The sequence below is a fragment of the Squalius cephalus genome (assembly GCF_949319135.1).
Source record: "Squalius cephalus genome assembly, chromosome: 15".
Taxonomy (NCBI): Eukaryota; Metazoa; Chordata; class Actinopteri; order Cypriniformes; family Leuciscidae; genus Squalius; species Squalius cephalus.
Genome location: NC_137136.1, coordinates 33166323 through 33238411, shown reverse-complemented (window position 1 = coordinate 33238411; position 72089 = coordinate 33166323). Strand labels below are relative to the sequence as shown.

General features: G+C 38.7%; 2 protein-coding genes across 2 annotated transcripts in view; one reads left to right on the top strand and one right to left on the bottom strand.

Moving 5' to 3' along the window:
* Nucleotides 1-5282, top strand: part of LOC307172148 (E3 ubiquitin-protein ligase TRIM35-like) — a 7445-nt gene extending 2163 nt beyond the window's left edge. The window contains exons 3-6 of the mRNA XM_079894232.1: nucleotides 1-13; nucleotides 2043-2065; nucleotides 2143-2261; nucleotides 3727-5282. The exon at nucleotides 1-13 is cut by the window's left edge and continues 218 nt beyond it. Coding sequence (XP_079750358.1) covers nucleotides 1-13; nucleotides 2043-2065; nucleotides 2143-2261; nucleotides 3727-4304 — 733 coding nt within the window. The 3' untranslated portion in view covers nucleotides 4305-5282. The remainder of the gene's footprint in view (nucleotides 14-2042; nucleotides 2066-2142; nucleotides 2262-3726) is intronic.
* Nucleotides 5283-12004: 6722 nt separating this feature from the next.
* limd1a (LIM domains containing 1a) lies at nucleotides 12005-69999 on the bottom strand. The gene is made up of 8 exons (XM_079894230.1): nucleotides 68358-69999; nucleotides 54792-54893; nucleotides 25465-25532; nucleotides 22872-22934; nucleotides 22227-22357; nucleotides 16911-16962; nucleotides 13442-13510; nucleotides 12005-13229 (listed from the first exon to the last, which is right to left on the bottom strand). The coding sequence occupies exons 1-8, from the start codon at nucleotides 69415-69417 to the stop codon at nucleotides 13086-13088; spliced, it is 1689 nt and encodes a 562-aa protein (XP_079750356.1). The 5' UTR covers nucleotides 69418-69999; the 3' UTR covers nucleotides 12005-13085.
* Nucleotides 70000-72089: the final 2090 nt, after the last annotated feature.

Sequence of the window (72089 nt, the reverse complement as noted above, 5' to 3'; positions counted from 1 at the left end):
AACCTTTCTGCAAGTAAGAAGTTTTTTCAATTGAATGTTTTACTGTAGGCTATTCATCTATTTTTATTGTATTAATCTAGGTGTTATTATATTTATCTATATATTGTTTCACTGTATCCATCATCAAGTATAAAGGCATTAAAGCGACTCTCATGAAGGTTGAGGGTCGACTGATGTAAGTGTTTCTGTTTGGTCGATGTGTCGAAACAGGATTTTGATTTTGACTTTGCTGCGATTGTAAGGCCCGTTATATATTGGTCCAATTGCCGGTTCGCCAATACACGGGGAAGGTTATCACGTGTTCTGTCCTCACTCATGCAAAGTATTGGTTGGTTAAATTTGTAATACATTAATCATATGTATTCTCGTTATTTCATCTGACTCCATAAATGAAAGGTTTTAATAATATCTGTGCCTCACTAAAAGTGAGCGAATGTTTGACTATTCCCTTTAACCATTAAATGAACAATGTCAAGATCAGTTAGAATAATCACATGTAACAATTTAATATTTCAGATATCAGAGATCAATTCCTCAATCAATTCAAATATCTAAAACATGATTATACAATGGTTACACAAAAGAATCTTACCCAGCTTGTACCTGAGAGAGAGAGAGAGAGAGAGAGAGAGAGAGAGAGAGAGAGAGAGAGAGAGAGAGAGAGAGAGAGACCATGAGCCCAGATAGAGCACGCACACCTTCCTTTATCCTGTTTGCCCAGGTGATATGGGGGATGGGGAAAACCACCCTCAAATGGCTTAACCAGTTTTCTCTAAACTTCTATAAACCTTATTACCTTTTATTTTATCTATCTGGATATGAATATCTGTACCACTCACTTTGAGACATTTCAAATGACACCAAAAACATAACAGTCAATGATAAGCATTCACATTAAACCATATTCTTGTGTGAGTTCTTAGTAGTTTGCGGAAGTGAGGTCGTATGGGGGAGGTCAAATGGTAATTAGCCCTTTGTCTCAGACCAGGGCCTCAACCAGTATTTTCAGTCTTACACGATCATCAGAGCTCCCATTCTCCTTCTTCATTAGTTTATCTCTGACTTCTCTGTTTAACAGTTCTAATAGATTATTAGACAGAACTGTTAAACAAAGAAACTAAATGGTATACGGAAAACTATTGGCAGCCATTTACAAAAATAGCAGTATTTTCAGAAACACTATTTCAATGGTACACTTCAGACGTTCTACTGACTACTTTGCAACTCCATGTAAGCTAACCCTCATCAGAGTATTAGTAGACTGTCTGCTTAATATCTGATAACACTTTATTCTGATGCTCCAACATACAGACATTCAGTAACTTTGCAACTACTGTACATGTCAATTTATTCTACTAACCCGAACCCTGATCTAACATCAGTATTATTCACACTGTTCTACATCAGTTATTCACTCATTTCCCCCTGATTTTAGGTATAACTTATGAGTAGGTTTAGGAGTAGTTATATGGTTAGGACTAAACTTTCAGACAGGAATGTTGCTCCAGAATCAACAAAATATGTTGACACAGGAACACGTCTGACTCTACAAAATCAGGACGAGCGTCTACGTTTTCACACAGAATGCATTTTTGCAGTGTTAAAAACACAAGGACTAGAATTTTTTTTTGCGTTACTACTTTTACTTTTTGTGCGACATGCGAGACGCTGCAGAAGACGCAATACATGAGCGTAAAGGTCAAACGCATCCGTCTAGCACGTATTTACATAGAAAACAATGGAAAAGCAGCACAGTGGAACACAAAAGCATGTTCTCAGTGAACGGCCCCTTACTCTCCACGCCATTGATCTTGTTATCAGATGGGTTTCTTTTATAATTTTGTCTAGCTCAATCACACAATGGTGGGAGTTAGTGTAAATAGCCTCTGCCAACAAGGCGGGCTCTTTGCACTTTGTGTAAATAGACACTCTGAAAAGTATTGTATTGGCATCGGCATCAAAAATCAAGAACTAGTTGAGGGTTAAATAAGACATTTGATCATGTACACATGAAGCTTATTTCCTCCTCTTGTGTTTTGCAGAACTTCAGGTTCTCGGAAGAAAGGTAAGTGAGGCGTTCTCTTGCTCTTTTCTCTGCAGTGCAGTCGTTCCGTCTTTTAAAACTCCTGAATGTAATTGCAGAGCCCGGATCACACTGCAGGATCCAGGGATTCCTACGGGAGCATTGATGAATGTGCCAGAACACCTGGGGAACCTGAGGTTCAACGTCTGGGAGAAGATGCAGGATATCGTTCATATCAGTGGGTTTTGTAGGGGTTTGAATGACAGTATCACAGGCAATAATTACACATTGGATTTAAAGGGGGTGGGGGGGGGGGTGGTATGATGCCCTTTTCACAACATGTAAAATAAGTCTCTGATGTCCCCAGAGTGTGTATGTGAAGTTTCAGCTCAAAATACACCACAGATATTTTTATAACGTGTTAAAATTGTCACTTTTTGAGGGTGAGCAAAAACGCACCGTTTTGTGTCTGTTCCTTTAAATGCAAATTAATTTAAAAATTCAGCTCAGATTACCTCACACACACACTGAAAATTTCTAAACTTTTAGCCTTTTATGTTCAAACCGGATTCAGACGATGATGGAGAGACTCAAGAAGAAGTGACAACATGTAGAAGCAACAGGACGTTGCTGAATAGTTAGTTGGTGAATTTATGAAGCTTATGTGTAGTTATCTTCTAGTCATTGATTATATTATGTCATGATAATCTATAAATCATGTTCCCGGGGGCAGGATTTATGTTAATTGTAGGGTTATTGATGTTACTAACTAGGGATGGGCATTTTTCCAAAATATTGCATTCTAATATTCGGGCTCATACAAATCGAATATTCGTTTATTCGTTTATTTAAATGACGTTTAACGAAAAAGACGTTATTTTTTAAGTAATTTTTTAAAAAGTTTTTGTCACCATTTCTTAACAAGCTTAAGATTAGGCAATATACACAACAAGCTTACAATATATGTTTAAGTTTTCTTTTAGTTGAAAACATTAAACAGTAGGCCTATGTGTAAACAAAATATAAAGAACAAAAGGATTTAAGCTCAAGCAGCGCGAACGGAAAAAAAAAACGCCTAATAAAGCAGAGTAGCAGACTGCGCCAGATATCGTACAGAACGTACACATATACTCGAGTCAGCATATGATTATCGTGTTTATATTGTTTCACGTTTATGTTGAGAAAAACAATAATATCCACATGCAGGGGCACCGCCAGCAATTTGTGCTCGAGTGAGAAAACTGCGCTGACAGACGTTTCAGAGAAACAAAGATAACGGTGTTCTAAGTTTCTAACAGCACTTCGCGTTTTCTGTTCTTAAACCTGTCTCCCTCAACGAAACTTAAGGGAAGTATATGTCTCAAAATCATAATTATAAAAAAATAATAATAATTACAGATCGAATATTCGAAAATTCGAATATTCGTGCACATCCCTATTACTAACCCATGAATAAGCTCATTGTAGTCCCTACCAGCCATTTGTTGTAGTCCTTAAAAAGCGATTTCTGTAAAAGAAAATATCTCCCTTTGCTTTGAACTTTGAGTGTTGTAACTTTGCAGATGTTGTTTATGCTCAAACAGCAACATTGCACACTATCTAAAGTTAGAAAAGTGAAATCATAATCAACCACCCCTTTAAACTCACCAGAAAAGTCATGCCTGCGATGTGTTTTGTATTCTGACCATTGTATTCTTCATCAGCTCCTGTCACGCTGGACCCCAACACTGCATATCCTCTGCTGTTCCTGTCTGATGATCTGACCCATGTAAAATCCAGCGCTAATGCACAACAGTATCCAGAAAATCCAGAGAGATTTGACTATTATAACTGTGTGCTGGGCTCTGAGGGCTTTAACTCTGGAAAGCACTGCTGGCATGTGGAGGTCAAGAACAACACGTGCTGGTCTGTTGGAGTAACGACAGCATCTAACCGGAGAAAAGGAGACGCGTTCTTTGACACCGGAGTGTGGCGTGTGCGTTATATGGCTGGTCAGTATACGTCACAGTCACCTCTGATGGCTCGCACACATTTATCTGTTGAAGAGAGACTGAAGGTGATTAGAGTGAAGCTGGACTGGGACGAAGGATCGATTTCATTCTCTGATCCTCTTACAGACACACATCTGATCACTTTCACCAGCACATTTACAGAAGCAGTCTTTCCATTTCTCTATAGCAGCTGTACAGATTTCCCACTCAGAATCTTACCTGTTAAGTTTAGTATAACCACGGAGGAGCCTAAACAGCAGCCATATTACCCTGTAGCCCAAGACTGTTGAAGCTAAGCAGGGCTGAGCCTGGCCAGTACCTGGATGGGAGACTCAGGTTGGTGCTGGAAGAGCTGTTAGTGAGGCCAGCAGGGGGCGCTCATCCTGTGGTCTGTGTGGGTCCTAACGCCCAAGTATAGTGATGAAGACACAATACTGTCAAAGAGCACCGTCCTTCGGCTGAGACGTGAAACCGAGGTCCTGACTCTCTGTGGTCACAAAAAATCCCAAGATGTCTTTTGAAAGAGTAGGGGTGTGTAACGACTGAGACAAATCAGACACAAGTATTTGTTATAGTTTAACAAATAATATTTAAAACTCACTCTGGGATCTGTGGCCCATCCCCCCAAAAAGGGAAAGAAGGTCTTAGTTACCACGACCACGATCAGATAATTTGGTTTTATGGCTGTTAAAAATGTGTCACTGGTCAAGACGGAGACAATGGGGAAGACAGAAACAGACTTTGCTGCATTAATCTTATCTATAAATGAACATGCATCCCTGAAAATTGTGTGAATGATTTACTGTCTTGTGTAGTGTTTTTAATTTTATTATTTTTTTACTGTGTATTTTATTATAGAACCAATGGTCAATGTAAACTCACCTATACCATGTTTGGTCTCTATAAATTGGTACTTCGAAGATCGAAATGATTGTGTACATGAAATGCTGATAGCTGTGCAACATATTAGTATCACAAGAATCTTTCTTAGTTTCGTCATCAGAAACCAATCCAGCTGCACATGAAATGAGCACGCATAGAACAAAGATTCATAAATCAACCACAGAGAAATTTTCCCGCTTGGAAATTCCACCCTTAAAACTACATTTCGTGACACAATAACAGTCGTATTTTTAAATGTGTGTGTGTTTGAAAAGCTTCTGAAATAAAAAAAGCCTCCTAAAATAAAAAATGCAATGTTGTGTGTGTGTATATATATGATGGTATCTTCTACTGGTAGAAGAGATATTGTATCTCAACGGGACCTTCCTGGTAAAAAAAAATAAAAAATAAACAAATAATTATATAAATAGGAATGGGTTTCCATTAGCGAGCAGCTACAAGCCTCACATCACCAGGTACCAGTAATGTGAGTTACATAATCAGATTACTTTTTACAAGTAACTAAACTAACACATTACTTTTAAAGGTGACATGTTATGCCCCTTTCCACAAGATGTAATATAAATATATAGTGTCCCCAGAATGTGTCTGTGAAATTTCAGCTCAAAATACCCCACAGATCATTTATTATAGCTTGTCAAATTTGCCCCCTTTTTCGGTGTGAACAAAATCACGCCATTGTTGTGCGTTTCCCTTTAAATGCAAATGAGCTGCTGCTCCGCCTCCATTCTGACGAGGTCGATCCTTTACAGGAGCCAAAGAGTATAGAGCTGGTAAGTCCCACCCATCCGTAAAACCCCACTGGACCTCTAGGTTGAAAAATCGTCAATGCAAGTGAATGGGAGAAAATAATTATTTTCTGGTCCCGTTTGAATTGTGCCATGAATGTGAACATATGTTGTATGTGAATTTTTTATATAATGTTTCATGTTACGAGTTTGACAGTATATGGTATGATTCTTCGGCTAGCAGTTGTGGAAAAGACATAACGAGAAAGACTACATGTCGCCTATGTGACGTCACCCCATAAAGTTGACTTACCCGTGGTTTTCGCCAACCTCAACAATTTTGTCCTCTCCCTGAAAGAAGGCGGTGAAGTGCACCAAAGACACAGCCATGTTTAGCGGGATCCGTGAGCTAGTCCGTGTGCGAGTGGTGGTGACGTTTCAAACGCGTCGAAAGCAGCGAAGAGTTGTAGTCCACAAAGTGCTCTCACACAAAGTCTAACCATATCAAACTTCTACCCGCTAATTTGTAGCATTCTTTACACGAAAAAATTATATTAAAAATTCACAGACAACATATGTCACATTCATGGCACAATTCAAACGGGACCAGAAAATAATTATTTTCTCACATTCGCTTGCATTGACGATTTTTCAACCTAGAGGTCCAGTGGGGTTAGCGGAAGGGGCGGGACTTACCAGCTCTATAGAAGTACCAAGAGGCGAGCAAAACTCAATAGAACCAAAGCCCGTCTACGGAAAGCCTGTTCACTCCAATGCCCTATTAATTCCTATTGGTTGTAGTTCCAATCAGAGCTCCACTGGGGGCACTCGCCATGAGTGCAAAATGAATGGGAGTCAATGGGGCTAGACGGCTAAATTTGTCTTTCACCCGATTGCCGTTGAGAAATCTCAGATTTGATTGTAGGTTTTGCAAGTTCAACATGGGTTATAGTAGTGATGGGGACGAGACCGCCTATGCCGAGTCCGAGTCGAGACCGAGTCTTTGAAGGGTCGAGTCCGAGTCAAGACCGAGTCTTTGAAGGGTCGAGTCCGAGTCGAGACCGAGTCTTTGAAGGGTCGAGTCCGAGTCAAGACCGAGTCTTTGAAGGAACAAGTCCGAGTCGAGTCCGAGAAAGCAGAAATCGGTCTCGAGACCGGACTCGAGTACTACATCACTAGGTTATAGATCGAAAGTTGAATGAACGAGTACTTATTTCTTTTCAATTTCTTACAGGTTGAGTTGTTGTTGCCCATAACACGCTAGCATTCTGCGAATGACGTCAGCATTCTGACATTTTGAAAGACTTTTTAAAGCAAATAAGTGACTCTAAAAAATCTAACACCCAGCAATGTGTAATTTCTTTGCATCCCCTTTCGAAAACAACATTCAAATTACTAGACAAAAAATTATATCCTAAGAAAAGTGGATTTTGATGGGTATAGCACCATAGACCTCCATTCATTCTGCACTCGTCATGTGAGCGCCCTCATATGGAGCCAGAGTGGAACTGCAACCGGAAGTTTATTGAGTGGCACTTCTCTCCTCATTAGACTTTCTCTGATAGAACGTTCCATTGCAACAAACTCCCCCATGCGCAGAGCTGCAGCTCCGCCATCTTGGACTGAACACAACACAGCTGTCATGGAATTGAACGATACCGGTTCCAATTCAAAAGCAGTTAAGGGAACTAAATAGTAGTTTCTAGTTTTTAATATCTCTACAGCAGACATCCCAAGTCTCCCGGAAGTTCCGGGAGTCTCCCGCATATTGATAGCGGCTCCCTGATGCCCGCAAATTAGCTAAAATCTCCCGTAATCTAGAGCGAGCGAGCAAGAGTGTAGAGCACCGTGTAGAGCACACGGCAGAAAGGGTGAGGGAGCGAGAGATATATCAACATATCAACCTAAAATGTGGAACACAACTTGTTCAGATTTTTTGCTTTCATTTTCTTGCAATTATGGAGTAAATTTAAATTTGTACATTTTAATAAACTCAAACTTATATAACTTTTTTTCTGTTTCACTTTCATAATTTATTTCACTTCAACAATAATCTGGCAAATGGAGGGGGTGACAGTTAAAGGGTTAATTTAGTGATAACAATGAATTAATAAAGCGGTCATTTGCCAGGTTAGGTGTTCATATATCTCTGAAAATATGCGATTTAAAAAGCCCATTTCGAGTCTGGACTCAATTTCGACCAAATACATAACGTTAGCATAACTGTTACTGCGGTTAATGGATAGCTTACATTAACATTACAGCACCTGTTATCGTTGACGATAGCTCACTTTAACGTTAATAAAAACCTTTTCTACTTTACCTCTCTGGATCTTTGGGGAATCTATGAAATGCTAGATGATTGGTGGTACACTGGTAGTTGTTGCAGTTGATGGCAGAACACTGTTTTTTTTGTTTCCAATTATTTCCAGACATAATGTTAATGCTGTATATATGGTAGTTGTGCTAACGGTAAAGGATCTAACTGGATCCAGGCTGTATCCAGATCTGACGAAGGCCCTTCGCCTGGACCCGATCCAACGCAGTGCTGAAGTGCCAACTAGTCTCTCCCTATGGAGGATCCCTTTACCACTCTACAGATAAAGCGTCGTCGGGAAACTCAATTTGCGTATCTACCCCGAATCGATAAAATAAAATAAAATTCTGAATCAAAACTATAAGGAAACACCAGTACTTTGTTTAGGCTTGGTCTGTAGGGAATAACAAACCTGCACACATATATTCAAACGCACATAACTATAGAACCGATTCTTAATGCGCATGTGAACGCCATCAGTGTTTCTCACAGGATCGTGTTTAAAGTCTGTGTAGAGGGAATGGTGTCGTCTTAGCGGCCCCTAATTTAATAACAAATGATCGTTGCGACGGAAGCGAATCAATCAAAACTAACTTTAGCTGGAAAATAACTTTATTAAAGAACCGCTATAAAGCCAAAACAATCTCTGTTATCATAAATTATACGTTTATCTCTGTAAAGCTGCTTTGAAACAATCTACATTGTTAAAAGCGCTATATAAATGAAGATGACTTGACTTGACTTGACTTGGTACTTCTATACTCTTCACAGGAGCTTCAGATACTCCGGCAAAACAGGCCAATCTCACTCCTCCAGAATCTCAGGAATAACAGCAGCGAGTGCAGCCTTACGGAGAGACTCAGGAAGAGTTTAACTATTAGACGCACCTGGACATTTCTGAATGGATAGTGGACACATTTATGTAGTTGTTGTGGAGTTACATTGATTCATCTCATCGACTTTCACACTAGTTGACACAGTTCCCTGAGGTCTTTATAAAACAGCTGGGACATTTTTTGCTTGTCTGAGTACATGCTTTGCTCGAACTTTTGTCATTGCGTTAGAACTGGTTACACTGTTGTCGCTTGTGAAACCAAATGGCGGCTCCATGGGTGGAAACGTGCAGATTAAGGGCTGGTAATATTATAATAAGATCTCTTACTACGTCAGAAGTGGAGTGAAATCTGATCGGCTTATTTTTGGTTGTCACTTTTCACGTTTTCTGGGTTGGTAGATGCACAGGGATTACAATTATAGCACTTAAACCATAGACTGCAAAAAAATATGGACGTAGTGTCCGTGACGTCACCCGTAGGTTTCTGAAGACCGTTTTTGAAGCCTAAAGTGGGCGTGGCCGACCGTCGCCATCTTGGTAGCGTGTCACTCCCGAATTTATTTATTTTTACTGTCAGACAATTAGCTGAGGTAACGTGACGGCTAACAGACAGCAGACAGACGGCTAATGATGACTAATGACCACAGCAGCGGGAATCCACCTGTCACTCAAAAGTGGACACCCTTAATTATGCTGAAATTTAAGGCTTAATATAATGTAAACGGATGAGTTATAAAAAAATTCACCCCCCTCACAGTCGTCATGAAGGGCAATATTAGCTGTATAGACCAAAGCCACTTTTTGCACCAGACTTTAAACATGTTTTTTTTCTGCTGTAAAGTTGGGCATTTTAACATGGGGGAGATGCAGATTTGACTCACTTCTGCATCCAGCCTCAAGCGGCCAGTCGATGAATTGCCGTTTAATTCACTTCCGTGTTGGTTTCAAGAGAGAGATGGGGAGGTTGCCGCTTGACTTAAACAAGGAAAAAGTCTGATTTTCATGATATGTCCTCTTTAAATTTACAACAAAATATCTGAGTTACTTTTTCAAATAAGTAATGCAAGTTATTTTGGTTTCCCATTTATTTACTGACACCTCACCTGTCCACATGTTGAGAGAAACCATGAGATCATGCATCATGAAAATGTTACAGCAGCACAGCTGAAAGGTTTGTTTGAGCAGCGCCCTCTACTGTACAGATTTGAATTTGCATTTCCTTTTTGCATTTTGCACTTACACCCGGCTCAATGCAGCGCCAAGCGTGACGCAAATGTTTTTGGCTGGTTTCAGCCTGACGCAGTTATCATTTTCACGTCCTGCACCACGTGTTTTAAATAGCAAATGCATTTGCACCCATCTGTGCGACCATGGGCTGCTGGTCTGAGAACGAGTGTGTGTTCAGGCGCATTGATGGTGTGTTGCTACTTTGAGGAACTGAAATAGACTGAGCCATTGACCAACTGAAACCTGGTCTAAAGTCAATGGTGTAATATATATATTTTTTGTTATTTAATAATGTGCGCCTATAGGCGGGTCCACAACACGCGTACACTCTTATTAAACGCACAGGGATGCATAGCAGCACACAAACATGCCAAATATTAAAAATGAAAGGATTACAATGTAAAAGATTATTATTGTGTACATATGGTGGATTCCGGCTTGTCCCGTAGATGGTCTGCTTGCGCTTTAACCTCACACACACACACACACACACACATAGCTTTGACCTCTCGCACGAGCAGATCAGTTTCCTCGCTAGAGAAGCGTTCAGTTTTTCAGCTTGCAAATCATGTCATGTAAATAGCGAATCTGCCATGGCGCGAGCACAACTGGCTTTTAAAGGGAATGAGAGATGAGACTCTGATTGGTTTATTGCACGTCATGCCCGAAACACACCCATTACTCATTAAGAGAATAGGGAAACCCTTTTAGACCATGCGCCGTGTGCGCAGACGATTTTTCCGGTCAATAAACTTGCAAAAGTGGATCCGGACACGCCATAAGTGTGAGTCTGGGTTGAATGTTACTGCCTGACTGCATTGAGCCAACTGTAAAGTTTGGTGGAGGAGGGATAATGGTAGAGGGCCTTTTTTCAGGGGTTGGGTTTGGATCCATAAAGGCATACAGCAAGATCCATAAAGGCATGGTTGGATGAGTTTGGTGTGGAAGAACTGGACTGTCCCGCACAGAGCCTTAAACTCACACCCCTGAACTACAACAGAGATGCTTGCCCAAACAAAGCAAAATTAAACTTAGTCTTGATCACCATTTCAGGAATATGCTGAATGTACTAATAATGTTCTTTCTGCTGCAGGATTTACATCTGTCATTATTTGTTTGTGAATGTTTTCGGTCTCTGCATCACCATTTGGTGTCCATTTGTAATTCTTTTGAACAACAGGTTAGTGGTCATAACGTATTTTTTTTCAATGGTGAGTTGAAAACCACTTCCCCCAATCCTAAAATTGTAGTTACAGCCATGCAATGTATCAATAACTATTGTTAGGAACCCTAAAAAGTAACTTTGGAAACACTATATTTCCAAGTGGGCCTAGTCCTGACTATGGACGAGATGATGAGCTGTGGATGGAGGAGGGTAATAAGCTCCTGAGCAATGCGATAAAGCATCTGACAATACTGAATAGACCTTATATAGGGCTGCCATGATAGGCGTTGTATTCCTATAGGTAGACGTGGATCAGTCAAGATCTGCCAGAACTAAAAGCTACGATTGATTGTTCATGAAGTAGCACTCGGTTTTAGAAAGAACAAACATAAACAGAGAAAGCATCAATAAAAAGCAACATTTAATAAAAAAAAAGTTTATAAAAGAGGATTGGGCCAAGCACTGATCCTCGAGGTTTACCTGACAGCTCTGCAATGTTTATACTGGTTCTGAGGCGGCAAAAAACAGTTGTCTAAAAAAGTTTTATGGTTATTATAGATAAATGTGTTAAAGGGATAGTTAACCCCCAAATTCTTTCATCATGTACTCATGTACCCACATGTAGTTCCCACATTCTTCAGTGGAACGTAAAATAAATTATGTAAAAAAATATTTGTGGTAACCTACACTGAAACCTTTCTTCTTATGCGCCACAGAAGAAAGAAAGACAGTTTTGGAATGACATGGCATCTAAATAATAACAGCATTTCCATGTTTGGGTGAACTTTAGGCATAGAAGAGAAGAGAATTTTCTTGATAAATCATAAAATCTTTTATTTTTCAAAATCATCCGCATAACTCATCCCATCCTACTTTTTAATAGGAGCAGATTGATAAATAAGTAACAGAGTGAGATCTGAGAAGATAAGGCAGTGAACACAATCAACCGCTTCACTTGTGAAAATGATAGAAGCAATATGCGTATGAATGATTTACTAAGGTGAGCTACGCTGCAGTTACTTTCGGCCTCAAGATCATTTCATCTAAATCTGGCGTTCTGTGAAACAAGTTTGGGAACCCACTTAAATTATCTGAATTTCTGCAAGAACAGCTTTTGTGATCTGATCCACCAAACTTGGCATTATATTCTGCCAAATCCTTTATTGAACAAAATGTACAAACAATCAAGGTCATTAACAGAAAAAACCTCTCGAATTGAGAGTAATTGGTGTGCCAGTCAGTTAAGGTGTGGGTTTGACCTGCCAAGTTTAAGAGTTGTGGAGAACTGCTGAATTATGTTTAATTATATCATCTCAAAGGTATTTAGAATAATAGTTTTTGCAAACATGACTGTAGAAAAGTGTGATATTTAATAAATAAAGACTCAACTGATGTGATCACTCGGAAAAGCTGCATTGGTTGGTTTATGCTTGATGTGTTTACATATGCACAAGCATCCAAATGAGCTTTTGAAATAATTAATGTTCACAATGGCACCAGTAAACACAAAATAGCTTTTCTAGCGTCTACTTTATCAGTATAACTTCATGACTCCGTCCATATCGACCAGCACAAGTGGATAAAAACAATTACTGAGCTCACCTTTAACAAAAAGACTTAAATAAATGTTTATATACTATTAGGTGGCATTCAAGAAATTCAGATAAAAGTTTGCAATGTTTTGTAAGATATGTACTGGTTGCCCTATTTACAAAAATCTGTAGCATATTGCATAAGCCAATGGCTCTTTGTTTACAGCATTTGTCTCATACAAGCAAGGCTAAATGACTTTCTTTTTGTAATCTCAATCTCAGCTGTGGTATTTGGTAATGCAATAGCTGAGCATCTTTGGCAAACGATGATATCTCTGAACGCCCACAAGGGGGTGTCAGATCTCTAAAACTGACTGTGATAGTTGTTAGCTGTGGACAGAGGGGCGGCGGGGTCGATGTGTTTGAGGTGGCACGCGTGACAGAGCAGGCGTCCGTCCAGAGGATAGCAGCGGTGACCCTCCTCGTCATTCAACTCCATCTGACAGTCCTGGGGAAAGAGTTGCACACGCTCATGCTACAATAATGTACAGTATGTGAAAAATAATGTGTTTTTTGAACATTGAAGCATGTTAACCTATTCTATTATAACATAATGAACTTTTAAAACGGCATCATATGACCATTGAGAATGACACTAAATCTGAGACTTGCTTAGTTTTCTGATCGCATTACTGTTGTCATCTTCCAAGCTCAACTCACCTCACAGTGATAGCACTCCACGTGGTAGTCCCTGTCCATGGAGACCACTCGAATGGTTTCATCCGATCCCTATGGGAGTAAACAACTAGTGAGATTATGACACATATCTGGACAAACACAACACACACGATGAGACGACCATACTGATGGTCATCTGTCAACAATTGACTAACAACTAATACAAATTATTTCCCTTGTTCACTATGTGTTAATGCCAGTCCAGGCTCACTGAAAATACTGCCAGCATTTCTACAAAAGGCTTTCAGCTCTTTTATCATGATTTCACAGGACTCGTACCTAAATGTGCATTACATCACAAATGCAATGCAATACCAGGTGAGCAACTGAGAAAGAAAAGCCATATACAGTACTGTGCAAAAGTCTTAGGCGCATTAGTATTTTCTTCATGCGTCTTGGAGACGTTCCCGCAGTTCTTCTGGATTTAGTCTGACTCAGTTTCTTCTGTTCCTTCATGCAATCGCAGATAGACTCGATGATGGTGAGATCAGATCAGACCAGACCGGCTGTTGTCAAAATCTTACTGGATTATTACAATTAATGGCAAAAAGAATGTTTGGAAATGTAAACTGATATTTCCTACTGACACTACAGAAACAGATATACATAACTGACATAAAACCTTTTTAATGTGCTTAAGACTTTTGCACAGTACTGTATATATGGTTATAGCTGTATAGCTGATTATGTGATGCAAACGTCAAAATGAATTAGTTTACAAATCATGCATTATGGTAAAAGTGTTTTGAAGTTATAACATAGTATTGCACAAGGAACTGTGCAAAACAAGTCTTCATTAACTGATGATCTGGGCCTGTAATCGTAATTTGTTTGAAAATGACTAAAATACTCTCCGTTTTACTGCATCTGAGTGTTTATTTCAGCTGGAAACCGCATGAAATGTATGTATAGTAGGTCTAAGTTTTTGCAGCTTTGCAGACGCATATTTCCAATAAGCCTGGGTTGGTTGATGCTTGTTGCTATTAAAGGAATAGTTCATCCAAAAAATCCTGTCATTGTTTAGCCATGGTCACTATGAACTGGTGCTGAATGGAAAAGAGAAACGTAAAGACTTGTGTCCAACAGAAAAATATAACAACATATGGGTTTGAAATGTTTGGGTGAAAATTCCTTCTTGTTTTCTGATCTTCTCTAGTTATAGCAATCACTTCAGCTCAGAGAGAATGCATTCCTGTAGAGTTTCTCATCAGGTGCTAGATAAACTGAGCTCTTGCTCTCTTGATGGTGTTGGAGTGCTGCATGCCTCGGGGGTCATCTCTAATTATAGACGGGGGGGTTAAACAAATGACACATGCCCTAACTTAGCAGTAATCACTTCTTTATCAATGCTAACAGAATTAACTTCAGTAACAGGCCTAAAGAAGGCTTTAAATGTTCTGGAATGATCTAGATGTTCAGCATAGTGTAAGTAACTGTAGTTGTAAGGTCTACTCAGTAGTAGAAAATTCCCATGCACTGTTTGATTACTTGTCCCATCAAGCAAAGACACATCATAAGTCTAAACTGGCATTGGCAGAGCCTTGCTTTGACATGTGGCTCTAAGGCTACGTTCAAACTGCAGGCAAATGTGGCCCATATCCGATTTTTTGCTCATATATGTGACTGTATGAACAGCACAAACCTGGTCTTTTCAATTTTGATTTGTGCCACTTCCATATGCGGTCCTAAATCCGACACAGGTCGGATGTTTTGCAATGTGAACTCAGTCTGAATTCATGTGACTTACGTCATTCTAGATCAACATCACACAATAAATAAACGCATAATCACTCACTTTAATGTCCTCCGCTCCGAGTTTACTTCCATATAACAGCGTGCTGCGTGATGTCTTTTTATCTTTCTTTTGCGCATGTGGGTCAGTTGAGGACCATGATCTGTTCACACTGGAATCTGATATTGGCCACATTTAAAACAACAATGTGAACAGCTATACAAAGAAATCAGATCTGAGCAGTAAATGGGAATTTAGCAGTAAGGCTTGCAGTGTGAATGTAGCCAAAGCCCTATTTAGACGGGATTAACTTTACAAGGGTAGATGGAGTAGTGTAATTTTAATGGCCTGTAATAGTAATGGCCAATTCACACAGGATAAGATATCTCAGTAAAACAAGCAGAAGTGGGAGGAGTAACTCGATTTGCGCATCGCTGTCACTCCTGTTATCATGTGTGTATTACACTGCTTCCTGATATCACGAGCGCAAACACATATAACCTATATTTATATATAAACAGTTATGTCCGGTCGAACGATGTAATAATTAACTTCAGATTGGTAATAGGCATTAACCTAATGCTAAAAGATGTTTTGTGCCTCTAACGAGTGCTTTCGGTCTTCTTTCTGATCTGAATTGTGTGTGGAAAACACGAGTTTTGCCACAGACTCGTCCCAGCGTCTAGAACACAACTGAATGCTTTTTTAAGCATCTCCATACTTGAAAAAAACGCGGAAAACTACTTTTAAACAGGAAATTATGAAATATTTACAGCGGGTCTATTCGCACGGGATTAGTATTACCTGAGGTCATTTTTCCGGACCTTTTTACTGAAGGTAAAAGCTGCCGTAATCTTTACTGATATTGTCCGTCATGATCAATGAGATGCACATTCGGACAGGACTAAAATCACTGAGAAGCTCTGGTAATTATTACTTCACCCCACCTCTCCATGTTAAACTAGTCCCGTCCGAATATGGCTTAATACAGGGAAAGATGATTATATGGCTACGTTCACAGTCCAAATTCGATTATTTGTGTATCTGATTGGAATCTGATGTAAAATAATTGACGTCCACATTGTGTGTCCATGCAGCTATGTCTGCATTGGTTTCTATGGCATTGACGTTGTGTTGGACCAAAATACAACCACAACATGGAGGGGTTTGCATTAGAGATGTTGTCTCATTTAAGTTTTCCAACATGATAATGTGTAGCCGCAGCGTAGGACTACTGCGTCTTCTGTGGACGCGGCAGAAACATTATGAGTGGCTTTATTCTGTGCCGTCGTCTCCGCCGGTTGCAAAATATGTCTCATTTTCTGCTCGTCCGGCACTTTGCAACAACACAGCATTGTTTCTGCAGCGACTATCAGCATGTTTCTTATAACAACGTCTGACGTTTACGTTTCACGTGGCGTGAGAATGTCACAAACCACGTGATATCCAGTCAGATCAGTCAGACTGAAACGGATTTCCAGAAATGTGATTTAAATAGGATTTCTAACCACATGTGGATGTATCTTGAAACAGATGGGTAAAAATTTCATGTGATTTTTGCCATTCACACCAGCTAAATCTGATCCGATTTAAATCGGATATGCACAAAAATCGGATTTGGACAGACAGTCTAAACGTAGCCTATGACACAGTCTGAGAATATGGCTCATCTAAATGCCCAAGATGGTATTTCAGACCAACAAGATTTACATGTCTTACCTCAGAGGGCAGGATCGGCTGATTGCATGCTGCACATTTAGGTGCTAGAACTCTGAAAACAAAAAAAGAGAGAAAACTAATCACACAGATCATATATGAAAGTCTTCCATGAAAGAAAAGGTATCCGCATGACTCTTTACCCACAGTACAATAATATATTTAGTGGCTCCAAGTAGTATTTGGGAACTTCAGCCTCACTTAAAAATGTCTGAATGTCTTTGCATTTGTCAAAATATCAAAGCAAGTGTCTTCTGAAATCAATTTATGCTAGAGCTTTTCTCAGATCCAAGTAACCATTAACATGTGAGCTGGTTATGTGTTTCTCAATAGCCAAAAGTGAATGCTGTTTTCTTGAGAGAGAGCTGGCTAATACTGATCAAGCATTTCCACACAAGCTTGAGTGTCGCTGTTCTTAAAATCCACACTGCTAGTCAGACCAACAACATAATTGCAAGTGTAATATTATGTTTATACAACAATTCACAGCTGAATTAGTCTCGCGTTGCCAGACCTTCAGACTGACGGCAGAAGAAGGTCTGGACTCCATCACAGCTTTCATTGGCCAAGGACCGCCCAAGAGGACGTCTGACTGACATGTAAAGCAACCAATCACGGTTCGTTTTGTTCCACATCATGTTTGGGGGCCTGAAAATGTAAAGTCTATCACAGTCTACGGTGTGCGTCTAATAAATTATTCATTCAAGAACGTTGCGGACGTTTGCTGCAACAGTGGCACCACGGACTTCACATACTTTTGAACATCCAGTGTTTAGTTAGCACTCATCACAGCTGTAAACACAATGTCTTTCCTCTTCCATAAGGGGGTTTGGCATCACAACGGCTTTGTTTCCAGGTGGACTCTTAAAGGACACATCACACACGTCTCCTGGAAATCCAGTAGAATTCAACCAATTATATGATGACTTCGAAACTCCTGAAGTGTTTCCAATTTTGTGTGCCATATTTATCAGACGTTCAGCCAGCGGTCTGAGACTACTGCAGAATTAACCATTACACATCTCAGAAGAACACAAAGTTTGAAATAAAGTGCAAACATTACCGCTTTAATGACCGTAAAGCCAACGGTCGTTTTTACTGTCCAATGACAGCCCATCTTAAATCTACTTTGAGTGGCATGGGAGAGAGTCGGAAGTTCATTTGTTGCCCCTACGAGATAATAATAGGATATTTTAACAAGATTTTCAAATGGATAAAGAAAATAAATGTTGGCTTTATTAAACTATGTTTGCGATAAGCCACATTTTGAATGTCAAATTTGTAACCGTTGCATTTCGTTAACACTGATGTACACTGATATATAGGCTAATTTCTACTTGAATTTCTTGAAAAGAAATGAATTAGCATTTTTAAAGGAACTGGTTAAGTGAATAATACAACTACTCTCTCGTAAACCATCTAATGTTTTGTTATTTAAAACATAAACTTATTTTTGTGAAATGTTTTGCTTGCAAAGTGCTATACTTATAAAACGTAAAGACAATCAGACATTTATAAGTGCCCAAATATTTTTTTGATGTAGTAGAGGGGAAGAGAGGCTGCAGATCTCAGTGACAGATCCCGGGAAGGACTGAGTGGAAAGGCTCTGTTTGATTTCATCTCCATATGGTCCCCACCTGACTGACTGTCTGGGGTTTTGGAACAACAGTAATAATCGCTCACGGCAAAGGATGCATGAGAAGAATTTACAGTGCAGCAAAGCAGACACAGACACACACACACACACACACACACCCTTCAACACCAATAAAACTCACAATAAAATGTCATTACATCAAGCTACTGCTAGGAAAATGCCTGTGAAAGAAATTATAAAGAATACTCCACAACATAGCACACATCTACCATCAACTGAAGGAAATTTATAGCTCATGCTATTCATCTGTTAATCTTTGCTTTCCCAGGCAAATCTTAGTCACCATGAAATAAAAATGAACAATTCTTATTGGAATATTGCAGTATTTATTATATCTGTGCACAAGATTGTGACTTGAACAATTAACAACGAGCCAATCAGATCAAAGTGTGCTTATAATGATATCTGGACAAAGCTTATACAGTCATCTTTTTGCAGTTTTGGTCAAGGTTTCTCGAATTCAAAAGCAATGCTAAAATATGGCAATGCCATCAATAAACAGACTTCACTAAATAGGGAATAGGGAACAATTACCGCTGTAATAGTCACACTTTAAACTTGAATCAATATTTTTTTAACCAAGCTCTGAATAGGCACAGACCTTAAAGTCTTGGCTACAAAGAAAGCCTTTGATATAAAGTAACAACAGATAAATCCAAGACTCAAATTGCTAGTCTTCAGCTAGTACAAAACGCTGCGGCCAGACTTCTTCACAAGTGTTGTAAATATGATCACATCTCTCCTGTTCTCAGAGCTCTACACTGGCTGCCAGTTCACCAAAGAAGAGATTTTAAAATTCTACTCTTTGTTTTTAAATCTCTACATAACTTAGCTCCTGCTTATCTCTCTGGGGCCGTATTCACAAAGAATTGTAAGGCTAAAAGTAGCTCCTAACTGGCGAATTTAGGAGCAACTCCTAAAAGTAATGGGCGTGTCACTCGTAACTTTAGGACTCCTAATTTTTTTGACTAAGAGTAATTCACGAAGCATTTTAGCCCTAAAAGTAGCACCTAAGCCTGGGACAGCTTAAAAGAAGTCGAGAGGACTCCTAACTCACTAAGACCTTCACAAACCGCTTTTTGTGGCATTTCACGCTGCGATGTTTTGAAATGCGTATGCGGCGCTACAGGAGCTTCCAATCGCGAGGGAACAATTCTGCATTGTAGGCATAACTAGGGATGCAATAACGCCACCAACAACAACCAAAACTAGGCTACTCATTGCATGTAAACTAATTGTAACGTTTCATTGTGAATCAAATTAAAATGTTCTTCTCTTTGCAAACGTAGGCAGAGGCATATAGTGACAGATTAATTCAGTAATGTTGCAAAGATATTGCATCAATCCATATGTTTCATTAGGCTACTAGGCTATTTGTTTAGCCTTACTCTTTATTCATTTAGGCTATTTATTCAGTTATTCATCATCTTCCGTTCTTCGCACTACTTGTGTAGCGCACGCATTCTCAGACCTGTCACCTGTCACTCATCATCGTAGGGGAGGTGTTTGGCATCATTCCCGCGTTACAATCATCCGCCAATCAAGGTGGTCACTTCAGTCAAGCTTGTGCATGAGTAATGACGTCATCCATAGCAACGAAGACTCACTCTTAGTTTAGGAGTTGTCATTTTTCTTTACTAAGAGTAGGTCTGAAAGCCGTTGTGAATAACTTTTAAGAGAAAACTCCTAGCTAAAATCTTTTAGTGCGATTTAGGAGTATTCCTAGTGGTAAGATAAAATGCTTTGTGAATACGGCCCCTGAACTTCTTCATCCCTACACTCCGTCCAGAAGCCTACGATCCTGCGACCGGGCTCTGCTGGTAGTCCCTCACGTTAGACTCAAGCGTAGAGGAAAGTGTGCATTTGCGGTTGCAGGGCCACGACTCAGGAACAGAGTGTGTGAGCGGAGTGGAGTGTGAGCGGAGTGATTTTGAATGGAGTGCGGAGCGGATTTTTTAAAAGTCGGGGCATCTGGGTTTTCACTCGCTCCACTACCGCTCCATCATGAGTACAATTCATGCCAACGGTCCATTATAGAATAGGGGTGGGGGAAAAAATCGATTCTTAGATGCATCGCGATGCGGACATGGACGATTCTGAATCGATTCGCAAATGTCAAAAATCGATTTTCTAAAAAAAAAATTTTTTTTTTTTTCTAATAACGTAATATTGACGGAACTCAAAGCGGACGTGCAGTGCGCGGACAGTCTGTGGCGTGCGCATAACAGAGACGCATGATGGCTGAGCGCCAAATTCGAACGGCACCCTCTTCGTTAAAAGCTAACGTATGGAAAATTGGCAATTTCATTGTTACCCATTTAGTATTTTTTGTATGAGAGCTGCTTTCTGTATTGTTTAGTTTTCACATCAATATGCTGTAAACCGATCTTTTATACGTACGTTATACTGCAATGCCAGTCACAAAAAGTTACATTTTGACTGTGCTCTCTGCAGATGTTCATTCACTTTTTTTGTATAAGCTGTTTTTGATTGTGGTATACAGCAAACATATCAAGTCATAACTCTTTATTATTTAGTTGTGAATAAGAGCGGCTTTGTATGTTACTAATTATTCAGAATATGCGCAAGTCCACAAGCATTATATGAGAGCTGCTGGTACATCATTCTATATTTTTGAACGAAACCTGTTTGTTAATTTGCTAGAGCAAAATGTTTTTTGTCTGAAGGATTATATTTCTCATTGGAAATAACAAGAGGATGTTGGTTAGAAGTCTATTATTAAATGCTAGAGATTCAGAATATGCTGATGTTTGTATTAATTTACTACAAGTACGCTGCTAGTACAGGCACACATTTATTTTCATGTTGGTTCTTTGCAATGTTGGGAAAAATGCTGGCAAATGTAACCTTACAGTTGACTTGCCAAATCACTTCCATTTGTTTTATTAATAAAATTAATCTAGGAAGTATTGGAAGTAAGTTCGTTATGGGTCATCATAAATACTTTGCTTTAAAAGTACCTAGTAAACATTTTTTTTTTTAAATCGTTAATAATTGATAATCGCTACCCTCTGAATCGTAATCGAATCGAATCGTGAGGTGCTTAGAGATTCCCACCCCTATTATAGAACTGCATTTTTAGTAAGGATTCATACGTTAAACACATTTAGCTAGCATGATACAGATGGATCACTCAAATCAGAAATAAATGTCAAGTTTATGATGACGGCGATGGACGTGAGTGGCTGCGGGAGGTTATAGTTCTCAAGCCTACTCAATATGATCGGGCAACACGATCTCATGAAAGTGCGTATCTATAGCACAAATTTTATTTCTCGTGCCATTTACACAGCAAAAATAGTTTTTGCGTGCAAATGATACACACTAAACCCCTTGGGTAGGATTAGGGGTGTGGAGTGCGTGTGTATTCTGTATGATCGTGTCGAGACTTTGAAGCTGCACTGAAACTGACATTTGGACCTTCAATGCGTCGGACGCCATTGAAGTCACTATATGGAGAAAAATCCAGGAAAGTTTTCCTCAAAAACCTTCATTTCTTTTCGACTGAAGAAAGAAAGACATGAACATCTTGGATGACGTGGGGGGTGAGTAAATTGTCAGGAAATTTTATTTGTGAAGTGAAATAATCCTTTAGAAAGAACTCATTGAATAAACACTTAAATATAAGATTAAAACCTCACCTGTGGTAGTCCTTCACACAGTAGATCTTATTCTCTGTGTCCACAGTGAAAGGCACTCCATCCAAACTCTCATTACAGATGGCACAGCGGAAGCAGCCTGGGTGGTAAGACTTTCCCAGCGCCTGCAGGATCTGTGGAGGAACAACATGTTCACAACAGCTACACGACTGATATGTGTGATATGCCTTTTCTCATGTTCATATGACTTAATGTAAGTTACATCGGACCCACTATATATTAAGTGCCTTTAACTACTATGCACTAACATTTAAATGAATCATTTGACACTTAATGTGTCAAATACATGTTTTTACATGGTACTTGTATTTAAAAAATACCTGCATGTAATTAAATCTTAATCCTAAGCATACCACAAAACCTGTCCCTGACCGCAATAACATCCCACCTCAATAGCAGCAAATGTGTTTGCAATACAACATGAACACAATAAGTACATTGTATCAAACAATGAATTCTTTTGACTACATAGTGGGTGAGGACAATAAAGTGGGACCATTACATCTATCCAAATCAATGTAAGGAACACTGTATAATAAGGAGCTGTAGCAACTTAAACTCAACCAGTCCCTTCAGGCTCCAGTGATATTGTGAGTAACGCAGGGTGTGGCGGTACATCACACTCACCATGTCCATGATTAAATGTCCGCACACGTTGCATTTGTCGGCAGACTGCTGGAACCCAGAGTACTATTAGAGAAAAGAGTGAGGACAGAGGTGAGCTTTTCAACTGACTCATTCCTTTCAGTCACTTCATTTTCTCCAACCCACACAACATTAACAGCTCAGACATAATCGTTCCTCTAATAAGAACCTTCAATAACACAAACTGCATTTTTAGTGTCTGGAATGAAGTTTCACCTCTATTTGAACGGACCAAAAGAGAAACATCTCTTATTCAACCTGAGGAGGTTTGCTTGTTTAAGCAGCCGTAAGAGCTTGATGTTTTTAAAAAAGCAGATTTATTGCACAGCAAAAGAAATCGTAGCAGTACATTTTATTTTCAACCAGCCACACTATACTTACACATATCTAGCACACTTAAAGGGATAGTTCACTTTGAAATTAAATTTGGTATGTTTTAGCTTACCTGAAGGGCATCCAAGATGTAGGTGTCTTTTTTTCCGCAGTAGTTTCAGTTTTGATATTTTTAGGTCAAACCGTTCTTGTCTGTCAGTCATTTAATGCAGGTCTGTGGTCACGGTCTCAAAGAGCATGCACAGAGTCCAAATTAAACAATTCCCCATCGTAAGTACACATTGATGGCCTAAGACACGAAACGAGCGGTTTGTGTGAGAAAACGAACAGTATTTATATCGTTTTTACCTCTTATAACACAGCCACGTCCAAGCGATCTGAGGGCGCGGGCGCATCCTGCTGTGTGACGTGTGCGCAGACTGGTGCATAGATATATACACTAGATGTCGCCTTGGCTACGGCAGTTCATTGGAACGAATGTATTTAATGCGAAATCTAGTGTATATATATCTATGCACCAGTCTGCGCACATGTCACACACCAGGATGCGCCCGCGCCCTCAGATCGCTTGGACGTGGGTGTGTTATAAGAGGTAAAAACGATATAAATACTGTTCGTTTTCTCACACAAACCGCTCGTTTCGTGTCTTAGGCCATCAATGTGTACTTACGATGGGGAATTGTTTAATTTGGACGATAGGGAATTGTTTTAATTTGGACTCTGTGCATGCTCTTTGAGACCGTGACCACAGACCTGCATTATATGACTGAGAGACAAGAACAGTTTGACCTAAAAATATCAAAATTGAAACTACTGCGGAAAAAAAGACACCTACATCTTGGATGCCCTTGAGGTAAGCTAAAACATACCAAAATTTAATTTCAAAGTGAACTGTCCCTTTAAAGGGATAGCTCACCCAAAAACTTCAAATTTGGTCATCATTTACTAACTATCATGTTGTCCCAAACCTGTATGAGTTTCTTTCTTTCTGCTGAACACAAAAGAAGATATTTTAAAGAATGTTGGTTATCAAACAGTTGACGGAAAACATTCATTTCCATAATAGGAAGAAAATACCATGGAAGTCAATGGATGCCGTCAACTGTGGTTACACACATTCTTTAAAACACCTTCTTTCGTGTTGAACAGAAGAAACAAACTCATAAAGCTTGCTGTTTGTTGTGGTAACGATTGCGGTGTTGATGGAGGTCCAGTTATCATCAAGAGAGACTACGGGAATAAAGCGTTCTCTTCCAAAGGTATTTGAAGTATCTCAGTGAAGATGGAGCTGATCGTTAACTCGTGTAAAGCAGTGGAGCGTGAGTAATAGGATATTAAAAATCAAGAAAGGTTATCGCGGGACTAACTGACTTGATGGTTTCTTTACTGCCCCTTTTATACATTGTGGAAACCTTGATGGACTAAATGACTTTGACTGTTTCTTTTAATCCTTCCTTTGAACAATCATTCGAAATCAAGACTATTTAACAACATAAGGGTGAGTAAATTTTCATTTTTGGGTGAACTAACCCTTTAACCACCTCGCTACACTCAATGGCCTTGGGTGTTACCAAAAACTTTAAGAATACAAAGACGTGGCACTCATATGACTTATGAATGGGAAAAAGGGCAAAGTAAAATATGGCGGAATAAGTCAATAGAGCCAATCATCGATTGGTAATGAACAATAGAGCCAATCATCGATTGGTAATGAACAATAGAGCCAATCATCGATTGGTAATGAACAATAGAGCCAATCATCGATTGGTAATGAACAATAGAGCCAATCATCGATTGGTAATGAACAATAGAGCCAATCATCGATTGGTAATGAACAATAGAGCCAATCATCGATTGGTAAAGTCACGAACAATAGTGTTTTGAGACGTGCGCTTATTTTTATTTATTTTTTATACTTTTTTTAAGGCTGGTCCAGCCTGAAAAATAAGCTTTTTAACACTATTTGAGCATAAGAAACAACATTTAAAGGACAGTTCATGTCAGATTTTGTTGCTGATTTAAATTATATTATTTAAATGTGAGTTCGGCCAACAGCTTTTGAGATTTCAGGATTCCCCCAATCATTTAGATAGGACTTGGTCTTGGATGCCCAGAGACATTGCAAATATGAAATAAAATAATGTCTTTAAAGACATACTTTAGACACATTCTTCTGACATAACTATGACCACGTCTCGAGACATGTGCACTTCATAAGAAGGAAGAGGGGAAGACAGCATACCAGGAAGTCCTCTTCACAAAAGACTTTCCCACAGACGTAGTAAAAGGCCTTTCCCCGGAGCTTCCGACCTGCACACAACACACAACACACACATTTTACCAACAATTCATCTGTAAATTAAAAAAAAAACTACAAAACAAAATGATTTTTTTTTTTTTTTTTTTTTTTTCAAATAACAAAATGTCTTTGCAATTATATGCAAGGTGACATCAGGGTAATGCAGATGTATTTTAGTATCATTGAGATACTATCCCAGTTCTTTTTTAGTATTTGGAATTAGTTTTTATTTTTTTTTAAAGTTTTGTTAATTTTGTTGTTATTTAATGTGTCTTTATACTTTTTATTACTTTACGCTTTAGTTTTATCTTTAGTTATTTAGTACATACTGTATATTGAGTATATAATGTTAAATAAAAATGAGAAACGTTGCTTTGGCAACCAGCTGAATTCAAATGACTTTAAGCTTAAACTAAAAAATGTTTTATTTTAGATTTAGTTGACTATAACCTGGGGTAATGAGGCGTTGATAGGATTTTCTTTAAACTGTTTATTACCTTTTACCAATAAAAGGACATAAGACAATCACATGACCTATCATGCTTTCATCTTAAGCATAATCACACAATACTGCACATTTCAAACACACTCACTGTCACATTCTTCATTATTCTCGCTTCAGCATAAACCTTGTTAAATAAATACCTAACAATGTTAGAACTGAATCTGATACATGTTTAACAAGGTTAAAAAATAAACCAGGAACTAAACTCGAAGTACATGCGGGAAAGGTTTTAATGAATCCAATGAACACACACACACAGTAAACACATTAAGGAAGTGTCGGCACATATTGCTCAGAAACTCGCTGCTGTTTTCCAGCCCGTGCCGAGGACTCGCTGTCCCAATCTGGGCTGTTTTTGCCTTTTTACCTCAACAGAAAGACAGACAAACCCTTCCCATTCAGACAGACCCCGTCCCACAGGAAAGGGGAACATTCCTCACATTTTCTGCAGAGGGGGGTTCAGGCCGTTAACCCTTACAAGCCCAAGCCTTCATGTTACAGTGGACCACAGTCAAGCTAAACAAGACGCTCGCTGAGATCACTTCAGCCTGTGAGTGAGTCCGCTGGCATCATGAATGTTTACTTTAATGCTGAAGCGATCACGGCTCATGTTTTTCCACAGACACATCGACACACGGGTCACGTCGCCACGTGAAACGGTTTTGAGCGCTGAGACACACACAACCATTCTAAAGTTTGGGTCCGTAAGACTTTTTAAATGTTTTTGAAAGAAGTCTCTTTTGCAAACCAAGGCAAGGCTGTATTTATTTGATCAAAAATAAGGTTAAAATACAGTGAAACATTATTACAATTTCAAATAACTGTTTTCTATTTAAGTGCCATCTGAAAGTTTCTTCTAGAATGATAATTTTTATAAAGCTTGTATATTTAAGTTCAGTAATTTCACTTAAATGACAATTAATAGGTAATTTGCATTGCCATTTAAGTGAAATTACTGAACTTAAATATACAAGCTTGATAAAAATGATCATTCTAGAAGAAAATTTCAGATGGCACTTAGAGGCTTTTGCATCTGAACTCTTCATATATATATATATATATATATATATATACAGAGAGAGAGAGAGAGAGAGAGAGAGAGAGAGAGAGAGAGAGAGAGAGAGAGAGAGAGAAATTAATTTATTCCTGTGATCAAAGCTGAATTTTCAGCATCATTACTCCAGTCTTCAGTGTCACATGATCCTTCAGAAATAATTTGATGCTCAAAGAACATTTCTGATTATTATGAATGTGGTAACACTTTACAATAATGTTCATTAGTTAGGCTAACATTAGTTAATGTATTAACGAACATGAACTAACAATGAGCAATACATTTGTTACAGTATTTATTAATCTTTGTTAATATTAGTTAATTAAAATACAGCTGTTCATTGTTTGTTCATGTTAGTTCACAGTGCCTTTACTGTTAACAAATACAACCTTTGATTTTAATAGTTGAAATTAATATTAATTAAGACAATGAAGATTAAAGATTAATGAAGAAGTATTGTTCATTCTTAGTTAATGGGAACTAAGGTAGTTAACTAATGTTAACTAATGAACCTTATTGTGAAGTGTTACCATTAATGTTGAAAACATTATTTTTTTAAAACATTATAAATGTTAAACTGTTATTTTTGATTAATTTAAAGCATCTATGGTAAATAAATTAAAAAATCAGCAGTATGTGAGAAAATGAGAAGACATTTGTCTGGGTGAAAAGCTCACAGACAGAGATCAGTCTGTTGCCAGATGAAACAGACGTCAATCACAGGGAATGCTGGGAAGATGCGAACCACAGGACTGGGCTTCACTTTCTCCAGGGTGATGAGAGTAAATATGCGGAACGTTTTTACACACACACACACACACACACACACACACACACACACACACACACACACACACACGTTCTCATAAACCAAATATACAAGAACACACACACACACAAGGATTTTTACACGGAGGCTTACGGTGACTCCAGCAAGCTCAGATATCCACAAAAAAAGCTATAAGCTAATAAAACATCTAATTTGCAGTAGATTTTATAGTTACCATGGTAGTTAACATGTTCTGAAAACTATTATACACTTACATATTCACTAAAGGTCATCTAGATTTATTTTGTATTTTTTACAATGGCAGCTAATGAATGAGGACTTTTGAGAATTGATAGGAATGTGAGGACAGATTTACGACTGCACACAGAAACTGCTTTCTGAACGGAGGTAAACATTATTCTCCAGACAAAAATTCAGCAATGTCTCTTCTAAAAGAAATGTGAAAATGAGGATGATGATGATAGATCGGTGAAACTCGTCACATGGGGTCTTCCTCATGGGAGGACACCCGAGTAATAAATGGTCATATTTTACTGAAAGATAAGCATGTGGATCATTTTCTACCTAAAGAGTTTTAGCTGCATGCATCTAGATGATGTTCACCAAACGTTAGCGATTCAGACTGGGATTCATTATATGGTTTGTTATGTAATTCAGTTATGCATTTCTATTCGATTTGGTACGTACATACAGCACTATGAGTGCTTTAAGCAAATTACCTCTTTAAGGACATTAAGTGAGTGTGAAACATTCCCTACAAATTCAATACAAAGGTAAACGTCTTTACAAACATGCTAAGAGACATGGTGATAACTGGACCTTGTGTTTTTAAGACATTTTGAGTTTCCCCGTGATCTGTTCCTTTTAATTGCGTTCTGTCGAGCTGTCCTTTCCAAACCTGTACGCTTTCCCTTCTTCTGTGGAGCACAAAAGAAAACATTTAGAAAAATGTCTCTCTTTTTTTTGTCCGTACAATGAAACTCAATGGGGTCCAAAGTTGTTTGGACCTTGACGTTTGTCAAAATATCTTTGTGTTCTACAGAAGAAATAAAGCCAAACAGGATTGGAATGATACGAGTGTGAGTTTTGGGTGAACTATCCCTTTAAGACTAACTATTCGACTCCAAAAATAGCTCAGGTCTAGATCAAGCAATATTTGTGTGCCAATGGCATTGCTTTGTTATTTTTGTTATCTAATGCAATGACATCTTTTTGAGGCCAATATCTATATCTTTAAATACGTTAGAGGATACAGGATTACCAAGCCATCCAATTTCTGCTCTGTCCAGCACTTAAATGTCAGGGAATCCCTGGTGGGTCTGAGACTGAGAGCGTAAGCACTGGGAGAGAGAGGTTATAGTGCAGCATATGTCACTTTGAGTGATTTATGACCCTTAAGCCCCGCCCCCTTTTGACCGTGGGAATTTTCCCACGCTTGCCCCGCCCCTTTCTACCCCCCTCCTCCCACCTCCGGACAAGTCACGTGACCGTGAGAATTTTCCCACGCTTGCTCCTCCCTTATGGGCATGAACAGAACCAGGGAAATATTATTAATTATATTTAATAATATAAAACATTGTATAAAAGTTAAAATACACACGTGTTTAGTGTTCTCACACATTTGTAAAATGTTAAAATGTCAATGAAAGAGATTAAATAGCATTTTCTTAAAGTTATCAAAATGTGTTAGTATTAAAATATTAAAACATATCAACCGTTATGTTAAAAATCACAATATTAAAAAACAAGTATTAAAAACTGACTTACGTTTTTACAATTCCGTTTGTTGAAAGAGAACCAAAAGGTATATCCGAAGCTCGAAAGATTTATCCAGATCCAAAGGTTTAGAGCTTCAAAAATCCTCATGTTGCATTAGCAGTGCTAAATGTGTCCATTCAGTTCTATATCACGAGAAGAAATGAAAGTCTGCAGGTGAGACCGGAACCCCAACGCTGGTACCGCCCACAACACACACACACATCCATTGGAGGCCTCCGGGTGACACAGACGTGACGCTCACGATGACATCACCAGGGATTACCCCCAAAACAGCCACTCAGCCTCTCTGCTCACAAACAGCGGAACTTCTGAATGTAGCTCATCTCATCACGGAGCCAAACAAACTGCCACGATCTTACAACATTGGATCTTTGTGGAGTATCAAACTCGCGAGAGGAATATTTATGGGATTAACTACTTTCGTTGCATCTTTGTGGAGTATCAAACTCGCGAGAGGATTAACCACTTTCGTTGCATATTTGTGGTGTATCAAACTCGCGAGAGGATTAACCACTTTTCGTTGCATCTTTGTGGAATAACATTATCAAACTCGCGAGAGGATTAACCACTTTTCGTTGCATCTTTGTGGAGTAACAACGTTATCAAACTCGCGAGAGGATTAACCACTTTTCGTTTTTGAGAATTTGTCAGGATGTAAACAGAGGACTTCGTAACGATCTTTTAAACACTAGAGGAGGGGTTACGGTGAGTTACGATACTAAACATTTAACTTACCTAACGTTAACTATTTATCCGTCGAATATTTCAAATACATTTTATCTCTCCAGAGCAAAAATACACAGAGGATTGTACTCTATCCACCAGATTACCAAGACCCATCAGGTGTGGAGCGACACGTGAAACAACTCTACACTCAAAAAAAGAAAAAAGTGAACAAAATTATTTCCTAGCTCAGCTTCAAGAAAAGACGACCGGCGGCTGTCCATTCAGTCTTGGAATGGCTTCATTCAGACCGTGTTGAACGTCGCAGAAGCCACGCCTCCTCACCAAACACACAGGATTTCATTGGATGCATAGGGTGACGCTGACGATGACATCACCGGGGATTCCCCTATGCTGCCGAGGTTGTTCACTGTCATGGATAACGCGCTCTGTTTGAAAAACCCTCATATCTAAAATTTACTAAACTTACTGTGGATTGTGGCTCGGACTTCAGCTCCTGTTTAAGTGCAGAGGAACGACGATCAAACAGCGAACGGAATATTGGATTAATCACAACACATTGGATCTTTGTGGGGTATCAAGGATAGCGAACGGAATACTGGATTAACCACGTTTCACTGGATCTTTTAAGGAATATCAAACTCGTGAGGAATATTTACCGGGTAAACTTTACGTTTCACTGGATCTTTTAAAAAGGAGTATCAGATTCTTCGTGAGGAATATTTATTGGGTGAACACGTTTCGTTGCATCTTGTGGAGTAGCAGACCTGTTATTCAGCGAGAGGAATTTATTGGGTGAATCAAACGTTTTGGGGATTTGTCAGGATGTAAACGGAGAACTTCGTAACGATCTTTTAAACACTAGGAGAATGGAGAATTGCGTCCTGGACAACAGTTAATAACGGTAACATTAACTCTTTTTTAAATGAACGTCTGAATGTTATCCAGATTATTAATGGAAAGACATGCATTCAAGAGAAGTTGTTACATCTCATAATTACTGATTTCTTTTTATTCATTTGATTGTTATTATTTTATATTCATTTGACTGTTATTTTAGCGTTTTCACTTGAAAAGTTATGAATATGTGTTATGAATATGTGTAGTTTTTTAATGTAGGATACACTATTTTTTATTTCTGTTACGTTTTGTTGTTATTTGTATTACTCCTATGGATGTTGTTATCCGTGGTCATTAGCGAACCTCTTAAGTGTCACCGGCCCGCCGGCGGGCTCAAATCTGTTACACATTTAAAACAGTAGTCTAATATCCTATACTAAACCTAAACTAATCTTGAAAAATGTTATATCATTTGAAAGCTTACAATCTTTAGCTTTCATATTTGGTGACTGATTTCTTTTTTATTCATTTTATAATGTTATGTTATAATTGTTTATTAATTTGACTGTGTTATTTTTATTACTGTTACGGGTTGCTATCCGTAGTCATTAGCCATCATTAATATTGTTTATGAATGGTAGTGGTGTTGGAGTATTCGTTTGTAGTTTACTAGTAACACATTTAAATAAAAAATAAAAACACCCCAAAATGTCTTCTAAAAGATGTTACACTGATATACAGTCAGACTCGGATGAAGACATAGAACATGTAAGATCAAGGCGTCAGAGTACTAATGAACAATTACGTCTTTTAATACGTGAACAACTAGGGATGCTAAACACAAGTGAACTTTCCACATCCGAAAGATTACAAAATATTATAGCCGAGCAACGAGCATGGTTAGAAACACCTGAAGGTGATGATGATGAAAACGCACAGTCCGGTAATGGGTTTACAAATTATAATCACCAACTCCCTAATATGGGTCTTAGTCAGGACGAAATTCATACGTTGACGACTGAAGGCGGACGTGTAGGCGACTTTGTAATAACTCCTCGACCACGTTTCAACGGACTAGAAATCCATAGGACACTGAATCTCCGTGAAATAGATACAAACGACTTGGCAGATTTTAATATTCATCTACACAATATTTTAGATGAGATTGTGCATTTTTCTCAACTGACGGCAGGCGATACGGGCTATATAAATATAGCACTAACTGGTTCTAGCTTACCCACATCTATAAATACAGTATTAACGCCTGAGAGCAACCACGACGCATCATTATTCATTGATCAAATTGAACGCGCTGCACAAAGCAATAGAGACGTGTCAACAGACAACTCTTTATCTCTAAGAGTTTCGGTAGCTATGGACCACCAGGGAGGGGGAGGACCACGTAGGAAAATCACAGACATTGCCATCAGTGAAGTTATAAAACGAAATAAAATGCATCTATTTTGTCCGACGAATATATCCGATAATATGTGTCTTAGTTATTGTCTGGCATATTTTTTGAACCCAACATTCACAGATCAAGAGCTGCAAAAACCAGCAAAAGACATACACACAGCCTGTGGTTTTATGCCGTATGATAAAATAGGATTTCATGATCTGAACATTTTCGAAAGAAATTTAAATGTAAAAATTGTAGTTTTTCACAGAGACTGTTCAGGGAAACTGCAGGTTTACAAAAACACCGATGAAATACATCCAAACACCGTGCACTTATATATTCATGAAGAGCATTATTATTTCATCAAAAATTTGAAAGGTTTCTTAGGCACAAGTTATGTGTGTGAATTTTGTCTCAAGGGTCATAACGAGAGAAGGACACACAAATGCAAATATGTTTGTAATATCTGTAACACCTCCGAATGCCGTACACGTACGACATCCTATAGACAATGTCCAGACTGTCTCAGATACTGCAGAAATAACTTTTGCTACGAAACACATAAACAAGAGCGTACATCTACCGAGAAATCACAGTGTGATACAATTCAATACTGTACTAAATGCCAACGATTATATAGGGTTGCAAGATCTGGTGATAAAATCAAACCGCACAAGTGCTCTCCAGAGTGCTGTGTACATTGCAACGAGATTTTGACAGGTGAAGGTACTCACGAATGTTACATCCAACCTCTAAAGTCTGAAACAAATGACGATAAATACATCTATTATGACTTTGAGACAATGTATCAGAATGATAAACATGTGGCTAACTATGTTTGCGCCATGACACACGCAGGTGAGACGTTTGAAGCTGGAGGAACAGATTGTGTGGCACGTCTGATTAAACACTTCAGACGCCCTAAATACAGTGATTACACATTCATAGCGCATAATGCATCGGGATTTGATTCCTACATCCTGTTAGAGTATCTTACCAGCGAAGGAATAAGTCCAAAGATTATTATGCAGGGATGTAGAATATTACATATGTATGACACAGCGTTTAGACAACGATTTATAGACAGTTTTCAATTTCTCCCTTTTTCACTAGGCAAGGTACCGGCAGCGTTAAACCTAAGCGTGAGCGAAAAGGGGTTTTTCCCCCATCATTTCAACAGATTGGAGAATGCAAATTATGTGGGTCCCTATCCGGCAAAAGAGTTTTACGGTTATGAGACAATGAGTGAAACCGAACGTATCAGATTCGATACATGGTACGCAGGTGTATTGAATGATATCTTTGACTTCAAAAAGGAGATCGCTTTTTACTGTCGGAATGACGTGGTCATCTTACGACAGGCGTGTATAAAATATCGTGAAGAATTCCTCGAATGTACAAACATTGATCCGTTTAAATCTGTGACGTTGGCAGGAACATGCATGAAAGTATTCAAAACAAATTTTTTGAGTCGAGATACAGTGGCACTTACACATAGTCACGCGTATGTTAATCAACACAAGACGTTTTCAAACGCATCCATTCAATGGCTCGAATATATTAAAAATAGCCAAAACATTCATGTACAGCATGCCTTAAACCACGGAGAGCAATCCTTCGGGCCTTATCACGTTGATGGGTATTATGAGTCTGGTGACGGGGGAAAAACAGCCTTGGAATTCTTGGGTTGTTTTTACCATGGACACAATTGTCGATTTAAGGCAGAAGAAATTCAGCCTTTATCAAAAGTGTCTTTTGGTACTCTCAGAAGGCAGTCGGATGAAAAGATAGAAACACTTCGTAAAGTGTACTCCTTACGAGTGATTACTATCTGGGAATGTGAATGGGATCTAGCAAAACAAACAGATCCTGATGTCATGCGGTTCATGTCATCTTACGAGGCACCTGAGAGGCTGAAACCACGGGATGCATTATTTGGTGGACGCACAAACGCGTATAAATTGTACCACAAAACAGCTGATGATGAACGAGTGGATTATTATGATTTCACATCGCTATACCCGTTCGTTCAGTCAAGTAAAACGTATCCTATCGGTCATCCTAAAATAATCTTTAAGGATTTTGAACCGGTGGAGAATTATTTTGGTCTCGTCAAAGCGTCAGTGCTACCACCGCGTAAGCTATTTCACCCTGTTCTGCCTTACAGATGCTCGGGTAAATTAATGTTTCCTTTGTGCAGGACTTGTGCAGAGAATCAGATTCAGGACCCTCAATGCAGCCACACAGAGGCTGAGAGATGTATTACAGCTACATGGGTCAGCGTTGAATTACACCGAGCTATTCAGCACGGTTATCAGATAGTTAAAATTCACGAGGTGTGGCATTTTCCACAAAGCTCTGACAGTTTGTTTACCGATTATGTCAAAACATTCCTAAAATTCAAACAGGAAGCATCTGGCTTTCCCTCACATGTAGTGACAAAGGATGACAAACAAGCATACGTTGATGATTATCTCGACAAACAGGGCGTTCAACTAGACATCACTAAAATAATGCATAATTCGGCAAAAAGATCCATTGCTAAGCTCATCTTGAATACACTTTGGGGGCGTTTCTCTCTGCGCACGCATTTGCATACCACAGAGCTTTTGACAGAGCCTGAAGAATTCACACAATGTCTTTTTGGCGGTGCTGGGCGGATTATAAAACACTTTTCGTTTGTATCTGATTCAGTGGCTTTGATTCAGTGGTCATATGCAGAACGTGACCCGTGCCCCACACGGGACGTGAACGTTTTTATTGGTGCTTTCACCACAGCTTACGCACGACTCGAGTTGTATAATCTCTTGGACAAATTAGGCGAACGTGTGATTTATGCCGATACAGACAGCTCGATATTTGTATCAAAAATCGGTGATTGGATTCCTGAAACAGGTTCTTATCTCGGACAGCTCACGAGCGAATTAGTTCCAGATGATTTCATAACAGAGTATGCCTCGTCAGGACCAAAATCTTATGGGTATCAGACAGCAAAAGGCTATACGTGTCTCAAAGCGAAGGGTATTACACTCAATGCAGAGAATGCCCAAATAGTCACATTGCATAGTCTGATAGGGCTAGTGCGTGCCTATGTGGAATCACGTGACACGATGCAGCTGTTTCCCCGCACAGAGACCATTACACGTAATAAGAGGGGATTCACATTGCACAATAGATCAATCGTGAAAAGTTTCAGACTTGTGTACAATAAGCGAGTACTCCAACCAGATTATACCACCTTACCTTACGGGTTTTAACAATATTTTGAAAAATGTGTGAAACAGATGTTTTTGACTGCAGAATGCAGCACCCATTTTCGGCTGTCGTTGCTGGTCCAAGTAATAGTGGGAAGACTTTTTTTGTGAAGACTCTAATGTATAATTCAGACAAAATGTGTTCTGTCAAATTTGACAATTTTGTGTATGTGTATACATCCTGGCAGCCAATGTATGATCAAATGTTACATGCTTTTGATATTAAATTCATTGAAGGCATACCACAGAAATTGGATGATGACTCATTATTCCCTCCTGGTAAAAGATCGCTCCTTATCTTGGACGACGTTATGAGTCAAGCTGCTTCTAACGGAGAAGTCGAGAAGATTTTTACACAATACATACATCACAATAAGATTAGCTGTTTGCTATTAATACAGAATCTGTTTTTCCAGGGTAAATCTACCAGAACAATAGGTCTTAATACAAATTATTTAATAATATTTAAAAACCCTCGCGATAAGCAGCAGATTGGTATTTTGGGACGGCAGATGTACCCAGGGAATACAAAGTTTTTTATCGAAGCGTACCAGGATGCAACTGAACGCCCTTACAGCTACTTGTTAATAGATTATAAACCACAGACCCCTGAAAAATTTCGGCTCAGAACGGATTTACTGTCAGACTATCCGGTGGTGTACGTCCAGAAGTAACAATGAGCACGAGGCTTTCCAGAAATCTCTACCTCTTAAAGTTATTATACAAGAGCTCACCCAAGCAGCGACGTGTTATTCTGCAATCTTCACCCGACGAGTTAATATTGGCTTTATGTGAGGTGGCTCTCAATATTCTTCATGGCAAGATCCCCCTAACTACAAAACAGCACGGGTCTTTAAAAAGAAGGAAAAAGGAGATAAAGTACGTCGCTAATAAAAAGATTAATATCAGCAGGAAGAGACGTATGATTAATCAAAAAGGGGGTTTTCTGCTTCCCCTTCTCAGTGTAGCGCTTCCTTTCATAACCAGTCTCATAACTAGAAACTGAATCTGAAGAGAAAAATGCAACATGCCGAGAAATTGTATCTCGTGCCAAAACATCAGCTGGATAGACTAAGGACTGCACCGCCTCGTGAGAATATTCATACGGTTGTGGAGAATGACTTGGATTCATCTATTAGAGATATACTGCAGAGGCATGACTTGAACACTTACGAAAAATCCAAGCTCTACACTAATGTTTTACAACGATTCTTAAATGTGGTAAAACACGGTGATATGGAAAGTAACACTCTAACTCTTACATTACCGGAACACGAGACGCCTCTCCCCTCCCACAACCCCGATGTTAGGAATGATGACGTCAGTGATGACGCAGTCGTCTCAGAAGTTTTAAACAATATTCCTCAGAGAAGCTTAAAAAACGTAAAATATATTATGGATAAAATGTCCAAAGCCAAACACGTGTCTTCATGGACAGTTGATGGAGAATTTGTTTATAAAGGGAGAATCATTCCAGGGTCCCATATATTTGATCTGGTAAAGAGTGTAACTTCACCACAGATGAAGCATGACAGCCGACGCCCTGTAGGCTGGTATGAGTTTCTGGATGCATTTGCGGCATTAAAGATTCCTTATTCGACTGTAACCAATCATAATGTAAGACGGATGATTGAATCGTTTAAAAGAAAAACACACGCGGATGACTTTGGTACTGTACCTACTAAGTCTTTGAAAAAACGCCACACACACACACATGCACAGGACTCTGATGAAAACGTATTTAACTCACCCAGTGTAGATGCGAAACAATGGATGGATTTTTAACAATTATATGTAATGGCATAGCTATATGTTTTTTGTTTGTTTTTTTACAAAATATTATCATGTGGGGGATTTTGTATCTGTGTTTTATTTTTTTAAAACTATGTATGTCATTGTACAACATATTGTGTTATTGTTTTGGATGTCAAATAAAAGAAAGAAAACGAAATTATTCATCTGTTTACGACACGTTTATTCATTACATATTCTTTATTTATTCGTTACACAAGGATTAATAAGACTGGAACATTTTACCAGACTGTACACACTGGATACATTTAAATATTTTACTATCACAGACCATGGGTTTCAATTTTTTCACAAAAAGAGACACCATAGCATCATTTCTTAATAGATTATCGTTATGGTAAAATTTCATTATATCCTCATACTCAACACCCCGTGAAATATGATACAGAAAAAAGACACAATGCTGTCCACAGGTGACTGATGTAAAATCTTGGACTTGTCTGGTAGAATGATGAACTTGTGTAGAATTGTTTTTAAGAAAGTTGAGAATGGATGGAGGAAAAAAATCTGAATCCGGAGGATTCCCGAAGCTGTCAAAAAAACATCCAAGCCCATTTCGATCCATGTACATAGCTAACCAGTGGCGTCCCGGTTCGTCCGATCGATCCGTATTACAAATTAATAGAGCTGGGACGTCTATCAATGGATCTTTGGGAAGATGGTCGGAAGGGAGTACTCCTAAAAAATTTATATTACACGCGATGTTATCCATAATTTCCGTTAGCTCCACAGTGTTCATTTCAAACTCTTCAGTAGTGTTCTGCCAACACCTGCCTCCGATTTGATATTTCAAGAAGAGAATCGTAGGTAGCATAAATTAAAATGTTTACTGTGTTTTGTAGAGGCTCTCTAAAACGTGCTTCTAACCTAATATTCCCTGATCTAATCAGCGAAACATGCTGCGAACACTCTTCATCCGGAGTAAGGTTATAGGCAAACAGTGTGTAGCCGTTGAGAAAATCCTCCCTGTCTATGGCCAAAGATTGGTTCTTCAGATGTCTCCCCGTGGCGGTAACCAGCTGATAATATTCTCTTACAGCATTTCCTAAATTAAATTGCGGCTGAAACGGACGATTTGGGATGTGTGCGCCGTCAGAGGTGAGATTTAAATATTCAAGATTAAAATGTTTGAACGCAAACGGGTTTTTTTCGTATGAGCCAGTAAAAGCATCATTATCCGTCAATGCTATAATGATGGATTTTGGTAAAGTCCCGAGGAAGAGATTTTCATGGTTTGAGACGCGTGCTCCTGCTGGTATAGAAAAGTTTTTCACGCATACCCTGTCGAAAGGGTACTTTGCTGTGGCTGACAGTAGCGCTTGGGCGTGTCCTAAACGGAGCGAGGGGGAGACAGACACTCTTTTGATAAAGAGAGAAGCGGAGATTATTTTTAGTTTATAATCGATCGCGTCCCCGCGCATAAGACAGAATTCATCTTTTGCTCTAGTTAAACGAATACGAATATCTACGCCGTTCAATAGTAATTTCGGCTGAAAAAATATATCGCTGTGTATCGGAGCCAGTAGCTCGACAACATTGCTCCCGTCTGTAAATGCAGCTCTTTTTGTCAGTCCTGCATTCGCACCTGTCGGATCCGTAGTGTCCATATGGCCGGCTGTATCTTTGTAAAACAATCCTGCTGAAAAGTTATTCTCTAGGGTGTCTTTTCCATAATTAATGAGCATCTCCAAAATACACCTGTACGGATACGTGCTGGACGATTGTGACACTAGCCGATCTCCTAGAGACACATCCACTTGCGAGAAGATCGTCGAAGCCGGGTAATTAATCAGACCCACGGGAGCGCCTTCCGGCACATCATCTCCGTTTGGGAGAGTTATTTTCACACGAGTATATAATAATGTGTTATTCAGATCAGTGTAATCTTCACCAGTCCCTGCGATGAAAAATTCAATCGGGGAAGCATCATTAATCGCTGACACGGGCGGGATTTCCACATAAGTGTTTTTCTCAATAGCTGTTTGCGTTAAAGGAAGTGTAAAAATATCCAGTTCGGATTTGATACACTCGTCTGACATTGCATGAATCAATGACATGATTTAGAAGATAGTGTTGCTTCGTCTTTTCAAACTCGTAGATCTTTTTACAAGTTTCGTCCGGCTTCTTCGTCTGCTTTTTGCAACTGGGCGTTTCTTAGTGACGCGTGTACTCTTCTTTACGCCGTGACCACGCCCCCTCCTCATACGGGTCCCAGGGGGCTTCAACCCTCTGCGCATGACCATAAGACCGTGACCGTTCTGTCCCTCAGTGTTATCGTTATTAAATGACTTTGACAAGGCACTGGTAACTACATCACTTACTATATTTTTTGCCGCAGCTTTTATGTGTGGCTTTGCTATACTGAAACCCCTTCTTAGAAACGGTATTGCCATACGATATAATCCACGAAATAGACCCCCGATCCCTGATGCAAAACCGGCACCATACATAACACCGCTTCCGGCATAGCCCGGCATCCCATGTCCTGTTTGGGCCTGATAATATGATATGTAACGGTGGGGGTCGTCCTGGTACGGTGTGAGATAAGCCATTTTTAAAACAAATGTTTTCTCACTGGTCTAAAGTGCAGCTTCGTCACAACTTTTCCGTAGGTGAATCGCACGTCTTTATTCTGGTCGTCTTTAATTTCGATCCCAATGTCTGAGATGTTGTTTTTATTAAGACGGACGTAATGAGACTTGTCGTACCTGACACTGACTGCTTTGTTAGTGGTCGGTTCAATATGTATCGTCTCTAATAATGGCACATACGCGTCACCGACTGCTTGATATTCTATTATATCTATGTATACAAATAGAGTGTAAAATCCTCCACTTATATCGGCCTGGTATGGTGCGTATGTGCTCACGTCTTCGTGTTCATCCGTACTGCTTACATTTTCTATAGGAACACCTGGTTTTAATCCTAGAATGACGGCGAGTTTTCCGTAAAACGTTAGCGATGCTCTCTGAGCTGCTTTCAGAAATATCTTATTCTTTATATGATCGTAGCCTAGCTGCACCCGTGGTGGAAGAGTTGCGTTTATTTCCTTGAGTAATACTGAAATATCCTCAAAATAGCCGTGTTTTATATTATTATGATTCGTAGATATTTTTAGGGCTTTCCGGAAAGTTTGAATATTAAGATCCCCACGCACTTTACTACGTTCATCGCTGTTCAAACATTGGTCGCATTCAATAATAAAAGCAGAGTCTTCCTCGTTGAAAGTGTGCCAAGTTTTTGGATAGTGAAACTCAACCAACGCCACTTCCCATAATCCTTTTAAATGTATAGCTCTTGCCAATCTAGTTCTGTAATTAGATATGCGATTCTCGGGGTATACATTTGCAGATGCATTGCACGGGAGCGTGACGTAGAACCCCTCCTCCTCAGACATGTTAGATGTTTTTGGATAAATGACATCGTCTGTGGCTTTCGCTACGGTTTTAAGGGAGATTGTAGATCAATCATCTGTTTTTCAGGAATCCAACTATTGAATTTTGAAGGCCATCCAAGCCATTTCACCAGAACGTACATGGCTTTTCCGCGTCGTTGTTTGTCCAAAATTTTTTCAACCTTAAACGATTTATCATCACTCACAATAATTTTTTGGAGTTCTTGCTCATAAAAACAACCATCTACTAATTCACCATCATAGTCCTGTATCCTGTATACGACTGGATTTCGGGGTATACACGCACTTATAGTAAAGTATTCTTCAGTATAATTCTGTTCATAGCCTTTAGCAAATATATTCCGGACTTTAGACACCCTGACGATATCTCCTACGGCAAATTTAAAGACTGGTGTCTCTTTACGCATTTTTCCGTATAAATTATTAAACACCACAGTTTCATTTTCTTTATTCACGTCCAACGGTCGCATTTTAATGGATTTGTGATAACTAGAATTATACGCCTCTGTCAGATCTTGCAATATATCACAGTAGCGTTTGGAATTCACAGCTGTTAAATACCTCCACATTCGTCCTTTTAAAGTTCTATTAAATCTTTCGACTACACTCGCTTTTAAATCACTTGCTGTTGCAAAATGGTGTATGTTATATTTTTTTGTCAACTGTTGAAAATGCTTATTGAAAAACTCTGTACCCTTATCTGTCTGCAACTTTACAGGTACACGTCCTTCTCTCAAAATAGACAAAAAAGCTTTAACTACTTCCGGCCCCGTTTTATTTTTCAGTACCCTTGTCCATGCGTACTTGCTAAAAACGTCTATAACGGTAATTATAAACTTGATATTGTCGTTCTCTTTCGAGTATACAGACATATCAACTAGATCTGCCTGGAACTGGTGGTCTTTCCCATACACCACTACACGGTTCCGCTTATAATTTATTGGCGCAGTTCGATGGAGAGTGTATGTGTCCTGGCTGGACAGCCAATCACTCACGTCTGTATCAGATAATCTTACACCTTGCTGTTCTAATACAGCTTGTTTTAATCTGTCTTTACCCCCAAAAGCACCAGAATTCGCTGGGTCATAATAGATTTTTTTCATTAGTTCTGCCATGTCAACGCTGTGAGATTTCAGTCATAATGAATCGAGTTGCAAATTTGTTCAGTATTTATTTATTTTTTTCACAATATAAAAGTCACAAACATTTTTTATTTCAAAATATAAAAGTCATAAACATTTTTTTCACAACATAAAAGTTACAAAAACATTTCCAAACAACAAAAATGATTTTTTTCTTTTATTAGAATGTAAGAAGTAGAAAGTTACAAACATGTATAATGTGAATTATATCACACAAACAAAAAAATAAAATTTCACAGACATTTCAAAATTCTTCTCCATAATGTATTCGACTAAAAAATCAATAATATTACATACATCTGGGTTTTCGCTACTTAACAAACTGCAGACATCAGTTACATACGTACAAATACACAATATATTTCCTATTCTAAGAGAGTTCTGGTCGTCAGACATTAGATTGAGAATGTTTTTGATAACCACAGAGGGTGTGTTCTCACAGGTTACAGACATGTTTATCATATGATTCCATTCATCCGATAATCCCCGCACGCCGTTCATTAATTCCATTAGTCGTTTTTCATCCGGACTCACATCGGTATTTGTAGTCCAATTATTCTGGATAATCTTGTGGAGCAGGTTAGATATTCCACATTTAACACGTGATTTAAAGAAATATTTTGTAATCCAAGAGGTAGAGCAGAAGTTTCCCATTTTTTCAAACGTGAGCGATCTCCGGATCTTCAGCCACGGCGAGTTTCCATTTATCCACAGCCGTGTAAATTATTTCCTCGCATGATTCGTCGATCAATTTTTCACGAATTAAAGATAATTGTTCGACTATATACATCTCATCTCTGAGGTCAAACAAAATTGCCTCAACAGCCCCCAGGATTCTCTGTAGATGTGGGCTGCCTCCGTACTGGCTCAAGGCCTGAGCTAATATGTTTTTCAACTCAGGCGTGAGGAGTTTCAGTCTGATATCTTCAAAACATCCATAAAAATAATATGCAGTAGGTTCAAACAAGCAGCTGTGTCTTGTTTGAGAAGGATGGTCAACGGTACAGCCGTCGCAATTCTTTTTCATCCGTTTGTCAATCAAAAATTCCAAAATGACAGCCAAAATAGCCTTGATAATCCGATGACCTGTGCCCCCGAGGCATCCGTCCATCTCATCGACGGTTGTGTCTGGGGTCTCGGCGACTGCGACAGGTGTTGCAACTCCATAGCTTGTGAGGAACGCCAGATTGTGATATCCGAGATCTGTACAAAATTTATTTAGCCATTCGATGCTTTTCTGCGGATATCCATTTGATGCATCCGGTAATCCATTTGCTGCAGCCAGTAATCCAGTTGGTACGTATCCGTCAGTAGTCCCCTGGGGCTGGAATGATGATGGTGAAGAAGAGTCAGTTCCTTGAGACATGATGCGTGAATGAGGTAAGCTTTCAAGAGGAGTGCGTTTTAATGTTTGTAGATTGTAGGCGTGGGCTATATGAACACCCCTCCTACTGTCCTGTGCGAAGCGTGGGAACTGTTTGTCGTCTTTTCCCACACCTCCCAACCTCTCAGCTTTGAGGGGTGTGTTTAGTGGGAGTGGCCTGAGGAGACATTGTGCATCCTTCAATTCTGTCATTCTAACTTTTGGGATGTAAGAGTGTGGTCGCTTTTCGCTGAACTCTTCCCGAGGACTTTGTAACTTTTGAAATTAAAATCTCTAAACCTTTGGATCTGGATAAATCTTTCGAGCTTCGGATATACCTTTTGGTTCTCTTTCAACAAACGGAATTGTAAAAACGTAAGTCAGTTTTTAATACTTGTTTTTTAATATTGTGATTTTTAACATAACGGTTGATATGTTTTAATATTTTAATACTAACACATTTTGATAACTTTAAGAAAATGCTATTTAATCTCTTTCATTGACATTTTAACATTTTACAAATGTGTGAGAACACTAAACACGTGTGTATTTTAACTTTTATACAATGTTTTATATTATTAAATATAATTAATAATATTTCCCTGGTTCTGTTCATGCCCATAAGGGAGGAGCAAGCGTGGGAAAATTCTCACGGTCACGTGACTTGTCCGGAGGTGGGAGGAGGGGGGTAGAAAGGGGCGGGGCAAGCGTGGGAAAATTCCCACGGTCAAAAGGGGGCGGGGCTTAAGGGTCATAAATCACTCAAAGTGACATATGCTGCACTATAACCTCTCTCTACTGGGTCACGAATAAAGCTGCCCTCCTAACACCTCCAGAACAATGAACAGCTTGTCCCTTCACACAAACCACAGCCAAACACCAGGACTTCACACAGAACCCACACAACAAGCCAAATTGAGTTCAAGAAAGCAAGTCTTGATTGTCCACAAGAGATAAAGTATTTGGTGGTGTCTGTGGAACAGAGTCAGTAAATTATTGGGTCTCTCCCTGAGAGCTTCTGTTTAGTAAAGACTAGGGTTGGGTCTCGAGAACTGGTTCCATTATTCCAAAAACCAGGGATTCGATAAGATGCATTTCAATTTCTCTTATCGATTTCTTTGTGTGCATTTCAAAGGGGACATATCATGCTAAATCCACGTTTTTAGCCCTTAAATGCATTTTGTTGTATATTTTTAGTGTTTAGAAGTATAGAAAATTTTAAATTAGTCTCTTCAGGTGTTTCGTTGATATCTTTATATTAAGTTTTGGCCTTATTTTTCAACCTCTTCCGATTTTTTCTATTCTCTATGACGTTTTGTGAACGATTACGTCACAGTATTTGCAGCGGAACTGCCAAATAAGGACATCGACTACCGGCTCAACACTTCGAGCAATCCGCCATTTTTATTTCTCGCTACGATTTTGTAGTCCAAGCTAAAAGATGCAGAAGTTACGAGAGGGTAAGTCAAAATGTTCGGTTGTTGGATGTAGTAACCCACACGCTTCATTGCACCGTCTCCCAGCATCAGAACCTCTTCGAAGTGCCTGGTTGAGTTTTATTTTTAACGGAAATGTACCCATAAAGTCATTTTTGTGTGCGCGAACGCGAAGCACTTCAAGGATAACTACTTCAGCAACAACAGGGTTTTTCCTGCATTGAACTTGTTTTAGCGCCCGCCAAAGCGATTTTTTTGTCCCGCCAAAGTCTTATTTGATCGGTGAGTAATGTAGATGAACTGCTGCGCTTGTGACAGGGCGCATGTTTAACTGAAAGAACGAGCAGAGAGAGAGACCCGGTCGCGCACTCTCTCTCTCTCTTCGGAGCCAGGCGAAAGTGTAAACAAGAGGCGCTGTCTTGCTCTCTCTCCCTCGCACATATTAATCAAAATAAATCGACACGGTGGTAAAAGGTCGGAAGACCAAAGTTTCATGTGGAGCATTCAGAGATATTTTTTTCCTGAATTACCGTGTGAATTGTGCTAAATAAGTTGCCTTATCTTTTCTGAAAAGTGTTCCGGGCATTAAGCTGACATAAAACAACACTTTAATAAAACGAAAAAACTATCCAATATCCAAAATCTATCCAATGATGAAATGTTTTCTGTGTTGACACAAATCTTGGATGTCCAAAAGTTTCTGTGCCGCTAGATAATCGTATCTCTGCTATCAAACTACAAAAATGGCCGAACGGGGTGGAGTTGAACCGAGTGTCACCTCTGCATCCTGGAGAGGGGGCGGGGTATGAAGTGTCTCATTTGCATTTAAAGAGACCGCACCAAAACGAGTTGCTCTCAGACGCACATCAGAAAAGGGGTAGAAAAGGGGCCTGTGGAGCTATAATAATGAGGAATTCAGACCCAAGCATTGCAGTTCCGCTTTAAATAGACTACAAATGTATGATTTATATGTAAAAAGGAACGATTTAAAAGCATGATATGTCTCCTTTAAACCATTCAAGTGCAAGAAGACTCACACGCTGTTGATACTGAACCGAGTTCTCTTCCGTGTCTTTTTGCACTTGAACTTTCAAATACACAATGTCAAAATATCCTCGCAAACACAGTCGGTTATGTCTTAAACATAAACAGTTGGGAAAGAAAGTGCACATGTAACAGTATATTGGATCTGTGCAGCTCCTGAAATTACTTTAAACCACTGAAGAGCAAGAAGACTCACACGCTGCACAGAAAAATACATTTTAATGTGATTTTAAAACGTTAAAGTGGAAGAAGACTCATGACCGGGTTTCTGTGCGCGCTTTGAATGTGTACGCTGCACAAAAACAGCGGGTGAGTCTTCTTGCACTTGAATGGATTCAAGTCATATTAAAATGCACAAGAAATCTATAAGAGAAATCTAAATGTGTGCATCTCATACTAAAAAGTGCACAATACTGAACTGAGTTCTCTTCCATGTCTTTTTGCACTTGAACTGACAAATACACACAAAAATAGGTCAAAATATCCTCGTAAACACAGTCGGTTTTGTTGGGAAAGAAACTGCACGTGTAACAGTATATCGGATCCGTGCCTCTCTTAAAGTGACAGCAGCCTAATATTCCTGCTGCCGTCTCTATAATAACATTTATCAAACAACAAAAGACAAAGAGGAAATTAACTCGCTGTTGACTGAACAACTTTTGTAACTATATTTGTAATGTATATTTTATTTAAAAAGTGCAGTGTTATTTTACATTTGATTACAGTTTCTGTACCTGAATACTTGAAAATCTTAAAACACTGTTTACTTCAATCGTATCTTTGTTCAATTGTATCTATTTGTGCAATTGCTAATTTGTTTATTTGTTCTTTTTTTAATTATTGAGTGTTTACTTGTCTTTAATAAAGCTTGAAATGTATATAAATTAGGCTATTTGTTTTTTCTATGGTATTTTTAAACCACAGGCAAAAGTTCCTTGTGTAAGTATTAGCTTGTTGATTTTTTAGCCTGTCGATTTTTGTTCATGATATTCAGCTACAATGAAATGTTTTGCAATAAGATTTAGAATAAATGTGAATGACATCTAAGTTTTTATTTATTTATTTATTTATTTTTTACCTTATTGGAATCGAAATTAGGAATCAATAAGTATCAGAATCGAAAAGCAGAATTGATACCCAACCCTAGTAAAGACATACAAAGACTCATCTGATCTTCATGGGAGGGATTAAAATGACCTTAATACACTGAAGAATATATATTTCTTTAACAGTATGTTTTACATGAAAACACTATATCAGTTATTCTACTTAAAAATGAAATGTTACTTGCCTTTTCCATGTAATAATTTATTAAATTTACTAGCAATTTCTGAGTGAACATTGTTTCAAAGTAAACCCTACACCCATTTTTTCCCCACTGTACTTTAAGAGCATGTCGTCCCTAGCACTAGTTGGTGCATCAGCCCATGTCACTTCCTGTACAGCTTTTCTGAGGTCCATGAAGTATGTCCAAAAAAGAAGACAGAAATCAAAGAATTTCTTCTTGGCCTGTTGAGATTTTAAGTATTATGGGGGCTTTGCACTGTTTCCCTTCTCACTTTCCCTTATATGGGCCGTTTGTGTAGTCTATGATGCTATTCCTAAGCGAGTCTCTCTGATCTAAACACGGCGTGAGTTCTGCAAGAGGATATTACTGAGAGATCCGTTTGAGTGTACAACTGTTAGAGGTTTGATCCAACTGAATCCCCAGCAAAAAAATCTGAACTGTTAACTCTAATTTGGAATAAATTATACATAGTTGCACCATAAACCTAGGACACACAGCAGACGTCTAGCCTAATCACTGTAGAATAAATCATTTAAACAGTGTCTATACTGTCTCATGGCTACAGTGAACAAAAATGACGGCCAAATTACAACCGAATATTTTCACTTTGGTGTTTCAAGAAATATAAAAGTTGCGATTTTATCATTTGAAACATGCTGTGACTTGTGAGTTTTTTGTCCACTCAACAATGCAATTTTGACCCAGTACGCCTATGGTGCGTTCACACCGGACGCGAATAGCGTGTCAGGCGCGAGTGATTTCAATGTTAAGTCAATGCAAAGACGCGTTACGTGCGTAAAAAATTCCTGCGGCGCGAATGAGGCGTAGAGCGCGGCGCGGTAGACGTGAATACGCCTCATTAGCGCGTCAAGTTCGCGCGAATGGCGCGAATTGAGCATCTGGCGCGTTAAGCGCGTTACGCGCGAATGATTTTATTAGTGCTTTTTGTGCATTCACGCGTTTGACGCGAATTCGCGTCTGCCGCCCGAGTTGAAAAATCTGAACTTCTGCGTCAATTCGCGCCGCGTTAACCAATCAGGAGCCTGCTTGCTGCTGTCACGTGGTGAAGTGACAGTTTATAATGTTATTTATGTTTGGCCTCAATAAATTATTGTGTAATATGACTAAAATGCACAACAAAGCAAATCTTTCACATAAAAACTCGATTTTAAATATATGAGAGATACTCATTTTGTATTGAATGCTATTTATTCCATATTTATTCTAGATTATATGGAACATTATTAATCTAATGTAAAGACAACAAAAACAATTTAGTGTATAAAAAAAAAAAAAAAAAAAAATCACAGGACAGGTTTCACTTTTGGAGGCTGGCTCCATATCAAAACAAAAATAAATGACAGATTAGGTGGGTGCGGGCGAGGGTGAACCTCGCACCGGGCTGTTCAGCGCGGGCTCGTCATGCAGCGACCACTCGAGGCCGAGGCCTTATAGGGCCTACACTGTCCTCGTCAGCGTCCTCACCGTTAGGTCCACTAAACCTAGCTCCTGGAGAAAATTGTGAAACTCCTGAAACCCTCCGGAGGGTCTGGTGGACCCGAGTACTGCGACGATGTAGTTGTTTCTGCTACATGTTTCTGCTCTCCAGAGCATATACGAGCGGTGACTCTCTCGATTAATGCTAATGCTCGATAAACATCTAAAAAAGATGGCCGCCAACGGGTTTCGAAACTTTCGCCTCCGGATTTCGCCTCTGACGCGCGTAAATTTCACTTCAAACTTTTGTTTTCGAATTAACACAAAGTGGTCACGCGTATAACTAGACGCGGCAGACGCGAATTTGACGCGCTATTCGCGTCCGGTGTGAACGCACAGTTATAGCCAGTTGCAACTTTATTTCCTGGAAAATATCTATTTATTTGACAAATAGCCATATAATAATGCGGATTAAAGGCCTGTTCACACCAACACAAATGTTCCGCATGAAAACTCAAAACTGTTCGCAGACAGTTTGTCTGTTCAGACCAATTGCGCAGATGGGCTGAATGAAAATGCTAATTCACTCTCTGACAGTAGATGGTGCTTACAGAAAAGCAGAAATACCAACCCGATCTCACGGCGAGGCGGCTAATTCGTACGAATTCATACAACCTCACTCATACGAATTCGTCGATTTTTGCTAAATCATACATATTTTATGAGTTGCCCAATTCGTATGAATTTGTACAAATGATCTACCCCCTGACTCCGCCCCTAAACCTGCCCATCACGTGGGTTTAGACAAATCGTACGAATTAGCCACCTTTTACTCACTCGTATGAATTTGTACGAATTGGTCGTGAGATAGCGTTGGAATTACCTGGTTAATCCGGTACACAAAGCAGCGCTGTGCAACTTTCTGTTTCTGAAACCTGACTGTCATGGAGAATAAAGGAAGTGAAACAGTAACTACGTATTTTAAAACAGCCGTTCAGGGGTGCGTTTCCCAAAAGCATTGTAACCAACTATGGTTACAAACTAGGGGTGTAACGATTCATCAACTACATCGATGTATCGATTTATATTCCTATGATCCAACTACATCGATCTGTGCTCGGCAAGTTGGCCTTCCGGACGGCATATATCGATCTAATATCGTTTTAAAAGGCAATGAATCGATTGTATCGATACTAGGAAATAACGCATTGGATTTAAGCACGTCAGACTTTATATGGATGTTTTTTCTTAGCACTCTTCAATTGCACGCGCAAATGCGCCGGCGCGCGCTGCATCACTTCACTAAAGCGCAAAAGAAATACGAGCATGTAACGTCGTAAATTAGTAAGTTAAGTTAAGTTCTTCTAAGTATTGTGTATCATCATGGTAGCCTAATTGTTGTTGTTTCCATAACAAAATGCCACTTAGTGCTTATTTTGTATATTTTTATATGACTGTGGTGGCTCATACCAAGACTGTATTAACAAAAACTAGTTTGGGACTGCTTTATAGCTTAACCTCGCAGTGCATACTGTTTATCGGTATTTGTCATATTCTTACAATTTTTTTTGTATGTTAAAGGTCCCATATGTAACAATTTTGTAATAAAATTTCCGAAAATAACTTGCACAGTGTGATATATTTCCTCCAGTTGTGTACTTACAATATCTCAAAAGTCTCCAAAGATTTTTTATTTCAGAGAAATTCCGATTTTAAATAACTGTCCGTCCCGGAAAAGAAATGTCGCCTCTCAGTGACGCAATGTCCGCTCTATCCTTTCCGGTGTGGACCATGTGATATTCCACCACACCGGAATATCACATGGTCAAATGCGGAAGTGGTGGTTATAGCGTTATAGCCATAGACTGTATGGTTATCGTTGTTATGGATCACGATTACTCTTTGGCGAGTATTGAAGTGCCAACAAAAAGAAAGCGTCCATATTCAGATACACGCAGACTGTGTGACAAACGGAGGAATAAAACCGGATAAATATCGGCCAGGTGTTTTCGAGATGGAGAGAGCTGAGCGACAATCTTGGACTTGACAGAGACTCTGCTCTCGCGAGTGTATTGATAGACAGGTAAGCAAATCATTTTTTTATTGTACAAGTAACGTAATAGTTACAGTAAAGATGATTTTAATAGATATGAATTACACCACATGCCTGTACATTCTGTCACTGTAGCATTTTTTATGTGTTTCCCTGCAACACATGCAACTGTCAATAATAGCACTTATAAACAAAGTTATATTGCTCTTTGTACTTCGGTAAGGCTTTTTATCACGTGTGGTGACCGAGATTATGGCAGTACAATTAAATACAATCGGATATGTGTTGTTAAATAAAATATATTTAGTCATTACTTGCAAATGTTCGTTCAAATATACTTTAGAACGATTGGTTTGAACACGTTAAACAACACGGCATTAACCATAAACACGTAAAACTGCACAACATTAACCCAACAAATCATTTGACAAATAGCTGTAAGTTGTAACAGGATAATATAGCATAACATTTCACGTTCCTTGCAACTATGACGACATAAAATAATACGATCAGACATACAGGTAATGCAAAAACAAATAAATTACCTCATCCGTGATCATGATTCATTAATTCCATTTAGATACATCGCTAGATGGTGAAAACGCATTAAAAACGACATCTCCCATCGTCACCTCCTTCATAGCGTCATCAAGCTTCGCCTTTGTTATTGTTGGAAACTGCGCCCTCTTGTGGTCAATTTTTTTTACATATTGGAGCTTTAAGTAAAGGGGGACAGAACTTGTGTGTCAACCATTTTTGTGTAAACAAATGTATTTTAATAGGCCTATATAATTCCTGAAAAGGTGGGTCGCGGCTTGATGACCATGTGGGTCCCATGGCCAAACTATTCAAAACATCATTCAATGTTGTGATAATCGTAATTAATAATCACAATTACAATATCAAGGGAATAATCGACAATTATGATTTTTTGTCATAATCGTGCAGTCCTACTTTATTTAAATAAAATGTGAATGCATTTGACATTAATTGTTGTTTACTTGTTTGTTTATATCCATAATTAATTGATACCTGATTCCCTTACAATAATTTTTGGCTAAAAAGTCACTGAATCGATTTCAAGTCACTGAATCGTTTCGGATCGTATCGTTCTAAATTAACCAATATCGTCCTTGAATCATATTGACAACCACGAATCGAATCGTTGTTAAAACGAATCGTTACACCCCTATTACAAACACATCAAATAAAGCAAAACAACGGGGATCAAAAATAGTGAAGTATTCCTCAGAGACCATGTTCTTTACAGCAGCATCTCTGAGAAATTACAGTGTGTGGAAAGCTCTGACTGAATGAACTGCATGTATACGGAAGTAAAAAACTAACAGCTTTCTGTTGTCCATTTAAATGGACTATAATAATCTGACATTAAGTGCAATCTTGAAATGACTGACTAGCAGAAATCATTACTCCTCCACCTGCGCGACTTAGCCACTTTTATTCAGTTTTATTCATTTTATTTTATTCATTGCAGTGCAATGGACAAGAGATTAGAGCATCTCTCCATAAAACAAACTCTGTTCCATTAATGGCATTCGAAAGAATGAATGAATGAGGCATTTATCCAGCGCTTTCATATGTACTGTACACCCAAAGCGCTGTACATATCAGGGGATCTCTCCTCAACCACCAACAGTTCTTTTCTTCTTTTTGTTTTCATAGCCTTCAGTATGAACATTGTTTGTAGGACAACATTGGGCTGGATGTGAAATAAAAAACAAAATAAATAACTAAAGACAGATTTTTTTTATCCAAGTAGAAAAACGTAGAAAATACCGAGATATATGCCAGTCCCTCCAGTTTTTCGCGATTCCGCGTTCGCTGAATAAAAGACAAAATCAACAAAATGTTGAATTTTTTTTTTTTTTTGAGATCCTTCATAATTCGTCATTTCACCACAAAAAAAGTGAAAAGCAACCTAATATATACGGGCTCCTATCTATGTCGTTAATGTTAATCAAACAACAACGACAACAACGGGGAAACAAACAGTAGCTACTTAAACTTAAAGCACTGTTTGTATCTGTATCTTTATGCTGTATTTATTTGTCCTGGTGTCATTTGTTTATTAGTTCTAAGTTTATTACTGACTGTTAAATTGATTAGTTAATCACTTGAGAACTTTGAACTTATATTAGGCAATTTCTTATTGCTGTGGTTTACTTGTAAGGTTTTGGTCATATTTCCCACCCTAAGTGATCATGTTAAAGCTAGATAGTACACTAGATAGACTAGCCTTTTTTTAGTAAGATACCAAAATAAACAAGATTTATGCATTTTGTTTGTTCTATTGTCATGTATGACTATTGTGCATCTAACATAATACATAATGCGTTAAATGTGGTATCCAAAATTTTTGCACATTTCTGGAAATTACCACCACAAAATCAGTCATTTTGATCGCAAAAATCACACAAAAAAATTGCTAAATATCGGGGCTGGTATATCGTATGCCACCATTTAACCAAAAAATACAGAGATATGATTTTTTGTCCATAACGCCCAGCCCTACTCAGTAACGAGTGAGTTTGTTGACATGTTTATAGCAAGCGATCTGAATAACACATCTGGTTTTCACATTACACACATCTGAAGCTAACTTCTATTTCAATGCTTCTGAGGCATGCACATAGAGTGGTATCATGAACTAGCAATGCATGAGCCAAGCATTCGGGTCTTCATTTACGAACTGCGCTCTGACCTAAGAGATAAACACCTGTTTCTCTCGTTCCCTCGCAGCTGACATAACAGATCCGGCATTCCTCCGTCCGCTCGTCCGAGCCGTCGCTCGCATACTCTCTCCTGCGCAACTATGCACTCGAATTCTCACTATCTTTAGTCTGGTAATCCGTGTAAACAGGTGGAGGTACGCGCGGACATGTTTACTACACTCATAACGAGAATCTGGACACACACTGAGAACTAAAGAGAGCGCCGCTGTGGGTCAAAGGCAGTCACGCAGAGGAGAAGCCCAGGAATGCTCATTTTCCTTCAAATAGCTCCCATTCCCAGGGGCCCGAGCAGAGCTAAATAAAGTGTGAGGAAACGAGACTGGATGAATGCATGGAATGAAGGTTTATCACTGAGCGCAAGTTCTGTTTAGTTTAGACTCAACTCTGTTTCCTGTCAGCATGTATGATCCGAACACACACACACACACACACACACACTGCCGTTCAAAAGTCTGGGATCAGTAAGATTGTTAATGCTTTTAAAATAAGTCTCTTAAGCTCACCAAGGCTGCATTTGTTTGATTAAAAAGCAAACAAAAACAATAGTAATATTGTGAAATATTATTAAGTAATTGATTTCTATTTGAACATATTTTAAAATGTAATTTATTCCTGTGATCAAAGCTGAATTTTCAGCTTTTAAAGAACAGCATTTATTTGGAATATAATCTTTTGTAACATTATAAATGTCTTTACTGACACTTTTGACCAATTTAATGCATCCTTGCTGAATAAAAGTATTAATTTCTTTCATTTCTTTCCAAAAAACAAAGAAAAAAGTTCAGATAAATGCTGTTCTTTTGCACTTTCTATTTATCAAATAATTCTGAAAGAAATTGTATACAACTGTTTCCAGCACTGATAATAATCAGAAATGTTTCTTGAGCAGCGAATCATCATATCAGAGTGATTTCTGAAGGATCATGTGACACTGAATACTGGAGTAATGATGCTGACAATTCAGCTTTGATCACAGGAATAAATTACAGTTTAAAATATATTCACATAGAAAACAGTAATTTTAAATTGTAATAATATTTCACAATATTACTGTTTTTTTTGTGGTTGTATTTTTAATCAAATAGATGCAGCCTTGGTGAGCAGAAGAGACTTCTTTTAAAAACATTCAAATCTACCGATCCCAAACTGATCCCGTACACAACACACACACACACACTGAGGATATAACCTGATCGAGTGCTCGTGTGTGTGAGATACTCACTGCACGCGCTACAGGTGAAGCAGCCGTCATGATACAGGCTTCCCATCGCCTGACACGCCTGACCGGCTCCATACACAGCCTGGCTGCACTTCACACAACTGCCTGCAAAACAGCAAGAAAACACCACACACACTTTCAGTTTCAGTCTATATTCATCATTGAAAATTAAAAATAAGTAAGAAGAACTCAGTAGAAGAGTGACAGAGGGAGCAACGCTGTCTTGTGACGCTAAGCACAATAATGTTTCTTCAGACTGGACAGTCAATGTTAGTTCGTGGCCGACACAGAGCCAGATCTACACAGGTTGCTCCAGCGCAAACCCTCTTTTGGCGTTAAAAACGACTGTCAGGATTTACTAAAGACACGCAGTGAAAATGAGCGCTGAAAAGGCGTGGACAGGGTTATTTTTGTGGCTGATATTATTACACATGCATTTGTAGGAGTTTCCCTTTCAGACGCAAGATTTATGGGAGAGAATTTAAATAAATAATGAAAAGTGATTTACTAAAGTTTCCGCTTGTCAGTTTACTGGTATTTGTGCCATTATTTAGTGTTAAACCAGATGCTAGTTTGATCTGCTCTTTGTAGATTGTGTTGGTCATTATGGAAATGATCCGACTGAGTCTGTGTTCTTTCATTTGAGCGTTTAATGTTTGATCATGCGCTGAACTTTTTTGGGATTGCGCTCTTACGCTAACTTGCCCTGTTTAGTAAATCTTCGACCCTAGCCGGTTTGGGCTTAAAACACCGACAAGCGCCTTGGAGACGAGTCGGTCTGATATTAGTAGCCTTGGGTAATTTTAAATAAAAGTGCTTTTACCAAATGGACCCAAATTATTTTAAAATATGTCACCTTCCCATTATTTACAATAAATACATAACAAATCATCTTATGATAATGTTATTATCCCCCTTCTTCTCTGTCTGTGCTTCTATGTGTAAATGACCAAACCCTCCAGCGCTCCATATAAAACACGCAACAGCCGAGGCATTCGAGAGGAGGAGTGTGGGGATTTGTTTAGCAATATTAGCATTAATATAAATGTCCTTGTCGTTTGAGGTGCAACATAAAGCTTGTGCACTAAGTACTATTGCCAGATATCGATCACAGAAAACCCATCGAAACACAGTTGAGGCCAAACTAATCAACTCAATTGAAATAACAAAAATTAAGGTCACACTTTAGGGTCAGATTCTCTCTATTAACTAAATATGAACTTTTTCCTCAATAAACTCTTAATTACTGCTTATTAATGGTCATGCAGAATAAGGCATTAATATGTGCTTTATAAGTACTAATAAACAGCCAATATCCTAGTAATGTGTATGCTAATAAGCAACTAGTTAATAGTGAGAATTGTACCCTAAACTAAAGTGTTACCAAAATTAAACCACAACTTTTATATGCTCGTGTTTTCCTCAAACTAAACAATTTGCGATAATCCACGGTTAACTTATTCTCCCAACATTTTTGATATACAGTAGTGGGCAAAAGTGCTGTCCGGAGAGGATATTTGTTTTTACTGACCCTACAAGTTCGATTAAACCATCAAAATGTAAGTAAAATTAATATGAGGGAAGAACAAAAGACTAAACTTGGTTAAGCTACTTATTAAGCAAAAAAAAGACAAACTACAGCTACAGGTTTTATTTTACTATGCAAAAAAATGCATAGAAAAACAAAAAGCGGACAGGAAAAAGCATACATTGACTACAACATGATTCATTATTAATATGTGGTTGGTTCTCTCTTGTTTCTGCATGTGTTCATAATTTCTCTGTATGAACAAAAAATGGTGTCAGCACAGTTTGGCATGTTTTTTTGCGTTATTATTACAAATAAAACAATCGACTACAAGCACAACTACACAATATGCTTACAAAATCTTTTTCATTAACATTTGAATAAATGGTGAGGATCAGGGTGAAGATCAAGATTTTCCTAGACCGGAAACTAATTTTAAACATATAGGGCCCTATTTTCAGGATCTAAGTGCATAGTCTAAAGCGCACGGCGCAAGTGCACTTATGGCGTGTCCGAATCCACTTTTGCTAGTTTAACGACGGGAAAAATGGTCGGCGCTCCCGGCGCATGGTCTAAAAGAGTTTCCCTATTCTCTTAATGAGTAATGGGTGTGTTTTGGGATTTACGTGCGTTAAACCAACCAGAGTCTCATCTCTCATTCCCTTTAAATGCCAGTTGCACTCGCGCCATGGCGGATTCACTATTTAGTATTTACATGACTGAATTTAATTGTTTTGATTAAACCATATCTTAATGTACACAATAATAATCTTTTACATTGTAATCCTTTTATTTTAAATATTTGCCATGTTTGTGTGCTGCGCAGTGTGTGTAATAAGCAGTGTATGCGAGTGTTGGACCCGCCTATAGGCGCACATTACTAATGCGCTCTTTAAATTACAAAAAAAAAAAAATTGCGCCATTGACTTTAGATCAGGTTTCAGTTGGTCAATGGCTCAGTCTATTTCAGTTCCTCAAAGTAGCAACACGCCATCAATGCGCCTGAACACACACTCGTTCTCAGACCAGCAGCCCATGGGGGAACAAATGGGTGCAAATGCATTTGCTATTTAAACAACGTGGTGCAGGACGTGAAAATGATAACTGCGTCAGGCTGACACTAGCAAAACACACTTGCGTCGCGCTTGGCGCTGCATTGAGCCGGGTGTAAGATAGGGCCCTTAAGCTTTTAGATCAAAAGGTTCATGAGAAAGATCATGAGAAACTGTGTGTCCAAATGAAATTATAGTTTAGCTGCAATAATTACATTTCTTTATTTTTCACGAGTAAACTATTTGACAGGTCAGTAACTGGCTTTGCAACTAGGTTCGTTCACTTTATTTTTACTTTTGTAACACTAATGACAAACAGCCATATTGTGGACAGGGATTATCCTTTTGCTAAGTCCTGTTTCCGGCCACAGACCCCCCATTTAAAGCATGATAAAGACTAATATACATTGTGCACTGAAGATTAGTAGTAGTAATAGTGCAATATTGCATCATTATGCACTGTCAAGTCAAGTCACCTTTATTTATATAGTGCTTTTTACAATACAGATTGTTTCAAAGCAGCTTTACAGAGATAACAGGAAAGTAATGCAAAGTTTGTTTCTAGAAGAAAATATTGTTAAAGTTTAGCTTAAGTAAGTTCAGTGATAGTTCATTTTTGTTGTAGAAAAGTTATTAATTTAGTTAATATATATATATATATATATATATATATATATATATATAGAGCCGCTCTGGAGAAAACCGTGATATAATTGTCCAGCTCAGTTCAGTTCTCATATGTGACCTTGGACCACAAAACCAGTCTTATGAGTCAGTTTGAAATTGAGATGTATACATCATACATCTGAAAGCTGAATAAATGAGCTTTCCATTGATGTATGGTTTGTTAGGATAGGACAATATTTGGCCGAGATACAACTAGTTGAAGATCTGGAATCTGAGGGTGCAAAACAAAATCGAAACATTGAGAAAATCTCCTTTAAAGTTGTTCATTTATGTTGGCGATTGTGCAGCATTTACTCACAAAAATAAATGTTTTATATATTTATGGTGGGAAATTTACAAAATATCTTCAAGGAACATGATCTTTACTTAATATCCTAATGATTTGTGGCATAAAAGAAAAATTGATAATTTTGGCCCATACAATGTATTGTTGCCACAAATATACCCGTGCGACTTGTGACTGGTTTTGTGATCCAGGGTCACATATAATGGTGTCAATGCAGGCAGAGCACTAATATTGTTGAATATTAAATTAAATGTCCCCAACTAAGCAAGCCACTGTGAATAATGGACTAAAAAGAAATACCACACAAGAACTGTGTAACAGTATACTTCACATTATGTTCACATTAGCACACACACATCAGATGGTATAGCGAGAGCTAATTAGTAAACACCCAGACCCTTATGACCTTCAGAGAACATTACATTAAGATGAGCTTAAGATAGCCGTTCAGCTCAAGTGAAATCACAAGACTGGCTGTGGGGAAGGTGAGCTGAGGACACAACCGGGTCTTTGTCCATGTCTGTGGGTTCAGGCTGGTCTACGTGGCTTGTGCTGGGAGAACATTTAAGCAAGCATGAGCTGAGATAACAGTGTTAAACAGACAGAGGTCTCCTCTAAGAGGGAGGGCCAGCGCTGGAAACACACAAAAGAGTCTCTGTGTCATCTGGTATTCAGCAAACATCATGCTAACCAGATCTGCCCACTCAGCTAAACCTGGTCGAAGGCAACAAGCTCAGTCAGACTAGACACAATCAGAGCCACATCTGCTGCACAAAAAGGCTTTTCATTGAAAGATGCAATTGAAGTAATTCATTTAAACCGGGTCTGGATTCAGTAAAACTGGAGAATGTTACATTTCATCCGTCAATGACGTAAATGTGCTGATTTGTGTGTAATGCGCTGACGCGTCGTATTGTGTTGTGTTCATCCCCAATGATCACGGCATCAAAAGTATGGGAATTCTTTAATTCTTTCCTATATATCACGTTGTTTATGCAATATGAATCTAAATGGCAATTGTGCAGATCAAGTCAATGTGAGCAACATTTTGAAAATAAATAATACAAGTGCATTTCGGATTACAACTGGCACTATGTACTGAAGTAAATCATATTCAATGCCATTCACGGTTATATATTGGCCAACAGATTCCCATGAGCACCAGTGGCATTTGTTTACAGCACTACATCTACAAATAAAAGACTAAATCAGTTATGGTTATTCACCAGCCCACGTGTGCTTATTAATACATTAATGTAAGTATAGCCAGGCTCCTAAATTTACACGTGCCAAATGCCACATGCAAATGAAAATGAGCTTTGGCAGTTGTCCCGAACTGTACTAACAGACACATAACGATGAGAAATAAAAAACCGAAGGAACAGACAATGATAAACACATAATAAACTGAACTGGCTCATGTGGTCGGTCACATGATTGTCAGCTCAGCTGTAAACAAAATGTCTGTTATTGGTTGCACAATAAATAAATGTTTATGTTTAATTTAATAATAGGAAAACAATTTCCCGTTTATTATTTGATTCAATTTGATTTGATTAAAATGGGGAAAAATGACACACTATGGTTTAAATAATTCTCTGTCAAGTAGTAAAATTATGCATTGTGCAACCCCCAACGTAGATACAGTAAATGTATATAATAAATATACTGTATATATATATATATTTTAAATATTGCAAAAATGGCCCATTTCAAAACTTGTTGTTCTCGTTTCTCTTTTCATTCTTAACAACTCCTGCTCACTGTAGTGCAGGGGTGACATAATTCATTATTCTTGTAAACAGTTTCCAGCATTTCAGTAACAATAGTGTCCATATTTAAAATGTGTACACATTACTGCGAAATGCAACAATTACTGTACGGTGCTTGGCTGTGGTCAAAAAATATTTACAAAACCAACTTTTGGATTGATCCCTTCTTGTAGAATTAGACATGTGGATTCGGGTAATTAAATGACCACATAAACTTGGTGTTTGTAAAAAAAAACAGAAAAAAAAAAACCTTGGCTAATTCCGCTGGGGATTTTTACATCGGTGGTGGGAGAAAAAAACAGACATTCTCGATTTGGCTGGAAATAAAATTGACCAGCCACTTTAAATTAGAGCTGCACGTGAATCAGGATTGTTTTTTGGTTCAAACAGAGATTTTAACTAGCATTACTAGCTATTACTAAACTAGCAATTTACTAGAGGTTCTGACATTGCTGCTGTCTATTTAAAATGTTTAATTAAATTAAAAAGTGTTTTTTTTTTTTTAACGATTTGAATTAATGATTCATTGACTCACTCATAAATACTTCACTTGTTTCATTATTACTGGATGAATCAGCGTTTTTAAGCGAATCTTGATTAATGATTCAATGAATCACTCATAAATACTTCACTTGTTTCATTGCTGGATGAATCAGTGTTTTTAAACGAATCTTGAATGAATGATTCAATGAATCACTCATAAATACTTCACTTGTTTCATTATTACTGGATAAATCAGCGTTTTTAAGTGAATCTTGAATGAATGATTCAATGACTTATAAAATACTTCACTTGTTTCACTGCTGGATGAATCAGCGTTTTTAAGCAAATCTTGATTAATGATTCAATGAATCACTCATAAATACTTCACTTGCTTCATTGCTAGATGAATCAGCGTTTTTAAACGAATCTTGAATGAATGATTCAATGAATCACTCATAAATACTTCACTTGTTTAATTTTTACTGGAAGAATCAGCATTTTTAAACGAATCTTAAATTAATGATTCAATAATACACTCATAAATACTTTGCTTGTTTCATTACTAAATGAATCATTGTTTGTAAACGAATCTTGAATGAATGATTCAATGACATAAATTTTAAGTCTCTTGTCAAGTGGTGTAATGATGTAATGATTTGAAGCGCCAAATTACTTTCAACATGATTTGCTCTATTTCAATCTCTTCCGTAGACACCAGTGTTTATATCTGAACTATAGGCTAAACTTTTATCCCAGTTCTTGTGTCATAATACTGTATGAATATTAGGGCTGTCAGTTAACGCGTTATTAACGGCGTTAACGCAAACCCATTTTAACGGCGTCAATTTTTTTATCGCGCGATTAACGCCTAGCAAACTTTGTAATTTTTTTTCACATACTTTTGCAACAACACCACCAGATCTAGCTAGACCGGAAACAAAACAACAGGCACGCCGCACACACTTGTTTGGGCTTGTGAGCCGGCCAAAGACTGGACGAGAAGCCGTGTCTAGGACAACTTGTATCGCACATCGGACGCACACTTTCTCAGTTTATGGCCAGCAATAAAACGCCGAATGACGCCGCCGGTGTGTGTTCACTCATAGAGAATAATGTGTTCGAATTTTAAATACGAGGCGCTGCGCTTCGCTTCTCATCCAGTGTGCGACCCCCTTTAACGTTACGTTTTGAGTGGATGAATGATGAGCGCGAGACGCCGAAATGGATGCCATTAAGATTCTGAATGGAAAGTTTAATTTAAAAAAAGTGGCCAAATGGTTCAATTGACAAGACCAAAGTGATCTGTGTGTTTTGTCGTTGTGAACTGAGCTATCATTGCAGCACGTCCAGTCTGAAATACTACTTGATGGCCAAGCACACACACAGCTGATGCGAATTCTCCGCCCGCTCGTCAATATCAGGACCTCGTCAGTATTTCTTTCACCCTTTTATTGATGGACAGTGTTACATTGTGTGAGAGATTATTTGCTCCAAGTGAGAATGTTAGTGTGAAATTGAACACTACCGTATATGCCGGTGTCGTTTCAATAAAAAACATTTGCTCAAAGCAAGCCGATCCACTTTTCCATGTTGGTAAGAGTATTAAAATGAGAAAAAATAATGGGACAAAAATAAATCAAGAGACATTTAGAATAGATAAAAATGTGCAATTAATTGCGATTAATCGCGAGTTAACTATGACATTAATGCGATTAATCGCGATTAAATATTTTAAGCGTTTGACAGCACTAATGAATATATGTAACACAGAAATAATGATAGTGAAGCTGTTTCATACCTAAACATGACAACTGCTCTCTCTGGATCAGCGGCAGCGCCAGCACAGATCTGAACTAATGATTTTATAAAGGTTTAATAGACATAGCCGAATCATTGTTATTTAGGAATGAGATCATGTGGGTCTTTGAATCGAGATTGCAATCTTTTAACGTTCAAATGTGCAGCTCTACTGTAAATGTTCAAATTATCTTACATCCCCATGAGAAGCAATTACCGCATGAATAGGGCTTAAAAAATGATAGCAGGCACATTTTCCACCAATGAGAGGTTAAGTAATTCCGGACCCAGATACAGTCATTCAGGAGAGCAGGACATGAACTCAAGAGCTATGGGACAGGAAGCCAAGAATCCTAGACAACTATTAAGATAAAGCCATCTAGTCGACAGGAAGATTAAGGAATCCTTCATCAAAAGAGCACAGGGAACAAAGCATGAATGTGTGTCTGTTGCTGGTGTGTATGTGTGCACAAGGCGGGACTCCCCCCCCCCTCTCCCCTCATCTCATCCAGTGTCTCTTCCCAAACTAAACCGAGTGGCAGGGAGAGGCCAAGCGTAACCCACTCCAGACGGGGGGGACGCCAACCATTTGTGTGTCAACAGAGGCGAAACCACCAGTAGACTTCACTATAGTCTTGTAATTTATTAACATCTCTTTGTCCTTGTTTAGCTACCCTGTAAAATCCAGACATTCCTCACAGATCCCTGCGGTGTAGCAGCTGTCAGACCGAGACTATAAACACCAGCATGGATTATTATGCCAACTCAGCATCCAGAACACATCAACAGGACACAGGTGTCAGCAGGAACATCTTTCAGTGCCTTTTGGATGTAAACAGAAGAGCTTGGTCATCAATACACTGTCCAATGGCAAGAACCTATAATATTACACTACTTAGTAGGACTGTAAATCTTTGGGTGGACAGAGAATCGATTTGATTTATGAATGATTTTTGTAAATTCAAAATGTTTTGATTAGAGATGATTCACAATAACACTTGGGGCCCTATCATACGCAAACAGGCGTCGCGCCAAGTGTTTTTTGCTAGTTTCAGCCTGACGCAGTTTTCATTTTCACGTCCTGCCATGTTGTTTAAATATCAAATGCAATTGTGCCCATTTGTGCGGCCACGGGCTGCTGGTCTGAAAACGAGGTTCAGGCGCATTGATGATGTTGTTATTTTGAGGAACTGAAATAGACTGAGCCATTGACCAACGCTTTATTTAACCTCGCGCACAAGCAGATCCGTTTCCTCGCTAGAGAAGCATTCAGTTTTTCCGCTTGCAAATCCCGTCATGTAAATAGCGAATCTGCCATGGCGGAGCACAACTGGCTTTTAAAGGGAATGGGAGATGAGACTCTGATTGGTTTATTTCATGTTACGCCCAAAAACACACCCATTACTCATTAAGAGAATAGAGACAACTCTTTTAGACCATGCGCTGTGAGCGCCGACCATTTTTCCCGTCATTAAACTAGCAAAAGTGGATTCGGATATACATACGTGCACTTGTGCCCTGCGCTTTAGACCATGTGCTTAGATAATTAAAATAGGGCCCTTAATGTGATACGATTAACGATTGGATTCTGGGGCAAAAAAAAAAAAAAAAAAATCTTTAGTCCATTGTTAAAGGAGAACTCCGGTCAATTTTAACATTGAGCTCATTTTTTTGTACATTTGGAGTGCTGTCAATACAGAGAACAACGACAAAAATCGGTGTTGCCTACACCGTGTTATCCTCTTTTTAAAATTTGCACCCTGTTGACTTCAATGGGGCAAGTACTAAACCGGCTTTTAGCCTCTTAACATCCTTGATGTGTCATTACAAGTGCACAGGTCATGTGAGTGATTACTTCAGAGTGAACACGGTGAATCTGACTGCAGTAGATGTGAAAGAAATGTATAAAAATGATGTTATTTAAGCCAGCGCAAATACCTGTTTACATCCTGTTTTTCGGTTAAAGTCCAAAGTAGTCGATTGCCGAGTTCACGCGCATAGGTTTAGTTACCTATGATCACGCGCGTGAACTCGGCAATCGACTACTTTAAGTCAACAGGGTGCAAATTTTAAAAAGAGGATAACACGGTGTAGGCAACACCGATTTTTGTCGTTGTTCTCTGTATTGACAGCACTCCAAATGTACAAAAAAATGAGCTCAATGTTAAAATTGACCGGAGTTCTCCTTTAAATGTGAGTTCATGTTAGTTCTTAATGATGCTATATAATTTATTTTAATAGCCTATACAAATTGGCATATGTAGAAAATGACATATAGGCCAACATTTAAAAAGGCTTTAAAAGTATTAATAGTTCATGTTAACTATTGTGTAGGATAGTGTTAATATATAGGCTACACAACCTAACTAACTAAACCTAAACTAACTTTCCCTTACGGAATAGGAAGAAAAGCCCTCTTTGTTCTTATTATACAGAGTATTTTATAACACACCTCTGCATGAAGTGAGGTTCTCTTATTTTCATTCAAATAAAATGCTACAGATGAATCATTCATTCATATCAATTATTTAATGAAATAAAGGATTCACGATTCAAGATCGATCCATATGCATCGTCAGGATTTGTAATCGAGGAAACGAATGAATCGTTACTCTCCTACTGTTTACTATTTAACTGTTTGTTAATGCAGGCATTATTACTATTATGGATCTTTTTGACATTTCTGGGGTTCTCAGAAGCAGAAGTTTTTTCAGAAGTTACGCATTTCCATTTGAAACCAATTGCAACAATAGCATTTCTATGACTTTCCAAATTCCAGATAAAAAAATAAAGCAAAAAAAAATAAATTACAAATATGAAAATATATACTGTATAAAAAAAACGTTGTTTTTTTAATATAGATTTACGGTGTGAATTAAATCTGTTCAAAAGGGTCCATTGGTGATTGGTTACACCATTAACTTTTTCTTCAGGAAATATAAAAATCTAGTTTTAAAAACAATTGTCCAAACAACACTTGTAATGGCCTGAATGATATTTGACATTTTCCAGATTTGAGAGCTCTTAAAAAGAAAATGTGTGTGGGGTTGCCAATAATAGCAATGCACTTTAATCACCCACTCCTCAGTTTACATAAAAATCCTTGATTTGTTCAGTTCATGCAAGGCCAAATGCAGCATTTGTGACACAATGTATGTTCTGGTGTGAATCAGAGAGCGAGTGACAGTTTCGAGCCAGAGTAAAGTACAAAGGTCAGGAGGATGTGAGCGGCACAGCATGTGTTTAATAGTTAAATTTAAACCAGCAATTCCCCAGTGATCACATTATACACCACGCATAAACAGTGAATGTCCAGATACATGCTTAAAGGAAATGGTTTATGTTTCTATGTAGGCTTAAGCACAATAATGATCATGTTTGTGACTATATCTGTATCTTTTCTGCAATCACAGTAACAGATACTAAAGATACTTCCCACAGTATTTGTGCTTTTCCAGACATTTACAAGAGCAGCTTGGGATCACGTTCTTTATCTGAGAAATATTCTACACTGATACATCAATGCATTATATCTATATGACAGTAAAACCTCTCAGTGATCTATTTAGTTACAGAAGGAACTGATTCATTGTGATGTTTTTCAGCCATCTACTATGTAAGACATGAGAGCAATGCATATCAAGACAAGGAAACAAGTTAAAACTGCTCAATGCACCATCAGAAACTACTGTCAAAAACACTGAAACTGGAACAGACGCACATCAGATGTCAACATGTGCCACCAATTAGCCAGTAAAGCCAAAATACTGAACTAGTTTAGGAACACATGCTCATTAATAGGGTCCAAATGAGATTCTGCTCCTTCTGGTGTGTCCTGTGTCATGTGGTGAGTCTCACTCAAAGACCACCCATGCTTTCTTTACGTATTTTAGAAGTCTGCTTAGGCGCCAAAGTGTTACAGTTTTTATGGACCTCACTTATATTTATAGATGGCATATTTAATTTGATGCAGATGAAAATGGGAATTAATCATGACCTAAAGCCATTGGGCCTCATTCATGAATTTTTGTGTAAATCATTCGTAAAACCGATTTGACGTAAATTTTCGGATTCATCAAAGTGTTCGTATTTTTCAAATGTTAGTTGGTACAAAATTTACATGCGTAAGTGGTACGTAAAACATTAAAAAACATTTTTTTTTCTTTGTTAGGCAAACTGACGACACTGAATTCATGAGTTTGCCCTTGCCCATATAGGTAATCTTAACTCTTTCCGTGTCATTGACAGAATTTTACGACTAACTGTGTTTTCACTGTTATACTGTAGGGGGCGCTGTTACACATCTTCTAAAAGAGTACTGAATCTCCTGATCAAAACACAGGCGAAGAAGAAGCGGAAACAAGTGATATCAGATGTAAGCAGATGCATTTGTAAAATGATGCAATCACCATCATTAAACAACATATAAATCAAAACTGCCTAATGTTGCTGAATGAAATGTCGACCCATTTGAGGATGTTGATGGACTCGATCTACTCCATCTGTGTTTTGATCATCGTTCTGAATCAGATCTGGATGTACTCATATTTACTAAGCACCAACCTTACGTTCTCTCTCTTGAATCCCACACGGAAGTGATTTAAACTGCGGTTCATCGACTGGCCACTAGAGGCTGCAAAAGAGAGTCAATCCCATAAACCCCCATGTTAAAATACCAAACTTTACAGCAAAAAAAAAAAAAAAGAAAAAAAAAGTGTTTACAGCCTGGTACAAAAAGTGGTTTTGATCTATATTGTTAATTTTGCCCTTCATGACAACTGAGGGGGTGATTTTTTTTTATATATATATAATAACTCATACATTTAAATTATTTTAAGCCTTAAAGTTCTGCATAATTAAGGATGTGGCCACTTGAGTGACAGGTGGATTGGCGCTTATGTCACTACTAGCCGTTTGTCTGCTGTCTATTAGCGTCACGTCACCTCAGCTAATCCGCTTCGCTGCACATTTACGTTTATCCGGGAGTGGCGCGCTGCCAAGATGGCGACGGCCGGCTCCGCCCACTTTGGGCTTCAAAAATGCTCTTCAGAAACACTACGGCTGACGCCACGCACACTATGCCCATATTTTTTTAGTCTATGATATTTACAAAGTTTCATGAATGAGGCCCATAGAGTGAAATTTACTCTTAGTGAATTTTGCATCACAGTAAAGGGAGACCTCACCCAAAAAAAAAAAAAAAAAAAAAATATATATATATATATATATATATCGGAAAGATATGAGGTTGAATAACGAACAGAATTTTACCAGTTTTTGCCAACACTACCCCTTTAAATATCCCATATTTCCTGAGCTCCTGAACTTTAAACCAAAAATAATTCTACTCTTATGTCAATAACTCGTAACTAAAGTAAATTTAAACTAATCTCAACATTGAGCACAAAAGATAATAAAATACCGTATGTGTTTGGTTTTGTGATATACCCTGCAAGAGACATTTGGCAGGTCTTTAGCAGAGGCAAATGTGAATGAATGTAGATTTGTTTTGCAGGCCCATGGGGCGAACAGGAGTGGCAGTGTTAGTTTAGGGTGGCTTCATACTCAGCGGGCACTGTGCGACTCTTCAGGGAAAGCACACTCATACAGATCAGAGCCTAACTCAGTGAAAAAGAAACAGCACAGTCTGCCTTTGGTGATTAAACTGATGAAATAAAATAAATGAACACCAGATGAGAAAGAATGCAAGTCCCAGGAATAGCTTCTGGAAAGGAAAAAGCCTGGAAAGGCAGGGATCTGCATGGCTCTTTCACACACTCACACACAATTGACTGACTGTATGGTGCACATTATGGCAACCACCACACACACACACACACATATGGAGGGAAGGTCAAGTGGAAACAGGCAGAGGGTTTTTCAATCAACAAGCTGCTAAATACAATTGCAGATGTGAGCCAGATAAATAGAAGAACACACTGGCAGGGATCACGTTGTGCTTACCAAAGTACTCAGCCTTTGGCTGGACGTCCATCTCCTTTTCCAGGCGCTCAGTTAAAGCTTCTAACTTTATTTCAGCCACAGATGGCCCCGGATCCGCCTGTACGTGGAGGGTCTGGCATGGCAGTTTGAGTGTCCGGGAGGGGCTGGAGGACTCATCATTGGGAGACTTAACTCCTGATGTGGGAGCAGGGATTGTCGGGATACTAGGCGCAGTGTTTTTGGGTTGGAGTGGCTCACTTTGCTTCCCTCCATGGGACACTGGAAGTGGGGTCACTTGGGTAAGCAAGGGGGTGCCGATGTTATGACCTGCCCCGTTTAGGCATGTTGGTCCACTGGATGACCACTGGGGAGTTATGGGTTGACTAGCGCTAGCTTGATGATATGAATCCCTGTATGTTGCTGTGGGCGATTTCCCTGATGTGGCAAAGGTTTGAGGAAAGCCTTGGGACACTGGAGAATGATTCGGACCAGCTTCATGAGAGCTAGAAGTGTTGGAGAAAGGAGATAATGGCATCTGAGACGGGTTGCCACTTTTTGACGCCCATGTGCCAGGAGGACTGGTTGATGGTGATGCCCGGGATGGCACTGGTATCGGGTTAACAGCAATTCCAGTCTCCTTACTGTCATAACCCCTGATACTGCCATCATGTAAGCCGGATGAATGATGTTTTTGTCCTTCATAAGATATGTATGGAGTCACATTGGCAGTGCCAACCATTGGTCCAGAGATGATGGGTGGTTTGGCTGCTGCTTCACCAGCTTGTCTATAACTATTGATGGGTGGCCTGTCTTTGGTGTAAAATGTGTTATCTGACACTTTCGGATGACTTCCATTGATCCTTGCTGCTGGCAAACTTTCGTTTCTTGATATCTCCTCTTGCTGCTTTTGCATGTGTATTCTGCTCATTTTTGAGGCAAAAACTTTCCTGGTTTCTTCAAAATCCGGGTTGTTTCCTGCATCTCTCTTCACGCGAAATAAGCCGTCCTTCGATGCTTCATACATATTCAAGTCCTCGATGAATTTACTCGCCTCAAGTCCCAAATCGTCGTATTTATCCATGTTTGCAACTGGAAACACACTCAGAAAGTAAGTTTTAAAACGACTTCTGTCCGTTGAGGAGATAGTCAAACCATTGAAGATGGAAAACTGATGGGGAACAGCTGTTCAAAGTCATCTACCTGTAAAAAATAATCACTCAAACTGCAAAAACCACGTGAAGAGTTTGTTTACACACAGATTAAATCCACTAAAATAGCGACGCGCAAAAATCGCGACGGGAAAGCTATTTCAAGTCAATCTGTCAGCCTCTGAATAATAAAACTAGAAAAACCGAAGACAGCGACAAAAACAGCAACTCTAAAGAACTAATAACTGACTGTAAAGAAACGGACAAGAGCAAACCTGCGCTAACTTTCGGAGGCAGCTCTCAGTTTACGTGAAACCCGACCGAAAATCTTAAACCTGGACGAGAGCTGGTTGAAACTGCTCCTTTAGCGAACTCTTCTCCTCAATGAGAGAGAGAGATTGAGCGACTCCCGCCTCCGTGCTGCTCTTTGCTCGCGCCCAGTGTGTGTGTGTGTGTGTGTGTGTGCATGTGTGAGTGAATGAAGAAGCGCGAGACCAGCTGTGCAGTTCTCGAGCGCGCGGCCGCGGAGAGGAAAACACACTTGTACAGCGGGGAGTTGATTCTCACGGATCCCCATGATAAATATTCATTATCAGTCTTTTGGGGTTTGGAAAACGCTTTACGCGGTTTAGAAAGCTTGTACTTGAAAGAGACTTGAAAAAATTCCACTATCGTGCGGTTGCGTAGTAATTTCACATGATTAAAGTACATTGAAGAGAATTTGCTCACCACAAAACACATGGAAATAATCCAGAACTTCATTATAGAAAATTTGACATCTAACGTTGATTTTGAGATGTTACCAACTGAGGACAAACAAAAACAACCACAACAAAACTCCTGTGTATCCACTCAGCAAAAATGGCAGGTTGTTGTCAACGGTCAAATATGGGCAAACCGTTGGGTTAAACATTGTAATTCAAAAATTTAAAGGGGTTTGCCCATATTTGACCCAAACATGGGTTGAAACAGCCCATCTTTTTTTAGAGTGCATTAACTTGTTTATTTATAAGTTAATTTATGAATCAGGGCTGAACATTTAAGGTCTTTGCACACTGAATCCGAAATTTTCTCATGCGTTTTTTCGTATCCGTCATTCTGTGGCTCTAAACTGTCAAAACACCATTCAAACCCTTATGGATGCGAAAAAACGCAGAAAATCGAACCCGATTTGATTTTTTTTTTTTTTGATGGACGAAAGTTTCGGAGGCAGTGTAAGTGTGATTGACATAACGTGAAATCGTATTTATTTTTTAACGTGCGAAAATTTCGGACGCGAATTTCGGACTCAGTGTGCAAGGGCCCTTGTCATTGTCTTCCGAACAAGTACGGTCATTCAGTTAAAAAGTTGCTTGTCCGGAAAAAAATTTTTTGTGTGTGTTGTAAATATCATTTATTCTAAAGCCGTATTCTCACCAGTCTTCTGTTTTGCAATATTTAAACCTGAATATTTGTGACATTTACCAATTCAGGGACCGCATTTATGAGTGAGTCATTGAGTCAAATGATTCGTTCAAACGGCTGATTCATTCAAGAATGAGGCAGTTTTTTATGAATGGGTCAGTGAATCTATAGGCTTGTTCGACTTGAACCGGCGCTGCACAGACCGATCGGTTTATGACATCAAAGTACCGCGAGAGGGAATAGAGAGTAGACAGCTCCTTAATTATGCTTTTGAGTCGCTCTCGCGGCTCTTCGATGTCATAAACCGATCGGTCTGTGCAGCGCCGGTTCAAGTCGAACAAGCCTTTTGACTCAAACGATTCGTTCAAAACGCTGCGTCATCCAGTAATGAAACACGTTTGAGTGTTGTTGTGATCTTTATTTGTAACTTTTTTCACTGCTGAAACTGAACAAAAACAGTCAACATTGTGTCTAAAATGTAAGGTTAATTAATTTTAACTACTTGTTTATTGAACAATTTGAACTGTTGTATGAAATCAGTGTCACATTTTCAATCGTGATGGTATTCAGGGAAACATGTCATGTGTTGTTGCTTAACTGTATGGTAGGCTATAGGCCTAATTATAAATATAAAACCTCCACATTTTGAGCACGTGGCTCAACAAAAGTGCAACATTGCTACCTAGTATCAACTATCAATCGCCACTCACACTAAATTAAATTAAATCAGAATCATTCGCACGTTTTGGAGATTTCCTAGTTATTGATGTTTTAATCAGCATACTTCAGTCGGGTTAGTAAAATTCTCTTTCATTTTGCCCCTTCAAATAATCCACTTGTCGCGGACAAGCGTTAATGTCTGGCCCTGTGAATGAATGAATGTTTTTTTATTTATTATTTAATTACATTTTCATTGTTTTCACATTTAGTCCCAAAAAGGAAGCTTTTGTCATAATTTATTGACCCACCTCGTTCCCAACCTGAATGGCTTGCTTTCTTCCAAAGACTATGCACAAATCATGTTAGATATGGACCTTGCCGAGCTCCAAACACAAATAAAAGAAGCACTGTAAAGTGCCACATGCATGCTGTATAGGCCTAGTCCAATTCTTGAAGTCATTTGATCAAAGTTAAGAAGTTATTCACCGACAATCTTTCCTCTTTTAGCATTCAAATATCATTAACTCTTCTATTTTAGCTT

Bases quoted from the DNA above. Each gene is read 5' to 3' on its own strand.
- limd1a (XM_079894230.1), bottom strand. From the start codon at position 69,417: ATGGATAAATACGACGATTTGGGACTTGAGGCGAGTAAATTCATCGAG. The intron at 16,963-22,226 runs GTGAGGTTTTAA...TTTTGTTTTCAG, and splicing joins TGTGTGAAGGACTACCACAG to AGTTCTAGCACCTAAATGTG. The intron at 13,511-16,910 runs GTAAGACATGTA...TTACTCCCATAG, and splicing joins AGCCGATCCTGCCCTCTGAG to GGATCGGATGAAACCATTCG.